The sequence below is a fragment of the Sorex fumeus genome, unplaced genomic scaffold (genome assembly GCF_029834395.1).
Source record: "Sorex fumeus unplaced genomic scaffold, SorFum_2.1 ptg000002l, whole genome shotgun sequence".
In the NCBI taxonomy this organism is placed as follows: domain Eukaryota; kingdom Metazoa; phylum Chordata; class Mammalia; order Eulipotyphla; family Soricidae; genus Sorex; species Sorex fumeus.
The window spans coordinates 69,820,532-69,892,620 of record NW_026606059.1 but is presented as its reverse complement, the minus strand read 5'-3'; positions in this window follow the sequence as shown (position 1 = coordinate 69,892,620).

The following is a 72,089-nucleotide window of genomic DNA, read 5'->3' as shown; positions in this document are numbered from 1 at the left end:
ATCAATAAATCCCTGAACTCTTTTTTAATATTTATCACTCAACTAAAAAATTACAAGCTATTTTGCTAAAAGTTATTTAAGAAAAGAAATTAAAAATATATATACCTTGAGTTCAGCAGCATGATACTAATAACACTGTTCAGTGAGGGGAAAATGAAAAAGTTCTTTAAAAAGTTATACAAGAAAACAGAGAAATACTGAGATGTGTTTAAGTCCATAGTTATAAATATTACTGAGTCCAATTGCATTGCAACACTGTCTAGATTTTGATTGGACAGATCTTTTCATTCTGCCAATTTTATCATGCCAATTCAAGTAACAAAAATGCCACCTGCAGTCCAATGAGTAATGAATAAAGCATAGGAAATTATATTGAAATAAAAGTATTTAAGAGGTTATGTTTGAGGGATAAATGCTAGAACCTAATACACTTGTATTACCACATCATACCATGACATCCTGATCTTCTAGAATAATAATATTTTTCTTAAATATTATTTGACTTATCTAACCTCTTGAGAGAAATATCTGTTCGGTACATACTTGCTTTATGGTTGCAGGTTTTTTCTACTAGCAATTCCGCACATTTTTTAAGAGTAGTTAGAAAAGAGAAGTTTTCTCTGTAGGAAAAATTGTGCTCTTCATCTGAAACTCCCTTCTTTCATCTTTCTCTCTAATTTGCCTGTGTAAAGCAGTTTGTATTGATTTGCCTATCAGTTTTAGAGCTCATCATAAAATGCCCCTAGGCTTGAGTATGAATTTCTGCTTTCCTATTTCTTCCAACCACATTATTTTCCGTAACGCTCCATGGATAAAGGTGATCATCTTCACTAAGCATGACTATTTTTACATTTACATTCTTCAGGAAATAATGTTTACTTGATCTCTTGACATCTCATTACTCATCAATTTGCTCGAGCGGGCACCAGTAATGTCTTCATTTGTCTCTGTTGCATGCTAATGTAGACCAATGGCGTCTGCTCATTCTAGGAACAAAAAGAGCCTCAAACCGATCATTCAGGGTTTTGATTAAGAAGTCTGATAATCTCATAGGAGGACGGCCACATGGTCTTTTGATGGTAACAGCTCTAGTCCAGCGGTCATGTCCAAATCTCATTATGTTTCCAGCCCATCTGATTTTCAATGCCTTGTCAAACGAGACAGCATCCCTGATTCTTCACCATCAACGGAGGTCAGATCTCCAGATCCTTTCTCTCATTTCAGTCAAATATGATACTCCAAGCACAGCTCTTTAGTTCCTCTTTGAGAGACCCAAATAGCGTTCTCATCCTGTTTTCATAGGGCCCAGGTCTCTGAGGTGTATGTTAATGCAGGAAAAACAGTGGAATCGAAGAGATGTGTCCGGAGCCAGAGGTTCTTCGTCCTCTTAGCTACCTCTTCCATGCTCTTGAAGGCATTCCAAGTCACTCTCTTCCTCTTGCACAACTCAGGTGCCACGTCACTTGTCATGTTGACTTCTCGACCTAGGTACATGTAACTGTTGCATTCAGAGATGTTCGTTCTATTGCGAGCAAATGGAATGTGAGGAACGAGATAAACATTGTCTTCGTGAGATTCAGCTGTAGTTCGACCTTTCACACTCACAGTCGAAGTCGAAGCTTGGCTAATGTTTAGTGTTATTAGAAAGATGTCATCAGTGAATCAGAGGTGGTGTAGTTGCCGACCATCTATCTTTACTATCTAACAGAGGATCTCTGTTCCTGGGTCCCATCCTATCAGTATCAGATAAATACCTCATTGGCAGACCTCCACTACCTCCACTACCCAGCTGCCGCCATGCTCCAATATACGTTCCGGACTATTAGACCGAGACTCATTCACGAGTGAAGCCCTACAGAACCAGGTAAGTGGAACACTGTGACCCTGGACTCCAGGCTCAACAGGACCCGGGAACATAGATCCTCTGCCTGCTCCCACCACTCTCCAGAGACCAAGGAATTAAAACCAGAAACCCTACCCTACTCTGCCCTGTCTACTTCCACCAACCTCCAGAAACGCAAAGATTACACACAGAAGACTCACCCTACCGGTATCAGATAAATACCTCATCAACACATCTCCACTACCTCTACTACCACCACTACCCACACTCCAGGCTGCTTTCCGGACTGTGCAGCCACTTTGTGGCCATGAAACACATCATAAGACACTTAATACTCATCTTCCAAGATTATCGCACCATATTTGATAGGGTTCAAATATGGTTTGAACCATGGGAACACCTACAAGGGTGATTAGAGGCCACCCTAAAAGCCTCTATCCTTCTCAGAGAGCCTGGCAAGCTACTGAGAATATCCCGCCCACATGGCAGAGCCTGGCAAGCTCTCCATGGCATATTCAATATGCTAAAATCAGTAAATACAGGAAATAGTGTTATCAATGAATTTGCTTTACCCCCTGGCATTCTTCAAAGAGCATGGAGTCTAGCACCCCAAGATCACAAAAGGTCCATTCTTATTTTTATAGTCTTATATTCTGATTTCTTTGACTAATCATTCTAAAAATTTAGTGTATTCCCCAAGTTTTTCTTGTATTTTAGGTCAAATTCTTGCTACATCTTCAGTGTCTATTTTTTCCCTCTTTGTGTATCCTGTCCTAATTATGTTAGAATTTAGTCCTACATATTCTCTAAAATGCAGCAGGAACACTGAAGATGATTCCTCAGTTTGATAAGATATATAGCTATTGCAAATTTTCCTATGAGAAATGGTTTTTTTTGGCCAGATCATGGAGAACAGGGCATACCTAAAAACTGAGCATTCTTAAGTATTTATGCAAATATCCTCTATCCCATGCCAAGAGAATGTCAGGTTGCCCAAAACCTCAGGTTATAACTTATGCTACAGACTTATCTTGGCAAAACATTTCTATATCACTGAGCTCGGCAGATTTACTACCAAATGTTCAATCTGCTGATTTAAGTGACAGGAGAAATGCTTTTCAATGATGGGAGAAACAGGTCCCCTTAGTAAACTAGGGTCCACACCAAGTCTTTTTGTTTGTTTGCTTTGCTTTGGGTGCCCACACCTGGCAGTGCTTAGGGCCTACTCCTCCTGAATCTGTGTTCAGGAGTCACTCCTTGTTATGCTCAGTATATCAAAGCTAATGAGAAACTCCAATGTGAGTGACATGGGAACAAGTGTCTTAACTACTATACTAGCTCTCTAGCCCCTCACACCAAGTCTTTAAACTATACACTATTTGCTTTCGCTTTTTTTTACATAATTCTACAGGGCGTTGGTGCAATTTAGCAGAAAGAAGCTAACTGCACTGCCTGTGTTGATGTAGCTTCTCATGTATCTTTCTGTCTGAGTGATTGCACTGACCAGGATGCTACTCTCCACTGGAACACTTTGGGGGGTCGGGATGAGAGCAATCACTTGCAATTACTTAGCTTGTTCTGAGAAACTGTTAGATTGTAATGCTAAAACGTATTATTGAATAATTTATTATACAGAAAAGAAAGGAATACAGAGATGGTGGGAAAACCATTGAACTGTAGTTCACTGCTTTTCAAGAGAGTGGGATTAAAGAAGGATTGAAAAGAAAGATGTCACAGAGTAGTATCGATCTAGTAAAGATTAAACTAGACTAATGAGGCACCCTAGATCCCAGTTTCTCATTAAAAAACAATACAAGGGCTTTTATCTATGTGTCTGCATGAGCATATCCTGATTCTCACCTATTATCTTCAAGCAATCTGTGTAGAATAGGGCCTCAGCTAAAATGGTAGTGAATTCAGAGAATAGCAATTGGGGGTATAATTCATAGTTATCACACAATGCATGTTTTCTAAACATGTGGATGAGTGGGATGGTTATTTTGTGAGCATGTAAGTTTATGTTAGCACTTGCATTTCTCTCCTTGTAGTTTGATTATTATTTTGAAGTGATAAAAATATTAAAGAAACAATTCAATTTCCTGAGAAAGGGCTATCTAGTATCTCTCCATGTGAATATAAATTGAATTAATAACGAATTCTCCCACCAAGATTTGAGACATAATGAACACAACCGAAATCTAGGTTGCCTCACTCTGTGATACCTAAGACGGTGTTTCCATGTGGTTAACACACTGAGCGTAGCACTCAAAAGTCTATTGTAGTATATTTGAGAGCAGAATATCAAGATATAAATTGAAATTTTGACATTTTTTTTGGTTTATAGAATCCAGGGTGAAATTTGTTCCTCCTAATCCTGATTTAATGTGAAATACCTAGCACAAGGATTTTGGGGGGTAGAGAAGGATTTTATGGGATCAAATGAAAGACCTGAAAGGTGTTCAGTTTATATTACTTTATTGATTGGAGGACTAGCAATAATTTACTACAAATTTAGACATTACATTGGAGTGAACTGAATATACTTTTTGTGGGGCTTGTTTTATATTTGATGCCATATTAATATGCCATTCAATATTTCATTTGAAATTACACTAGTTATAATTCAGAAAATGTATATTGTACTGATTTTAGGCATTATATGTACTTGCTTGATAATTTAAACATTAGTTTGCCTTTGCATGATTCTATGTTAGAATCAGTGTGAGATACAAAAATGCATTTCATGTAAAATAACTCAAATTATTTTAATCAAAATCTCATTGGTACAGTTGACTTATGAAGAGATCTTCATTATTGAATAGAACTAGTTTTATATTCTAATTTGATAAGCATTCCCCTAATATATAACCAAAGAAAATTATATTTGATAGTATTTGCTATCACATATGCATTGGAGCTCAATCTTTAATCTCTTAGTTGCCAAAACTTAAAAAAAAGGAAATGACTTCTACATAAAAAGTAAGGGCCAGAATTTTATTATAGTGGGTAGAGAGATTGACTTACATGGAGACAACCTGGGTTCAATACCTATCAACACAGATGGTTTTCCAGAAACTTACCTGGAGTGATCCTAAAGTTCAGAGTCAGGCGTAGGCTCTGAGAACTGCAAAGTGTGGTTGCCAATAAATTGGTGAGGCGTTTATAGCATTTGTCTAATGCATTGTGATAAAATACTTACTATTTTAGGTTTATTATGAACAACATTCCTTCTCTTACAATTTCTGAGGGTCCAGAGCATGTGTATAATTACTCTGCATTGTTCTTGAAGCTTGATCTTACCTGTAGACTCTACTTTCAATCATTTAAAAACAGGTTTGAAAACTCTGCTTCTATTTTTCAATTGGCATTTATCAGATCGCTAGGAATTGTTAGTTGAAAATATCAGTTGTTTGTTCATTAGGTCTTTTTGCATTTTAGCTTACAATGGGCAATTGGCTTTCAGCAGGGTAAGAGAATTTGAGGGTACTATGACAGAAACTATTAATTTTCTTGAAACTGATTTCAGAAGTAGCATCTCATAACTTTATATTATTGGAAGGGAGTTTATATATCCAATCTAACAGTATAGTGACAGGACTTAGAATCCCAGTCTGAATTTGAGGAACACATAAGCACTCAAGGATGCTAATATACCAGAAAAAGAAGATATAGACTTCCTAATGAGGATGCTATTTCTAGGATAAATGTTTTTGTTTGTCTTAAAACCGCTGTGCTATAGCACAGCGGGTAGGACTTTTGCCTTGCACGCAGCCAACATGGCCGACCCGAGTTCAATTCCTCTGCCCCTCTCGGAGAGCCCGGCAAGCTACTGAGAGTATCTCGCCCACACGGCAGAGCCTGGCAAGCTACCAGTGACGTATTTGATATGCCAAACACAGTAACAACAAGTCTCACGAAGGAGACGTTACTGGGCCCACTCAAGCAAATTGATGAACAACGGGAGGACAGTGACCATGACCATTTGTCTTAAAAATCTTTTACTTGACTTATGAATTGATATCTCCACAAAGCTGTCAACTTAGTTATATTTATCATGTTAAGTATTATAAACAGACTTGACTACACTCAAGTCTTAACCACTTTATATCTGTTTTCATAAAGTTCATACTATTGGACATATATGGCAACATACATATTGGACACAAATGGATAGTATTGAGAAAATAACTAGGTAGAATAAAAAAATGATTTCCTCTATTTATGCATATTTCCTCTATTAAAAGATATGACACTTATGTTTCTATATACAGGAGATATTCTTCTCACACTTTCCCAAAAACTTGCTTTGGGACTTTTATACTCCTTTGTTCTCTGTTTTTGTTACACTCTCTTAAAGCCCAAGTTCTATCTCAGCACAAATACAGAAAACATACTCAATATTCTATTTTATCACACTCTAACAAAGTATTAACTATCTTCTTAATTACCCTTTTTGTTTCCAAGAATGATCCTGTTTCAATAGTAAAATAATATTCCAAATTTATATCCCACCATTCACCTCAATTCAATAAATATATTATATCAAAAATAAATAAACTTTTTTTTCACAAAGGTTATTATTAAAATGTAAAGTGGTTGAAAAAGACTAGAAAAATTTTTACTAGCTTACAGAAAATGGTTTCATTTTAGTGGATAACTTTATTCAAGTGAATGTCCATGGATAGGAGAGTCCTTAAATATGCAAAAGAACCATTTATAAGATAAATTCTAAGAAGATCATGTATCAGAAACCAGTAGAGGGAGGAAGAAACATTGATGATTGTACCTTCCATATTAACACACACGGTCCTCCCATTGTTCATCAATTTGCTCTAGCGGGCCCAGTAACGTCTCCATCGTGAGACTTGTTGTTACTGTGTTTGGCATATATACATCACAGGTAGCTTCTTTGTTGTGCGGGCGAGATACTCTCGGTAGCTTGCCGGGCTCTCCGAGAGGGGTGGAGGAATTGAAACCCAGCTCAGCCGGGCTGGCTGTGCACAAGGCAAACGCCCTACTGCTGTGCTATCGCTCCAGCCTTCCATATTAACAATGATTCTTATATCTTTCTAACACTGTTCAGTATTCGAACAGAAGAATATCAAATAATTTATATATCTTAAATCCATTAATTTTTCTACTATGTACTAAGATAAATGTGTCTATAGACGATGAAAAAAACAGATGAAAATTTTAATGCAATTAAATTTAGGCAATTATGTCAAATCAATGTGACATGCTGAATTTTCACAGAAAAACTATCATGCATAAAAATAAGATTTAAAGTTATCCGAATGGAACATAAGATTTATATTTGAAAACAAATGTTGCTATACATTGAGTAGTAAATCAATCTTCAGAGCAGAGGTATATTAGGTTAAAATGATATTTTATTTCTACTGGAAATAATCATAATGATGATTATTTTTGTTTTAATCATTGTTAGAAATAAAGCTAGTAGGTAAAAGCTGGAAGAGAAAATGTACATTTTAGATTAACTTCACATAAGAAAGAAATTAATTTTAAAGAATAAAAATTGATTTTATTACTTAAAAACCCTTTATTCTTCATTGAAACTAAATATCCAAATTGATCACCAGTAATTAAAGGGGTAGGTATCATATCCATTTAAATATACAGAATATTCTGAGAATCATATGTCACCTCCATACAATTCCTGACACAAACCAGCTTAAGTGAATCTACAAGTTACACTTTTAACACTTGGGGTTTGAATATACATAGGAAAATGCTTATTGCCACAAGAGACCAGGTTTATGAAAGGTTGTTTAACTTCCATTTCCTGAGATCACTACATCATACAGAAAATTATATTGGTTAGAATACTGAAGTAACAAAGGAAATTCTCGGGCCAAAACCCTTAAGGAAAGGACAGAACAATTTAAGATGGACCAGCTTGAGTAATTCTAGCAGACTTTGGCAATGAGTGGTTTCTATTTCCCTGGTACCATACTGGATGCTTCAGGATAGGCAGAATATTGACTTAACATTGAGTTTCAAAAGATCATGAATACGGGCTCAGGATTGGTTGCATGAGAAACTTTCACTTTGTGGAGTCTCTGTGATCAAATAATGGGTTTGATTACCTTAGAGAAGCAGTTTTTACTGTCACTGAGACAATAGCTCCCAGAACAACCACCAACTGGGAGCTCTTTGGCACTATTGCTGCAACATGGAAAGATGCCATTGTTGACAACATTGACGAGGAATACGATCAACTGGTTCAGCTCCTCCATGACTGGGCGAGGAACTCCAAGAGTGATATAGGCACCAAAAAAATGCCTTTCTTTGAAAACTCTTGAGCTTATTCACCAACGTGGTTTGGCACATGCCTCAGGCAACCGCAAATGAACACCCGAGCTCTCAAAGCTGTGCAGAGATGCGATAAAGGAAGACCTCAAAGAGAGAAGAGCAGAAGTGCTGGTAGATGTGGCAGAAGCCGGGAAAAGCATTTGTAACACCTCCCTGTCCATTGGTAACTATTGCCTGATCTTCCTATTGTCTGTCATCTACAAGCTGTTCACTCGAGTCATCCTGAATAGGATTGGCAGAACAGTAGATGAAGGACAACCATGAGAGCAAGTTGAGTTCCGAAAAGGATTCAGCACTATCGACCATATCCACACAATAACCAAGCTCATTGAGGTTTCTCGAGAGGTCAAGATGCCACACTGTCTAATATTCATTGATTTAAAGAAGGCCTTTGATTCTGTTGAGACAGAAGCGGTCATTGAAGCCCTAGTCAATCAGGGCGTTCAAACTCAATACATCAGGATCCTCCGTGAGCTATATTACGGATTCACTACCAGGATTTCACCATTCTACAAAGAAGTGATCATCGATGTCAAGAGAGGGGTTCAGCAGGATGATACCATTTCACTGAAAGTCTTCAGTGCCATCCTTGAGAACATCATGCGACGACTGGAATAGGAAGGAATGGGAGTGTAGATAGATGTTCATCAACTACACCACCTCCACTTTGCTGATGACATCATTCTAATAACACCAAACATTAGCCAAGCAGCATAAATGCTGGCCGACTTCAACATGAGTGGGGAAAGGTCAGACTACACTTAATCTCATGAAGACAAGGTTTATGAGAAACAGCCTCTTTTCTGACGCTCCATTTGCTTTCAATGGAATGACCATCTCTGAATGCAACAGTTATGTGTACCTGGTCGAGAAGTCAACAGGAAAAATGACCTGCTATCTGAGTTGTGCAGGAGGAAGAGAGCAGCTTGGAACGCCTTCAAGAGCGTTAAACAAATAGCTAAGAGGATGAAGAAACTCTGGCTCCGGGCACATCTCTTGGATTCCACTGTTCTACCTGCATTAACATATGCCTCAAAGACCTGGGCCCTATGAAATCAGGATGATGCTATTTGGGTCTCCCAAAGAAAAATCGAAAAAGCTATGCTTGGAATATCATGTTTCACTCAAATGAGAGAAAGAATCCTGAGTTCCGACCTCTGTCAATGGTGACGAATCAGGGACGCTGTCTTGTTTGCCAAGGTGTCGAAAATCAGATGGGCTGGACACATAATGAGATTTGGAGATGACCGCTGGACTTGAGCCATTACCAACTGGATTCCACGGTTAGTCAAAAGACCACGTGGCCGCCCAACTTCCAGATTGTCAGACTTCTTTGTCAAGACCCTGAACGATCAGTTTGAGGCTCTTCTTGTTCCCAGAATGAACAGACACCATAGTGCTACACTAGCACGGGACAGGGACAAATGGAGACGTTACTAGCTCCCGCTTGAGCAAATCAGTGATTAACGGGAAGTCAAGTGATCAAGTGAAGTGAGACAATAAATGCCAAAGCACCAAGAAATGCATGTATTTTATGTCAAATTTTTACGTAAAGTGTAATGTTGCTCATGATAAATGAATTGATGACATATAGAACAATGCAGGATATAAGAAAATATAGTTGAAACAGAATAGATACATCAGAAGGTACAAAAAAAGGGCTTCCTCAAAATTAATAGACCATCTACTTTAAATAAGCCAACTAAAAACAAAGAAAGAAAGGGGGAGGTATCCTATTTGAAGACCAGTGTATGTTTTGTCTGAAACACAGGCAAAAATTCACCTCTACGAGTATTCAAGTTGGGGCCACTATACCATTAGCTCTTTTAATCTGTTTACTCTGTTTTAGAAATGTTGTTATTCTAGAGGACAGGTATTGCTGTGACAGAGGGGAACAAAAAAGATGCATTGATTTAATAGGGTCTTACACAAACTATTTTCTCATTGGAATGAAATAAAGTTCGTTTTTGAAATGTGTCCCACAGTAAAGGCTGGCTGACCCAAATAAGGCAGATAGATTGGGAAGCAAGTACAGTAATTTTTCCTGTCCACTTGTTTAAGGCACTAGTGTGAAAGAGGAGGAGGCCTTTCATAGGAGACAGTTTATTGAAGATTAGTTGGTCTGTCAATTCCCTCTTTAGGAGGCATTGTTTGTAAAGCCTAAAAGAGCTAGAATTGATTACACCAGTACAAAAACTTGATATGTCTTATCTCCTAAGGCATGGGAAGAGCAGCTGTAGTCATCTCTAGATATATTTCAAGGAAGGACAATGGAAAAAGTGAAAAGAGATGAAATGTAAAAGTCAGACACTATTATTTGTCAGGACTGCCCTTAGTCCTACCCTAGAGCAACAGATTCAGTTAATGATAAAGCTCTTATCACAATCAGATTGGATTTTAATGCTTCGTTTTGCAAAATTTTGTTTGGGGGTCTCATCCAGCTGTGCTGAGGGATTGCTTCTAATAGAGCTAAGTGAGCATCATATGAAATGTTGGCATTTAAATGACATGAGCTGCATGCAAGGTCTATACCACAGTCACTAAACTATCTTTCAGACTACCATTAGTCTTGTAATAGTGTAGATTATATTATTTGAATATCTATATATTTATTCCAAAAGTTCAGGTATGTTTTACAATTGTATTTATTTATCTTTTTTGGGGCCCTCAAATCATATTAACAGAAAGATTTGTTTAGAATTCTTAGGGAAGTGTGATAAAATATTGAGCCTGAAAAATCTGGAGTGTATAAGAATAAATTGAGAGTCATACAACTGAGAAGCCAGAACAATCATTATGCAAAATAAATTTAAAAAGATAAAGGTGACAGAAAATAGCTTTGTGTTTAGCTTAAGATCTACTTTAATATTTTTATGTTTTAATAAAGGATTAAAATCTTTAGCATAAAAACAAATATCTTAGAGTACTCTTACAAAAGTAAGAGTACAGCATATGGATAATGCAACTTAAAATACTCCTATCTGTGCAAGGATAAATAGGCTGTTGTGAATTTAAATATAAAACATTATTTTATTTAAAACAGTCCATACATGTACATATATAATATATGTGTGTATGTAAATACATACATACATACATATATATTGATAGTCCTCTATTGACTGTAAATGTAACTCACATTGATTTTGTTTAATGCCTTTGGTTTGATAGTTTTTTAAAAATGTTTATAAAATTTATTTTCTCAAGTAAATATCAGATAATATTATTTACACATGGTATATAAAGAAGCGATGAAATAGATAATGTCATGTTAAAATGACTCAGGCTCTGACTGCAGAAGCGAGGGCACAATAAAAGGAGAGATTAGTGGTTTTGCTTAGGGGTCACATTTGACTGTGCTCATGGCTTACTTCTGGCATGCATCAAGGATCATGACTGGTGGGCTCTGGGGGCCATATTTATAGAGGGATTGAACCCTGGTTGGCACATTTCCCAACAGTTCCTAATTGGCTGCTGGAGCGATAGCACAGGAGGTAGCATTTGCCTTGCACGTGGCCAACCTGGGTTTGATCCTGGCATCCCATAAGGCCTCCCGAGCACTGCCAGGAGTAATTCCTGAGTAAAGACTCAGGAGTAACCCCTAAGCATAGCAGGGTACTACCCAAAAAGCAAAAAAAAAGTTCCTAACTGGAAATGGGTAGGCATAAGGGAGTGCTTAAATGTTGAAGAGATTAAAAGAGAGTTGGAAAGGGTACAAAAGGGTACAGTTGTATGAACTGTGATGGGACAAATATTGACACTTTGTTGGTGGTTATGCTAATGTATTACTTCATCCCTAAGATATATAAACTTATATAGTCCTCAATAAATTACATATATGTTATATGTAAAACTTTCTCTGGGTCACAGAGATAGAGCAATGAACCACACTGAGTTCCAACCTTGGCACTATGTAATCCCTGAGCACTTTTTAGCATAACACTGAAGAACACTCAAAAGCAGCCCTGGTGCTCTCGGGTATTGCTGGGCACAAGCAAGGCAGCATCCCTGGACCTATGCACTGAATCCTCAGGTGTTGCTCAAAAATATTGCTGGGAGTTGCACTGGGGAAACCTGAGCTGCTTTGGAGAAAAAAAAATAATATCTGAACAAATATATATATGTATATATATATAAAATATTGCTTTATTGGTAGAAATATTTTACAAAGCACTCATGTATAATAATATCTCAGGTACATGATCCCATAATTAAAAATAAATTTTAACATCAAACATATTTAGCCAAAAATAACTATTAAATTATGACTAAATATAGTGAACACATTGTTTTAAAACTTGTGTGTGTCGACTATGTATTGATATTTTCGTAATAAAGAATCATATAGTTGGCATAACTTTATATAGGATTCTGGAAATCTCTTGGGCTATAGTAAAATATATTTAAACTTTGGTCACGGTCACGGTCCTCCCGTTGTTCATCGATTTGCTCGAGCGGGCCCAGTAATGTCTCCATCATGAGACTTATTGTTACCGTGTTTGGCATATCGAGTACATCACGGGTAGCTTGCCAGGCTCTGCCATGCAGACGAGATACTCTCGGTAGCTTGCCGGGCTCTCGAGAGAGGCGGATGAATCAAACTCGAGTTGGCCATGTTGGCTGCGTGCAAGGCAAACGCCCTACCACTGTGCTATCACTCCAGCCTTACCTAGATTAACAAAAATATTGCAAATTGTATTATTTAAATAATTTTAAATAGATTCAAATAAGCCTATTTTTCCCTTTACATATTTGGATACACATTTTCTAAATATATAGGCACTTGATACTGACATAGTAATGTTTTACACTATGACCATAGCACAGCGGTAGGGCATTTGCCTTGCACGCAGCCAACATGGCCGACCCGAGTTCGATTCCTCCGCCCCTCTCGGAGAGCCCGGCAAGCTACCGAGAGTATTTCGCCCACAGGGCAGAGCCTGGCAAGCTCCCCGTGACGTATTCGATATGCCAGACACAGTAACAACAAAGTCTCCAATAGAAACGTTACTGGGCCAGCTCGAGCAAATCAATGATCAATGGGAGGGCCTTTTATCATTCAAATTAAAGTCAATAATAATATTATTATTGAATGACATTTAGATAGGAAATACTGAATGAAAGAAAAACTATATACATTCACATATAAAATTCAATTAATGTTTATGGTAAAAGTTTAAAAACATGGTACAAAATGTTCCCAGCCCTCCCCCTAAAAAAATAACGTAGTAGGAATTTTTTTTCCTTTTACCAGTTAACTAGTCATTCACTCAGAAGATAAACGTTTCTACTCCTTGTTTCATTGTCATTTGCTATCTGCCCAAACTTCCTGGTGTTTCTTGCAAACTCAGGATTGTCAAAGACTGATAAATTGGTACTTTCACTTAGACCATCTCCCTTGCCTTCTAAATCCCCAATTCATCTGCTGTTGTCTGTAATTCCTGACTACAAGGCTTTGTGGGTATTCTGTCAGAACTATTCAGCTCAGCTGAAGAAGGAGACAGTTTTTTTACACAAAATTTGTGAGCATGTAAAAAAATCCATATTTTTAGCACTACCTTTTTCTTTTTCATTTTATCATCTGGCGTCTTTAGTGATATTTAAGTATATGATTTTTAATTTAGTTCATACCTTATTATATAGCTAATGATGGATTTTTTCCAATTATAATGTTCATCTCTATCGATATTTTTCAAAGGGTAAGTAGCTAGACAAATATAAAGGAAATTTAATCTGATGTTTTTATTAAATTGAAGAGTATTTTGACTCTTTAAAGACAATAAAAATGTGAATGTTTCTAGAATCAGTTCTAATATACATATAATTATAACAATTATAATCCTTTAATATGAGTTTAATAAATGCACTTAATGAATATTGAAAATTATATATGAAATAATTTGCAATGGGTCTAAAGTATACCAAAGTTTAACAGGTATATACTTTCAAGATATTGTCTAAAGTTTTATTCTGTTTATACACAATATAGAGTTTTGCTATGATATTAAACATTATAACATAAAAATATATAGATTGTACCTGGCAAAGACCTGAAAATGAATTAGAGATAAAGCCTGGCTCTATCCAATGGTTGAGTTAAAATATCCTGTCTTAAATACCAGCTGGTTCTAGAAGATAAAAGCTGCAATGTTTCTTAATGAGAAGAAAAAATGTACAGTTTATAAAATTTCATTTTTGTTAGCCTGGTAATATATTTTATTAAATTGTACTTTATCCAAACTATTATTTTTCCAGTGTCTATATATAAATAATAAAAGAATATTTTATTTTTAATGGTTATTTCAAAACATTAATATTTGGGTTTTGACTACACAGCTGTTAATATGTTATATAAACTTATGGAAAGCTTGCAGTCAATTTCCAAATAACTTTTAAGATGTTAACTTATAAACACTAAATAAATATTGTATATCTTCAGAAAAAATTTGCCGCAATTAATTTTCTATAAATTGTGCCTGTGATCTCTGCATTTTATAAAGTAGTGTGTAAAATAGATATATATGATTGTTTATAATATTGTTGCTTTTATTTTTAATTTAGGATTTCCAAAATTTTTCAAATATCTTGAGTTATCAAGTCAGTTAATGAAATATTCATAAAATTAAATGCAATTCATTTATTAATAAATATTCATAAATCCATACAATGTATTTAAATCACATTGAATGCTTGAAGGGATATGTAGTCTAATTAATTCATGATGGCTCTACTCAATAAAACATAATTGATAATCATAATGTGAATCTTCTATATTTGTCTCCAACAGTTATCAACTATATACTTTAACTGAAAACACAAAGCCAAAGGATACTCTTCGGTATGAACTGAAAATTTTAGGACTATCGTAATGTAAATTGAGAGTTCTGAAATTTAACTCTATGTCCAAAATCTCCTTTACCATCATATTCTGTATATATCTATATGTACATATATGAATATACATCATTATGTGTATAAATTATATAATTTCATGAGTATATAAATGCATATGTGTCTGTATATAGTTGCCCTTAGATATTAAAATCATATTCATGGATTATGCATTGGTGTATGTCGTGAGAGATTGCTTATTGAAGCCATTCTGTGTCTACCTCAGTCCTATTTAAAAGTTTCTGCAAAGAAACATTGAATCAAAGTAATATGGCTTTGAAATAGACTCATTCTTTAAAAACTCCACTCACTGTATTTCAAATTTAATTTCTGTTATAAATTATCCAAACAAAATCATCCATTTCTTATTTAAAATTTTAAGAAAAATGCCCTTTCAAAATAGAGCTACTAAAGAAATTTGCTTGCTTTGTGATCTTTTAAAATGTCTAACAAAAAATTTGTGATTAGCGTTTCAGATAAGTGATGCATTTTTTCTGACTGCTAGAAGAAGCATAACTCAAAGCAAATGACTACCAGGGGCTCACTATCTAGAGAGTTTTCTAAATCATTGTTGGTCCTCAGAGCATCATTTCTGCTGTTTCACAACTCCACTGAGTATTTTGTCATTATCAATTATAGCCCACACAACAAGATTTCTCTAACATTTCAAACCTCTTTGGTAACACAGTGAGATCACTGTTTTTTGTTACCCCCAAACACTCAGTAGTTTTGGTTATTTTATTGTGCTATAAACTTCAACTGGCTTGGTTGTCTTTAGAGCTATGAAACATATATCTTGTGGTTCTTTTCTTCTGGTTATAACAAAAGCAATAAATCCTAATCTGTTTTATATGTATAAATGAGCTTTGAAGGCACAATTGGGAACTGAACAATTTCTTTATTTCAAACCATTAACATGTTTTGAAGATATTTTTGACATGAGAAAGTTTAAATGTAGTATCTTCTAACTAGTAAATCTATATGAAAGTATACATTACATGTTACTAACAAATATATCAAATAATCAAATATACCTACAGGAAAGTACCCACATATTCCTAACCAAAATTGTTGATATTTAAACTTTTTTTTCCTTTTCTGTGTTATTTATTTGAAAAAAAACTTATGAGTTTGTTTTTTGAATTTAAAATGGAATAAAAATGAAGAGTCATTTCTAAAAATAGAACCTATATTTTAGGGAAAGTGGCAACGAGTTATAGAACTCTAAATACTCTAAATCACTTTCTGAAACCTTTGTACTAGTACACCCATCCTAGAGATTGGTATGTGATGCATCTAACCAATCTATATTTAAATGTAAACTATCAGATAATTTTTGTTGAAGACCCATGTAGTTCTATGTCAAGAACATTTAACTTTGAGGAGACATTGCTTACTATTATTCAAGTAGTCTAAATTTTTTTTTAAAAATCCTCTGTTCAAATGCTAGTATTTTCACCATTCTGATAACTGCAGAAACTGAATCTTAGGCAAAATGTCCTTGAACCATAGAAAAACCATAGTGAACTCTGATAAGGGTATTGCTAGAATCTCCCGGTGATCTCTGAGCGATTCCACTTCTATAGATGCTGGAACAAATTGGAATCAAAAGGAGCTCATTCTGAACAGCTGGCCTCATCAGAAGTTTGGAAGAGAGCTTAGTAACTGTCTGGAATCATCTCTGTCATGTCTTTTAAGTAGTTTCGGTTATTTTATTATGTTATAAACTTCAACTGGTTTGGTTGTCCTTATAGCTAGAAATAATGGAAAAACATCTTGAACAATAATGAAAAACCGAAAGCCATAAAATGAAATACAAGGTCAGGGAGATAGTAGGTAGGTAGTAGAGAGATTGAGATAATAGGGTGCTGGCCTTGCACTCAACAGAAAAGGGCTCAATGCCCCCTACCCCACCCTGTACGTCACCACAACCACGTAAGTTCCTCTAAACCCCTCCAGGAATCCCTGAACACAGAGCCAGGGATAAACCCTGAGCAGCACTGAGTGTGGCCGAAAAGAGCAAAAGGAAAGTAAGCCCTAAAGATGATTCAATCTTCCTTCCCTTCTGTAGTAGGATCAAGTAGGTGTTCTCTGAATTCTAGATTAGAACTTGTCAGACTGAAACAAATACTAGTAAAATATTCACTGGATCTTAAAACTCATATTCTAGAGCAAAATTTCTTTCCTGTTATTCTGTTGATCAACAATAATCCAGGAATTAAAAATGATCACTCACAGGTACTGGGCACATTTATATAACTGGATATTCCTTTTCCTGGATATTAATTTTCTTTCTCTAACCTATGAGACCAGCCACAGAGTCAACACTTGTAACAATTTGTTAGCACTATTGACCATCCATATATTTTCTTTTATAGCACAGACTTTTGTTTTGTAACAAACTGGACAGAGCTGACTTGTACTCTGCTGAGATCTTTAAAAATGGTTACCTTCTTTTTTCCTCTTGAATTTGAATGTTGAGGTGCTTTTCTTATAAGGTTACATCATGGAAACCCATGCCAGTATTTCAAAGACAGTCTCTGATAAATCACAGATTTTCTATTTAAGAACCATTTTTCCTCATCCAGTTATACCACTGACGAGTGAGATTATCTTGTGTTTGCCCTTCCCCTAGTTTCACTTAACATGATACTTTCCTGTTATAAAATAACTGAATGAGGAAATGTAATGTACTAAAGGGGGTTGCCTAGATCAGCCTTGACTCCAAAGTATAGAGAGGAGGGGGCATAGAAAGGAAAAAATCAGGGCAGAAAATGAGGAAGGGAAGTAATGAGGGAACGAGGGTCAGGTTCACAAGTATACTGGTGAGTGGTAGAGCTATACATCCATATCACAAACTCAATAACACTTAAAAAATGAATTGTAGACTATAAACACAGAACTTTGAAATGTGCTTGTGAAGGGGGAGGAGGAGGGAGGCAGAAAGGAACATAGGGACATTGGTGGGGAAGTTATCAGTTTGTTGAGATTGGTATTGAAAATAGTATATGCCTACACCCAACTATCAATAACTTTTCCATCACAGTCATTTAGTTACTTAAATATAATTAATCTGATGATCTGACAGATACAGTGACTCAGCTCTTCAAGTGCTATCTGTCTGAATTGCAAGGTTCCGTCCCAATGGAAACCAGTAAGACCATTCTGTTGTACAAGAAGGGAGGGAGACTTCTCCACTAAATCAGCAACTATTGCCCCATCTGCCTGTTTTCCATCGTCTACAAGTTTTTCACTCGAGGCATCCTGAATAAAATAGGCAGAACACTAGACAAAGGACAATCATGCAAGCAAACTGGGTTCCAAAAAGAATTTGGCACAATCGACCATATCCACATGGTAAGCAAGCACATTCAGGTTTCTCAAGAGTTCAAGATGCCGCTCTGTGTGATGTTCATTGATTTAAAGAAGGCCTTTGATTCTGTTGAGACTGAACTGGTCATCAAAGCCCTAGCCAAACGGGGTGTTCAAACTCAGTACATCAGGATCCTCCTCAAGGTGTATTACGGATTCACCACCATATCTCACCATTCTACAAGGAAGTGATCATTGACCTTAAGAGAGCAGTTCAGCAGGGTGAAACCATTTCATTGAAACTCTTCAGTGCCAGCCTCAAGAACATCATGCGACAATTAGAATGGGATGAAATGGAAGTGAAGATAGACAGTCGGCAACTACACCACTTCCGCTTCACTGATGGCATTGTCCTGATAGCACCAAACATTAGCCTAGCAGCACAAATTCTGGCCAACTTCGACCTTGAGTGTGGAAAGGTCAGAATGCAGCTGAATCTCACCAAGACAATTTTCATGAAAAACAAACTAGTGCCTGATGTTCCATTTTCTCTCAATGGAACAAACATCTCTGAATACAGCAGCTGTATGTACCTGGGTCTAGAACTCAACATGAGGAACGACTTGGCGCCAGAACTGCGCAGGAGGAAGAGAGTGGTGTGGAACACCTTCAAGAGCATCGAAGAAATTGTTAAGAGGATGAAGAACCTCTGGCTCCTGGGACATCTCTGCAACTCCACCATTCTTCCTGTACTAATATATGCCTCAGACACCTGGGCCCTATGAAAACATGACAAGAACGTTATTAGGATCACCCAAAGAGGAATAGAAAGAGCTATGCTTGGAGTATCACATTTCACCAAGTGAGAGAAGGAATCTGGAGTCCCGACCTCCATCGACAATGGAGGATGAGGAACACTGCCACATTTGCTAAGGCTTTGAAAATCAGATGGGCCGGACACGTAATGCAATTTGAAGATGACCACTGGACTAGAGCCCTTACTGACTGGATTCCACTGGATGTCAAAAGAATGCCTGTCCACCCACCTACAAGATGGTTAGACTTCTTTATCAAGACTTTGAACAAATGGTTTGATGGTCTTTGTGTTCTTGGAGCGAGCAGACACCATTGGGCTACACTAGCACATGACAGGGATGAAAGGAAATAGTACTGGTGACCTCTGGAGCAAATAGATAATGGGATGAGAAGTGATACAAGTGAAATATAATTAATAAATAAGTAGCATTTTTTGTCATGACACTGATTTCAGGTTGTATCGATTACCAACACAGAACATGGCTTACATGGAATAATTCAATTCCCTTCACTGTGAACTTTTATCCTCTAGGTTAATTTCAAAATCCAATAACTGATACCATGTTATGTTGGTACAAATTGCACCATGCAAGAACAGCACATGAAGTTTTAGTTAATATACTTATACTATTTTTCTTAACTAAAATTATCGAAATTAAAGGGTACAAGGTATCTTCATAACTTAAGTAAATAGTAGGAACAAAGTTGAAATAGCTGCCTTTCCATTTTTAACATTAAAAACAAAATCAAAATATATATATTTAAGGTCAGAAAGATACTACAGTTGGTTGGTCACTTGTCTTGTTAGCATTTGACCAGATTCAATCCTGGGCACTACACTTAGTTCCTGAGTATATATAGATAAATACACGTATATACATCTATATGCTTATATGTGTAATTTAGTTCTAATTGTTTCCTTATTTTTCATAAATATTATCCTATTCATATTTATATCCTTTCTCTTATTTTTCATAAATAATTGTCAGAGCATGCATACACAGTATAAACACAAATGTTTATACATCTTTTGTTTTCTTTCAGAATACCATCTTGCAACCAGATGCAGGCTTAAAGGACTACAACACATAGACTATGTGCAGGAACCCCTGGTACCATCCCCAATATCACAGAGTTCCCCAAATACCACTAGGATAAACCCCAAATACTATACCCCTAACTATAAAAGTGTATGAATCCTAAACCAGAATATATATTTCTTTTAAAATTTTAAGGCATTGGGATCTGCAATATTATTTATGACACTGTTCCCTACATACAAACCCCAGCAACACACCTTTCACGAGAGTGTCAGTTTCCCTCCACCATGATCCCAGAGTTCCATTCCATCCATTTCCATTCTCTACCTTTGGTAAACTCTGTTTTACACACCACTTCTCAGATTCAGTTTTCTTTAGCCACTATTATTCCCTTTCTTCTCATTTGCCTTTCATACGCCATTCTGCATCTGTCTCTCTCCAGATTATGTACCTTCCTCATTTCTAATTATTCTCTTTTTGTGCACAATATAAACAATTTAGGTACTATTAGTGTGTTAGTTAAAATTTAACTTCCCTAGTGTTTTCCTCCAGTGGAAAGAGCAATATAATCTGGGTAACAGGTAGACTGACCATTTATCATCTTCAGACTTATAATTTGTCATGTGGCAAAGCCATTTTGGAAGAATTTGGGTAAATTGTTTTCACTGCGTAATATGTGTACTTTTTCCTAATTATGGACATTTAACTTGATTTGTGGCACAATTTTAATTATCAGCACATCTTGATAAGAAAGAGATGATAAAACGAGCATTTAGAGAAATAAAAATAAGGACAATCAGAAGAATCTGAAACAGAGCAAAGTTAATTGTGTTTATATTTAAAGTAGTTCAGGTATTTTTCACTATAAAGTTTTAGTTTCATATCACTTTGATTCTGGATTGATTAATGTGTCTATTATGGCATTATTAATGATTCACTGTATCACTGTCATCGTGTTGTTTATCGATTTCCTCGAGCGGCACCAATAACGTCTCCTTCGTACTAGCCTGAGATTTTAGAAAGTGCCACATTTGAGGCTCTTTCAGGGTCAGGAGAATGAGACCAATCACAATGATTAATCATTTTAATCATGTTAATCATATTAATGATTATGAGAATGTAATTATCTTAAATATAAATCATACGAAGAAGGAATAATTGAACTATTTTGTCATGAAAATAACCAGGATTTTTACTTTTACCTTAATTTTTATATTCAGTTACATCATTGAACAGTGTAGGTTAATCATTTAAATATAGCTAATTCTAAATATTTTAATTTTAAGTGAATATCATTATATACCAAACTATAGAATTATTCATTATATAGATTTTTCATGCTATGGTAAAATGGATATAGTAGAAATATATCATGATTGAAATTAAATTTTGGGTTAAGGGTGAGTGTGTAAACACAAAAAGACCTCAGTGGTCTATTTCTCCCACCACCTGCATTTGGCAGTCTCAGGCTGTTTCCCCCACTCCAGGGAGGTTAATGGCGATTGGCAGGTGAAGGAAGGAAACAAGGGCCAGGCTGGTTGGTCTTAGTTGCAGTTTATTCCAATCCTCCCTCCATTCACTCCTATCTCTCCTCTGCCTTCCCCAGCCCACTCCTACAGTCTCATTATATCCCCCAGTATGAGGGGTTGCTGTTGCCTGAACGTTTATACAGTGGGAGGTGAGGAGACAAGGAACGCAAAAGAAATTTATGTCATGGAGGGCCCAGGTTCTCTCAGACCTGTGAACCCAGTAGAGAGCCCCCCCTCAGCCCCCCCCAAATGTCCTCTCATTGATCATGGTACCACTAAAGGGCTCAGTGCAGTGACATCAAAAGGAGTTACAGAAAGAACATTGAGACAACAAAACATACATTGTTTCTTTGCATCTGCAGGCCAGTAATTTTGGCCCCTGGAAGGAAGATAAAAAAAACAAAACTGAAGCCTTTCTTGGACTACAAGTACTTGGATTTGCATCCCAAAAACTAATCTGGCTAGAGCCTGAAATCTAAATCCCAAAGATAAGTCCTGGCTAGCACCTGAGATCTGCATGTCAAAGAACAGTCAGGTTCCTGTGAGAAAAGGAAAACTGCCCCTGAAAATATACTGAAATTGTTTACTGAAGGCAGTTTGAAGGGGAAAAATGTTCAGCCCCATCCAAACTAGGCAGAACACAGGAGAAATCTCGCCCATTTTCATGGGTCCCTATGTTCCTGCCCGTAGTGCGGTGCAGTCTACATGGACTCACCCTGACAGCTCAGTTCAGCCACAACAGGTTGGGGTAACAATTACACATAGGTGTGTTCACAATCAATAGGGGTAGAGTTCTTTCTCTTGGGGAAAGCTGCTTCTAGGACAGCTTCTCATTTAGCAGATAGACCCACCCTAGAAGGAAATCTCCTGGGTGGTTTCTCCTCACCTTGTCCAACATATAGGCATACATAATATAAATCATTTTGTATGGACACAGTAAGAAATACTTTAAGCTTATAGAATTGCTCCTCCAGGGCCATCTTGATCTCAGACTACAGTGCTCAGGACAGATAGTCTTACCTATCCCTAGTAGGGTCCTAGTCTCATTGTTAATTTTGGATCATGACAGCATTTTTCTATGATCAAACTCATAACTTATAAGATCTGTGACACTTCGGCCTGGCCCATCTTGATGCCAGGGTAGCACATAGCTTACCGCTTGCCCTGGTTCCATCCAGTCCTTCATCGGGACCCTGCTTTTGGGGGCGCTAGGAAGTGAGGGCAACTGAGGCTTAAGCTGAGAAAGTGTAAGGTCCCTTGGTACCCCAAGGGAGATTCCAGAGTTAAAACTCTAATAATTAATAACTCTCCCTTTCCTGCCCCCTCCCTAGCAGAGCTTTAGAGTGAAACCATTCTTTATTGGGATGCAAATTCTGAAACCATTTGTTGACTCTTCCCTGTTGGGATGTAAATTCGAAATCATTTGTTGGACCTTCCTTATCTATTACCTCTGTTAGGAACTTTTCCCTTATCCACCTCCACCGGAATGCAGAGCTGAGAATCAAAGGGTGCCAGTTTATAACCAAATGTCAGAGTTACCAGATGCCCACTAGCCACAATGCCTATGTACTTAAATGCTGATCTTTGAATCTATAGGCTAAGGAGTGATGTACTTTTAAATGGATTGGTTAAGAAAGTATATGTTGTTACAAATCTATTGGCTATGAAATGCACAGGCTTTGCTGTAACAGCCAGTGAAGTCCTATATAAGATCCCCTTTGAAGAAGTTCAGGGTCCTGCCTCACCTATCTGACCTGCGTGTCTGTGTAGGCGGCTTGACCCTGGCTAGCCAGTCTTACAATAAACCTTGCTTGCTGTTTGCAGTCTCTGGAGTCTCTTTGTCTTTAAAGGGAGATCAGGATCCGCGTCCTAACAAAAACAGATGCCCGGGAATGAATATATTCAAAGCCAATTAAATCCTAAGTTACAAAGCATAATATTAACTGTCTTCCTGTATCTATACAAAAAGGACATTGCATTAAAGTAAACTATTCAAAAGACATAAGGAGAGGAGAAAGGAAATATTAACTTACAATACAAGTTCAGTGTCTTAGAAGGATCGAACCTTACTTCTAAGATGTCTCTTGGTTAATTTCTAATGTAAAGTGAACTTTTGCCCATTGAATATATGTTGTAAGAACTTTAGTTGCGAGCATCTCTAAAGCCTTTTTAAATATCTATAGAACTGATGTAATGCTTTTGGAATGGTAGGCACAGTAATTTTCTTATGTTAAATGAGATGATTGGTAACTAGTGTCCAAACATGGGAGATCATATTATATTAAGGTCAGTAAAATAAGAGTTTAAACTTGTGGGATGACTATTAGGAATATAGATGTATGTCTTAAGTAAGAAAGACAATGGATGGAGATATCAGTGGGAAAAAGGAAAGGAATCCTGTTAAAGTGAAGTTAATTTTAAGTGAATGAAAGCTACAGAATGAATGTAGAGGAACATGTAGAAGGTTTGAGATTGTATTTTAAGAAAAGGAACTGACAAAACTGTTTGTTATAAGAAACTCTTTAATTACATGCAGAATTGTTCTAGTATCTTTTTGGTAAGATCTATGGAAAAGATACTGGATGGATTATCTGGACTCCTGTTACAGTGCTCTCAGATAATTGAATTTTTCAAAAGTTGCAGAAAATCAAGGGTTTTCCGACATGGGATTAAATGAATTAGACATTTTAAACTGTACACTGGACTCCTGGTACTGTACTCTTATTGATGGGAAGTTAAGGTTTTCAACAATGGATTGAATGAATTAAACATAATGTTAAACTCTATGCTTTATCTCTACAGATTTTAGCTTCTTTTGACTAGGACCCACAGAAAATGAGTATATTATACCTCACTCTAAGGTGAAATGCTTGCTTCTGTCTTCTTTTGTACCTTAAGTATGTTTTTTAATGCTCCTTGGCACTACATTGGTTTGCATAAATCCAGATAAGTCTTTCCTCTTTGTAATAGGGTCCAACCCTCACACAGACAGGAAAAACCAGCTATGGGACCCCAAAGCCCTCTTCCAGGGAAGCAGTCAGGGGATCTGTCTAAATGACAGGAGCAGGGATTTAAGAGGTACTTTTTCAAGTACCCTACAAACCTCAGGGCGACCCCAGAGGCAGTCTGGCTCAAGGAAAGACTGGAAATAATCACTGCTATGGAGACTAACTCAGCCTGGGCCTACTCTCAGTGCCAAAAAAAAAAAAAAAAAAACCTGGAAACCAGGATTTATCCCAGCCCTGAAGAAGGGATGGAATGGACTTTTTTCTGCCAGGACATCTCTGTGAAAAATGAGGCCCAAAGCCACATCTAGTTCATCCTGAAGGCTCAAGGCCATCCAGTTCATAGCAGGACATCTTATGGCCAGGCCTGGGTAACTCTGATGTGACAGATAAGATTAATGCTGTTATCGGTTTGTCTCCTGTCTTTAGCTGATACCCAGGACTTCGCAGTAAATAATGGGGTATCCCAAATGGAGAGTTCTCTAATCTTGCTGTGTTTATGCAAAAGAACAAGCCAGGTTTGTTAAGATATCTGGCAAAGCTTTAAAATGAAGGTGGAGAGAAAACCCTGTTTCTGTAACTTGCTTTTTGTAAGAATCAGATTCTAATTCTACAGAGATGATTGAATAAATGTATTCTAATCTTGATCTAAAAGATACCCCCTTTGGGAATTTTAGATAAAACTTGGTTTACTGGCTTTAGGTAAACAGCCTGATTTATAAAATAACTCAATGCTGTACATGCTGTCACTAGTCTGATCAGAGCATTGGAAGCCAGAGCTTTACTAAGGGGAACCTCAGCTCAAAGTGTAGAATTAATTGCTTTCCCCCAGTCTGTGAATTGGCCAATGTTGCTTTGGTTTCTGTTGCTTTAGCAATTTTTTAAGACAGAAAACAAATCTGTTCTTACTGCGTCAAAAAGGACTTTCTACTCCTCCAGGGTCTAACCATTTCAAAGTGATATCCCTCAGTCTAAGTGAACTGCTCTTTTCTTTCAGATAACTTCAGGAACCCAACCAATTCATTGCCTGGGGCCCATTATAAACTAAGATAGCATGAAATTTCTCCCTTACACAGACAGGGTCTGCAGCCCTCTGTCACCATGAAACAGCTTCAGAAGATGGACCACCAACCATTTTCCCTTAAAGATTTAAGGTGACTGGGGCTGGAGCAATAGTACAACAGGTAAGGCATTTGCCTTGCATGCGGACAACCCGGGTTCGATTTCCTGAGCACCACCAAGAGTAATTCCTGAGTGCATGAGCCAGGAGTAATCCCTAATCATCACTGGGTGTGACCTAAAAAGAAAAAAAAATAAAGAAAAAAAGATTTAAGGTGGTAAAATCTCTAGGGGGGGAAGTATGATGTAGGCAGGCAGACAGGGAAGGCTCCCTCCCAAGGCAATGAGGAATGGGGGTTTATGTGTGGCATTAGGAGAAGAATGCTGCTTCTACTCTGATCACACAGGGGCGGTCCGCGACTCTATGGCCAAGCTCTGGGTGGGCCTTGAGCAGCACTGAAGAGAAAGGGAGGCTGGGGAAAGCTGATATGAGTCCTGGTTTAACCAGTCTCCTTGGCTAGCTACCCTTCTGTTGGTGTCGGCATCCACCTTGTAGAAGATGACCATCAGCTCCCACCTGCTCTTGCACGGCTCAGCGTCCTCCTCAAATCCATTCATGTCCTTCCCCAGGAACACATCTTGATGGAAGTCCTTGTTGAGCTGCCCATCCAGCATGAACTTCACCCTGTTCAGGTGGTCAGTGGTGGGGGGCAGGATCTTATGTTCATCTCTGTTGTCTCGGTCCTGAGCAGAAGAATCGTTGGTAGGCTCTGCAAAGGTGTGCATCAGCAGTGGACTAGTTGTCATCCTCTTGCTCTTGGTGACTGTTGGTCCCTGGGTCCTCAACCACTTTGTCAGCTTTTATAGGGATCGAATTAACACTGTTCAGCTACTGGTACTAAAATAACAGTATCAGGTTTTACAGCCTGCTGAGGAAGATTCCTCAGTATGAAGCAAAGAAAGGGAGGAATGTGAGGAACAAGGCCCTGAACCAGATGAACACTGACCAACTTGTTTTTCCTAGATTAAGAATGTGAGGAAAAGGTCTAAATAACCTTTTCCAGATCCTCTTTACAGGAACCTGCATTGCAGAATAACTTGTTTTTCTGCCCTGAGCAAGGAACATGGATACAGGTGCCCCGAGTTGCAAGTCGCAAGAAGGGTGGTGGTCGGACCAGATAACCACATGTCTCTTACAAGACCCATGCCACGAGACCCATGACTGCCCTAAAAACCAGGATGTTCCTAAGCACTGACGCAAATGCTGATCTTCTAACTATAAGCTAAGGAGTGATATACTTCTAAATGGATTGGTTAGGAAAGTATATGTTGTTATAAATCTATTGGCTATGAAATGCACAGGCTCTGCTGTAACAGCCGTGAAGGCCTAAGATCTCCTTTGGAGAAGCTCGGGGTCTTGCCCAACCTGCTGGACCTGCATGTCTGCCTAGGCAGCTCGACTCTGGCTAGCCAGTCTTACAATAAACCCTGTTTGCTGTTTACAGTCTCTGGAGTCTCTTTGTTGTTAAAGGGAGATTTCTATCTGCAATTACAAATTAACAGATTCTGATTAGGGGAAAAGCTTATTAATGGGTTGGGATGGAGAACATAGAAGTGGTTACAGATAAACAAAGGAATGGAAGTGACTCGGGCATAGTGATGAGTGTGACTCAATGAACCTAAGCTTCTTGTGGGAAGGGGGAAAGGTCAAAACAATGTTATGCCTAAAGTATTTGGAGCTATATTCCAACAGGTGAGAGGTATCTTTTAATTATTATAAAATAAGTCTCAGCAGTGTCAAATGTTTGTTTTTGGAAGAAATGTAATATATATATATGCATATATATATTTTAATGTAAAAATCAAGCAAATAAAATAATTATGGCCTGGGGGTTAGTAGGGCCACGCCCAACCACGCTCAGAGCTTCTGAATCTATCACGGTCACGGTCCTCCCGTTATTCATCGATTTGCTCAAGCGGGCCCAGTAACGTTTCCATTGGAGACTTTGTTGTTACTGTGTTTGGCATATCAAATACATCACTGGTAGCTTGCCAGGCTCTGCCGTGCGGGCGAGATACTCTCGGTAGCTTGCCAGTCTCTCCGAGAGGGGCGGAGGAATCGAACTCGGGTCGGCCATGTTGGCTGCATGCAAGGCAAACGCCCTACAGCTGTGCTATCTCTCCAGAGCACAGTGGGTAGGGCATTTGCCTTGCACTTCTGAATCTGTACTCATAGATTATTCCTGAGAGCTCAAGGAATCATATATGATGCTAGGTATCAATTCTGGGCCCTCTTTGTGCAAGGCAAAAAAAAAAAATCCTTCCTGCTACACTATCTCATCAACCCAATAAAAAAAATAATGTTTTTTAGATTTTTTTTTTAAATGTCATACCCAGCAATTCTAGAGCCAACTCCTGATTCAGACATCGCTCCTGGCCAGACGTGGAACACTAGAACTAGTCCTGGGGATCAAATCCCAATAGTTTTCATGCAAGGCAGTGATCCTAACTCCTGTTCTACTTCCCTGTGCCCACAAAATAATTTTTAACATTACATAAGAATATTCTTTTGATTTTTAAGACATAATGAATAAATGAACAAATCACAAGCAGTTTGTTAGCTTATATGCATGCATAATAAGAAAAACTCTGATAACTTTAAAATGAGAAGAGAAACCTAAAAATGAATGAAAATGAATAAAATTGGAATTTCTATTCCTTTTGTAAGATGAAGCTGCATGTTTTACATTCATAATTGAGATCTATAAATATAAACTACCAGAAAAATCTAAAATAAGAGCCATTCCCAGAAGAAATTGTTCCCAATATCATCTATCCTTTTGTCCATGAACTTTTAATGAGTTTCCCTTAAGGGCATGAAAAACACATTTTCTCAGTTGTGAAGATTATCTGGGTAGGTGAATACGCACTTAACCTTCAGATGTGGAGACTAAGAACATTTCCATTTCTATCTCTTGGGACTATGAAAAAACATATTGGGAATTTGAAAGTACCTAAATTTAAATAGAACATGTGTTCTTTAACATAACATCCACACATCAATTTTTTTAAATTAGCTTTACCTTTGCTTCATTCAATAACCAATATTCAAAACCTCTATAAAAACTGAGGAGAAATAATGGAATACTGTAGTTTTTATTAAGTGCTTAGATAACATTTCCTTTTCTTCTTGATGGTGTTTGTGTATTACTTTGTCATTATTTAAATTTTCAGTGCACTTTGAAAAGATTTCTCAGTGTTCAAGTCCCATTACAATTCTTTATTAGAGAAGTATTTTGTTCATAAATACTCTATTTATTTAACTTAAATTAATAAGAGTCCAGTATAGTTCTGGTATATAGTCACTTAATCACTTAATCCCCGTTATTCATCGGTTTATTCGAGCGGGTGCCAGTAACGTCTCCATTCATCCCGGTTGCGTGCTAGCATAGCCCAATGGTATCTGTTCGTTTTAGGAACATGTAGAGCCTCAAACCGATCATTTAGGGTCTTGACGAAGAAGTCTGACCGTCTTATAGGTGGGCGTCCACGTGATCTTTTGATGTCTCGTGGAATCCAATCAGTAATGGCTCTAGTCCAGCGGTTGTCTGTAAACCTCATTACGTGTCCAGCCCATCTGATTTTTGATGTCTTGGCAAATGAGACAGCGTCCCTGATTCTTGAGCGTTGACGAAGATCAGAACTCCGGATTCTATCTCTCATTTGAGTGAATCGTGATATTCCAAGCATAGTTCTTTCGATTCCTCTTTGAGAGACCCGAATAGTGTTCTCATCCTGTTTTCGTAGGGTCCAGGTCTCTGAGGCATATGTTAATGCAGGAAGAATAGTGGAATCAAAGAGATGTGCTCGTAGCTGGAGGTTCTTTGTCCTTTTAGTTATTTCTTCAATGCTCTTGAAGGCATTCCAAGCCGCTCTCTTCCTCCTGCGCAACTCAGGTGTCAGGTCATTCATCATGTTGATTTCTCGACCTAGGAATATATAACTGTTGCATTCGGAGATGGTGGTTCCGTTGAGAGCGAATGGAGCGTCAGGAACAAGGCTGTTTCTCATAAACATTGTCTTCGCAAGATTCAGCTGTACTCCGACCTTTCCACATTCATGGTCAAAGTCGTTCAGCATTTGTGCCGCTTGGTTGATGTTTGGTGTTATTAGAACGATGTCATCAGCAAAGCGGAGGTGGTGTAGCTGCCGACCATCTATCTTCACTCCCATGTTTTCCCATTCCAGCCGTCGCATGATGTTCTCGAGGGTGGCACTGAAGAGTTTTGGTGAAATGGTATCACCCTGCCGAACCCCTCTCTTGATATGGATGATTACTTCTTTGTAGAATGGTGAAATCTTGGTAGTGAATCCGCAATAGAGCTCACGAAGGATCCTGATGTATTGAGTTTGTACGCCCTGATTGGCTAGGGCTTCTATGACCGCTTCCGTCTCAACAGAATCAAAGGCCTTCTTTAAATCAATGAACGTTAGACAGAGTGGCATCTTGAACTCCCGAGATACCTCAATGAGCTTGGTTACTGTGTGGATATGGTCGATGGTACTGAATCCTTTTCGGAATCCAGCTTGTTCACATGGTTGTCCTTCATCTAGTGTTCTGCTAATCCTATTCAGGATGACTCGAGTGAATAGTTTGTAGATGACAGACAATAGGCAGATTGGGCGATAGTTGCCAATGTCATGGATGTCCCTTTCTTGTATAGTAGTACAGTCTTGCTGGTTTTCCATTGGGATGGAACCTTGCATTCAGACAGGTAGCGTGTGAAGAGTCGAGCCAATGTATTGATGAGTACTGATGGTAAGTTCTTCAGGTGTTCAGGTCTGAGCTTGTCTGGGCCAGGTGCTCTTTGTTTCTTTACCGACGAGATGGCATGTTGGATTTCGGAAGGGAGAACATTGGGAACGACATATCCATCATGTGGTATGTGGTATGTGGGCAAATGGATGTGGCTATTAAAGAGATCTGAGTAGAAGTCATGAATAATCTTCTCCATTGCCCTTCTGGAAGATGTGATAGATCCATCATGATGTCGGAGGGCAGTCATCTTGGTTTTGTAGTTGGTGAAGGACAGGCGGGCATTACGAATGTTTTTCCCAGCTTCTGCTGCATCTACCCGTACTGCTGCTCTCCTGTTTTTGAGGTCATCCTTGATGGCTTCTCTGCACTGTTTTGCCAGTTCGGACGTTCGCTTGTGGTTGTCTGAGGCACGTGCCAAGCCACGTTGGCGAATAAATTCAAGAGTGTTCGAAGAAAGACGGTTTTTTGTGGTTATCTCTCTCTTGGCATTCCTTGCACAATCATGGAGGTGCTGAATCATTCGATCGTATTCGTCATCAATGTTGTCAATGACGGCATCTTCCCATGTTGCCGCAACAGAGCCAAAGAGTTCCCAGTTAGTGGTTGTTCTGGGAGTCCTCTTCTTAAACCTTGCATTCTTTTCTCCTCGTTCTGTGAGGTAGAATTTTGCACGAAGAAGACGGTGGTCTGATCCCGTTTGGAATTTTGGGACAACAGCAACATCGGTTAGGCAAAACCGCCGATTGAATATGATGTGGTCTATTTCATTGTGGAACCGTCCATCGGGAGACTCCCATGTCCAACGTTTAGATTCAGGCTTTTGGAATTGTGAGTTACCATGGAAGGTTTTGGTTGACATGATGAACTCAGACAGTCTGTCACCCTGTTCGTTCCATTCCAGGCCATGGGTTCCGATGTGGAGTTCATCGACCGATCTTCTTGGTCCTATCTTGGCATTAAAATCATCGACAATGATCTTGTAGAAGGTGTGATCTTCTTTATAGAATTTCTCCAGCTCCATGTAGAATTTCTCAGTTTCTCTTTCACCATAACTGGATGTTGGTGCATAGACAACAAAGATAGAAACTGCCGGTAGTGAGCCACATTTATTCAAGTGTAATCGTCCGATTCGGGTTGTTAGGCATTCAAATGAATCAATGCTCGTGACTAAGTTTGTGTTGACAAGGATACCGACACCACCGACGCCTCTTTTATCACATGTTCCAAGGAACAGTTCTTCTCCAGTGTCGAAAACAGCATGATGGAATTGATGTCTTCTCGTTTCGGTCAGACCAATGATGTCGTACTTGATCTTTCGTGCTTGTACCATAAGGTCTTCAATGGATGCAGCAGATGCCAGGGTACGAGCATTAAAAGTACAGACAATCATTTTTGGTTTTCTGCGTTTTGGTAGCCTATGTCTGCCTTGGTGTTTTATCAGCCTCTCCTTCCATATCCTTCTCGATTCTGCATATTCAGGGTTAGGGAAATGAGATCCATTTATTACTGGATTTGGCATATCAATTTGGTCTATTTGGCATAGAACACGGATAGCTTGCCAGGATCTGCCGTGCGGGTTGGATATTTAAGGATATTTAATGTACCCTGAAAATTTAGAGAAAAATAAATAAATAGTTGCGCAGCCGCAGGCCGCGCGCTCCCGGGAGCTTGTTGTGATAATCTCTGGCTCCTGGCCTTTGTTGGGGTTACACGGCAGTTGGAGGGTGTAACTGTCTAGTTACTGACAGGTCCAGTCCCAAACCGTACAGGCTTGGAGATCTCAGCCCCGGGTCCCACACACCTGGGTTCCTCTGCCAGTTCTGTTATGTCTGAGGCTTATCCAAGTGTGTGGAGAGTGGCCCCAGTAAGGCCTTGCTTGGGGCCTGCAGGTCGTCAGCTGTTGGGCCCTGGCGAGGATAGTCAGACACAGGGTAGGAGACTCTGCCTTGTGCTCTCCCGGGAGCTTGTTGTGATAATCTCTGGATCCTGGCCTTTGTTGGGGTTACACGGCAGACGGAGGGTGTAACTGTCTAGTTACTAACAGGTCCAGTCCCAAACCGTGCAGGCTTGGAGATCTCAGCCCCGGGTCCCACACACCTGGGTTCCTCTGCCGGTTCTGTTATGTCTGAGGCTTATCCAAGTGTGTGGAGAGTGGCCCCAGTAAGGCCTTGGTTGGGGCCTGCAGGTCTTCAGCTGTTGGGCCCTGGCGAGGATAGTCAGACACAGGGTAGGAGACTCTGCCTTGTGCTCTCCCGGGAGCTTGTTGTGATAATCTCTGGATCCTGGCCTTTGTTGTGGTTACACGGCAGTTGGAGGGTGTAACTGTCTAGTTAGTGACAGGTCCAGTCCCAAACCGTGCAGGCTTGGAGATCTCAGCCCCGGGTCCCACACACCTGGGTTCCTCTGCCAGTTCTGTTATGTCTGAGGCTTATCCAAGTGTGTGGAGAGTGGCCCCAGTAAGGCCTTGGTTGGGGCCTGCAGGTCTTCAGCTGTTGGGCCCTGGCGAGGATAGTCAGACACAGGGTAGGAGACTCTGCCTTGTGCTCTCCCGGGAGCTTGTTGTGATAATCTCTGGATCCTGGCCTTTGTTGGGGTTACACGGCAGTTGGAGGGTGTAACTGTCTAGTTAGTGACAGGTCCAGTCCCAAACCGTGCAGGCTTGGAGATCTCAGCCCCGTGTCCCACACACCTGGGTTCCTCTGCCAGTTCTGTTATGTCTGAGGCTTATCCAAGTGCGTGGAGAGTGGCCCCAGTAAGGCCTTGGTTGGGGCCTGCAGGTCTTCAGCTGTTGGGCCCTGGCGAGGATAGTCAGACACAGGGTAGGAGACTCTGCCTTGTGCTCTCCCGGGAGCTTGTTGTGATAATCTCTGGATCCTGGCCTTTGTTGGGGTTACACGGCAGTTGGAGGGTGTAACTGTCTAGTTAGTGACAGGTCCAGTCCCAAACCGTGCAGGCTTGGAGATCTCAGCCCCGGGTCCCACACACCTGGGTTCCTCTGCCAGTTCTGTTATGTCTGAGGCTTATCCAAGTGTGTGGAGAGTGGCCCCAGTAAGGCCTTGGTTGGGGCCTGCAGGTCTTCAGCTGTTAGGCCTGGCGAGGATAGTCAGACACAGGGTAGGAGACTCTGCCTTGTGCTCTCCCGGGAGCTTGTTGTGATAATCACTGGATCCTGGCCTTTGTTGGGGTTACACGGCAGTTGGAGGGTGTAACTGTCTAGTTACTGACAGGTCCAGTCCCAAACCGTGCAGGCTTGGAGATCTCAGCCCCGGGTCCCACACACCTGGGTTCCTCTGCCAAGTCTGTTATGTCTGAGGCTTATCCAAGTGTGTGGAGAGTGGCCCCAGTAAGGCTTTGGTTGGGGCCTGCAGGTCTTCAGCTGTTGTGCCCTGGCGAGGATAGTCAGACACAGGGTAGGAGACTCTGCCTTGTGCTCTCCCGGGAGCTTGTTGTGATAATCTCTGGTTCCTGGCCTTTGTTGGGGTTACACGGCAGTTGGAGGGTGTAACTGTCTAGTTACTGACAGGTCCAGTCCCAAACCGTGCAGGCTTGGAGATCTCAGCCCCGGGTCCCACACACCTGGGTTCCTCTGCCAGTTCTGTTATGTCTGAGGCTTATCCAAGTGTGTGGAGAGTGGCCCCAGTAAGGCCTTGGTTGGGGCCTGCAGGTCTTCAGCTGTTGGGCCCTGGCGAGGATAGTCAGACACAGGGTAGGAGACTCTGCCTTGTGCTCTCCCGGGAGCTTGTTGTGATAATCTCTGGATCCTGGCCTTTGTTGGGGTTACACGGCAGTTGGAGGGTGTAACTGTCTAGTTACTGACAGGTCCAGTCCCAAACCGTGCAGGCTTGGAGATCTCAGCCCCGTGTCCCACACACCTGGGTTCCTCTGCCAGTTCTGTTATGTCTGAGGCTTATCCAAGTGCGTGGAGAGTGGCCCCAGTAAGGCCTTGGTTGGGGCCTGCAGGTCTTCAGCTGTTGTGCCCTGGCTTGGATAGTCAGACACAGGGTAGGAGACTCTGCCTTGTGCTCTCCCGGGAGCTTGTTGTGATAATCTCTGGATCCTGGCCTTTGTTGGGGTTACACGGCAGTTGGAGGGTGTAACTGTCTAGTTACTGACAGGTCCAGTCCCAAACCGTGCAGGCTTGGAGATCTCAGCCCCGGGTCCCACACACCTGGGTTCCTCTGCCAGTTCTGTTATGTCTGAGGCTTATCCAAGTGTGTGGAGAGTGGCCCCAGTAAGGCCTTGGTTGGGGCCTGCAGGTCTTCAGCTGTGGGGCCCTGGCGAGGATAGTCATACACAGGGTAGGAGACTCTGCCTTGTGCTCTCCCGGGAGCTTGTTGTGATAATCTCTGGATCCTGGCTTTTGTTGGGGTTACACGGCAGTTGGAGGGTGTAACTGTCTAGTTACTGACAGGTCCAGTCCCAAACCGTGCAGGCTTGGAGATCTCAGCCCCGGGTCCCACACACCTGGGTTCCTCTGCCAGTTTTGTTATGTCTGAGGCTTATCCAAGTGTGTGGAGAGTGGCCCAGTAAGGCCTTGTTTGGGGCCTGCAGGTCTTCAGCTGTTGGGCCCTGGCGAGGATAGTCAGACACAGGGTAGGAGACTCTGCCTTGTGCTCTCCCGGGAGCTTGTTGTGATAATCTCTGGATCCTGGCCTTTGTTGGGGTTACACGGCAGTTGGAGGGTGTAACTGTCTAGTTACTGACTGGTCCAGTCTCAAACCGTGCAGGCTTGGAGATCTCAGCCCCGGGTCCCACACACCTGGGTTCCTCTGCCGGTTCTGTTATGTCTGAGGCTTATCCAAGTGTGTGGAGAGTGGTCCCAGTAAGGCCTTGCTTGGGGCCTGCAGGTCTTCAGCTGTTGGGCCCTGGCGAGGATAGTCAGACACAGGGTAGGAGACTCTGCCTTGTGCTCTCCCGGGAGCTTGTTGTGATAATCTCTGGATCCTGGCTTTTGTTGGGGTTACACGGCAGTTGAAGGGTGTAACTGTCTAGTTACTGACAGGTCCAGTCCCAAACCGTGCAGGCTTGGAGATCTCAGCCCCTGGTATATAGTAAATAGCAAAAATTTAAATATATTAATGGGATTATACATTTGATTTTGCTTATACTAATTCAATATTCATATGGTATCATACCTCTTCAAAATGCCTTCTAACACACCAAACCCACCATCAATGTACCCAGAAAACCTCCAATCCAGACCCTTTTTTCATTTATATAACTGAATAATACTTGATTTTTTTCTATAATATATCCTTATCTGTTCTTCTTTCATTTAGGTAATGGGATTGCTTCCAGATCTTGACTATTGTAGATAGGAACACAATTGACATAAGTGCATATACATCTCGTGAAATTATCCATAGAATAGACACATAGGAGTGAAATTGCTGGATCACCTTTAGTTCTATTTTTAATATTTTAAGAAATACCTGAATTATTTTAAACACTGGACAATTTATATTATCACCAATGAGTTATGAGTATAACATTTCCTACACTTCCCTACCAGAAATATTCTGGAATTTTTTTATGTACTTTATTATCATAGGTATATGGTGATATCTTGTTTTGATTTTCACAACTCTAAAATAACATTCTGTGTTATTTTAAATACCTTCTGTGTGTAATTATAGACAGTAATATTTATTATAAATATTGGAATTTATTCATCTTTGTAACTCTTTTCAGATGCCCATGTGTCTTCACAAATGAATGCATCAACTATACAAAAAAATATTATTCTGGTAATCTTATAAGTTAGATGTTTTCTTTTCCTTTAAACTTTGTTTCATGCCAGATCATGCAGGATTTCACAGAAAATATGAATTAGTTGTGAGGAAGTACTTAAAATAACTGGGATAAGACATGGAGACTTGAATGATTTTGCCCGGCAAGCTACCGAGAGTATTCGATATGCCAGACACAGTAACAACAAAGTCTCCAATGGAGACGTTACTGGGCCCGCTCGAGCAAATCGACGATCAACAGGAGGGCCTTTACCTTACCTTACTTTTGATTTGCGGGCTACAGTGATAGCACAGCAGTAGGGTGTTTGCCTTGCACATGGCCAGCCCAGCCTAGCCGGGTTTGATTCCTCTGCCCCTCTCAGAGTGCTAAGCAAGCTACTGAGAGTGTCTCACCTGCACGGCACAGCCTGAAAAGCTCCCTGTGACGTATTGAATATGCCTAACACAGTAACAACAAGTCTCAAAATAGAGACGTTACTGGGCCCGCTTGAGCAAATCGATGAACAATGGGAGAACAGTGCTACAGTGCTACTTTCTTGAACTATTCTACACAGAAATCACAAATAAAGAGTTTTACTTTTGAAGAAAGCAATTTAAAATTTGAACACATTTTGAATAAACAATGTCGTAAGATAAAGAATGCTATTGTAGGGCACAATGAACAATTTTCAAATTTTGTGTATCATGGGATTTGAGCTATAGGCTTAAAATTTACAATGATTGTCAAAAGGTCCTAAACTCATAGAAAAAAAATTAAATGACATTTGATGGATGTATTTGTATTCTTCAGCTCTTTTTATTTCCAAGGCAGATAATTATATGAAATTGTGACAATCACTCTAGTGTTTTAGGAATGAAATGCATAAGTACAGAAATAATGGTTTAGCATTATACTGTTATCTCAGGAAATGGGATTGCTTTCAGGTTAAAAATCTTCCCGTTATGGCAATGATATTATGAAACCAATCCATAAAAAAAGCAAACACACTTTATTTTTATGTTTTAATATTGCCTGATATGATTAAGCACAATAATGAAAACTGTTGACTTTGTTCCCATATATCTGTGTTCAACAATGAGTCCCTACTTTATAGCTTGGAATTATCAAACAATTTTTAAGAGATTTTATAATGATGCCATTATCAAAAGAATACTATAAAATAAAATTAAACATATTTTCTAAAATTCTTAAAAGAATGCACAGCATAGTACTTACAAAATTGCTTTCTTTATACTAGTATGTTAGTGCTAATTTTTAAATAATTACTAGTAACATCAGTCTTTTGCTATCTATTTTGAGAAACAGATCAAGACTTAGGAAGGAAAAAAGATTCTTAGGGTACACCATATAAATAGCTAGGCAATAAAAAAAGATATTGCCAAAAGCAGTGGAAAGAGGCTATTTTAATTTTAATAGAAATTATTTGATGTTGCGATATCGCTGGAGCGATAGCACAGCGGGTAGGGCGTTTGCCTTACAAGCGGCCAACATGGCTGACCAAGGTTCGATTCCTCCACCCCTCTCAGAGAGCCCGGCAAGCTACCGAGAGTATTCGATATGCCAGACACAGTAACAACAAAGTCTCCAATGGAGACGTTACTGGGCCCGCTCGAGCAAATTGACGATCAATGGGAGGGCCTTTACCTTTACCTTTATGGATTATATACTTTAATACTAGCGATAGCACAGTGGGTAGGGCATTTGCCTTGCACACAGCCAACATGGCCAACCCGAGTTCCATTTCTCCGCCCCTCCAGGAGAGTCTAACAAGCTACCAAGAGTATCTCGCCTGCACAGTAAAGCCTGGCAAGCTATGTGACATATTCGATGTGCCAAACACAGTAACAAGTTTCACGACGGAGCCATTACTGGGTCCGCTAGAGCAAATTGATTAAAAACGGGAGGACCATGACCGTGATGCTTTATTAGAATATCGATCATATTACTAATAAATGTCTTTGTTACTAATATTTATACTTCAGTATTAAGCCTGAAATATTTGTAAAAGCTTTTTTATCGTTAATTCAACCAAGAGCATTAAAATTTTATCTAGTATTTACTCAGAACAGCTATTTTGCTAATCAATAGAACATTGGAAATCAAAGATGCATATTTGTATGACTATGTATTTCAAAGAAGTCAGATGACTAAAGGGATCATATAATTTGCAAAATCTTTTAAGCATATTCTATAGAAAAAGAGTCTCCTGCCCCCGCACCTGGCTGTCTTCACCGGGGCCACTTGGAGGGGGGCGGGTTGAGTTCCCCCTGCCCCCCTGAGCAGAGCCCCAGTAGCTGAGGACCTCCGGAGCCAGCCTTGGCTATGCTGGGACCACTCCCCACATGTCAGGACAAGCCTCATGCATGAAAGAACTGGCAGAGGAACCAGGCATGTGGGTCCCAGAGATCTCCAAGCCTGCCCAGATTGGGACTGGGCCTTCTCCACCCAGACCCCCCATCTTCCAGTAGGTAGACGTCACACCCACCAGCTGCCGCCAGCACCAGGTTGGTCCCATCAACGGCCAAGACACAGAGACTATAAAACCCAGCTCCCGGAAGCATGGGTCTGCATTTGCGGCCGTGAGACCTTATTATTTCATTTTTCCTTTGGAGAACCTGGCTAGCTCTCGTGAATATATGAATAATCTTATCAATGCCTTGTTGAAGTTGTCCCATCCTATCACCTTGATTCTATCTCCAATCACTATCACTATTACTATCACTATCACCCCGTTGTTCATCGATTATCCTGAGTGGGCCCAGTAACGTCTCCATTCGTCCCTGTCACGTGCTAGTGTAGCCCGATGACATATTGGGGGCTCCTTCAGGATCAGGGGAATGAGGACCATTCATTGTTACTGTTTTTGACATATCGAGTATGCCACGGTCAGCTTGTCAGGCTCTACCATGAGGGCGGGATACTCTTGGTACATTGCCAGGCTCTCCGATAGGGATGGAAGCGTTTGGGGAAGCCTCTAATCACCTTTACAGGTGTTCCTAGTCAGGCATATAGGCGGGTATGATTCTCTCAGTAGCCTGCCGGGTTCTCTGAGAGTGAGAACTAGAGAATAAGAAGTCGTGGGGCCACAAATGCGGCCGTGCACTTCTGGGATCTTGGTTTTAGAGTCTCTGGATCTTGGCCATTGATGGGGTTACACGGCAGCTAGTGGGTATAACTGTCTAGCTACTCGAAGGTAGGGGAGCTGGGAAGAGGAGGCCCAATCCCAAACCGAGCAGGCTTGAAGATCTCACCCCCGGGTCCTGCAAACCTGGGTTCCTCTGCCGGCTCCTCATCCAAGTGTGTGGTGAGTGGCCTCAGCATGGCTTTGGCTGGGTCCCGGAGGTCTTCAGCTGTCGGGGCTCTGCTCAAGGCGGAGAGGGAAACTCAATCCGCCATCCTCCAAGGGGCCGCGGAGAGGACAGCCAGGTGCGGGGGTAGGAAACTCTGCCTTGTTCCCTTCCAAGAGCTTGGTATGTTTTTTATCTCCAATAAACTATAGGTATTCTGACACTATAAATTAATATCAACTTCTGGAATTTTTGATATTAAATTGAAAGTAATGAGTAGGTCTTAGAACCCACAAACCTGCATATAGTTGTTTTCATAAAACTTCATAATTTTGACACATACAGCATTCTGACTAGTTAGCAAGTGGTAGAATTTCTGTATTTTAATGTAAAATGACATTTAAATTTTTATATACTTTATTATATAAAAAGTATAACTTATTAAAAATCTAACTTATTTTAAAGTTTACAGAGCCTGGCAAGCTACCCGTGACATATTCGATATGCCAAACACAGTAACAACAAGTCTCACAATGGAGACAATACTGGGCCCGCTCAAGCAAACCGATGAACAACGGGAGGACAGTGATAGTGACAGGGAAAGTTATACTTATTTTGTCTTATTTTCCTCTAAGCATTTTATGGTTTATTCTCTAGTTAATTAAAATATACATTTCCAACTATTTTTGCTTCACGTATAATCGCAATTGATATATGTATGTAGATTTTATATTCTGCAAACATGCTAAATTCACTTAATGATTTTACTATTCTTATAGTTGATCCCATCTATTTTTTGCTAGAATAGAGTTCTGCAATGTCAACACTATTGGTATTCTGGGCTATATAATTATTTCCTATGAGGCTTCCCTGAATATGATAGCATGATTAACAGCATCTTTGGCATCTACACGCTAGATGCCAGTCATACGCTACTATCTATGATAATTAAAAATGTCTTCAGGTATTTCCAAATGTCTTTTGAGTAGCAATATTTTTTCCTGGTGAAAAACTACTGATACACTAAGTCATGTCGTCTGTGGATGAAGTCAATGTTTCTGATTCCTTTCCAATACAGATATCTTTTTAGTTTTTCATTAGCTTGCTGTATTCCATTAAAAAGAGTATTTAATGAAATATTGAGAAGAAGCAGTAAGATGAATATCCACTTGGTGTTATGATTTGGGGAAGATGTAGTTATTCTTTCCACGAGTGCCTCTTGGCATGTCCATGGTTCCAGAGGCAAAAGGACTTAACCCAGAGCCCGGCAGATTAAAGCAGAAAAGTGAATGGACTATGCATTAAACTATGGCACCATGCCCTCCCGGGAGGAAAAGGGTGTTGCTCCCTTCCGCCTTCCCCCCACCCCCGACCCCGGCAGCAAGGTGGCTGCCACCTCAGAGCTTATTGGAAATCCAGGTATGTGCCAGTGGTGACGGGGCAACTGCAGTCTCATGAGAAGGGGATGATACCAGCTCGTCCTTCACGCCCCACCGAGGTCACTTCTTCATGAAGACCCTGAACAATCAGTTTGAGGCTCTTTGTGTTCCAAGAATGAGCAGACACCACTGGTCTACATCAGCACTCCACAGGAATGAAGGGAGATGTTACTGGCACCCGCTCGAGAAAATCAATGAGTAAAGGGATGTCAAGTGATCAAATGAAGTGATGTTTCCTTAAGTAAGAACAAGCTTTCTACCAAAAATATTTAATAATTAATACCTTTACCAACTTCAAAAAAAAGCCTGTAGTGAAATTCCATTGTTTCATGTACTTCAATAAAAACAAGCTTCTACATATTATAGTGGTATCTTTCCTCACCCACCCCTCTTTATATTATTCCTTTACCTTATCTCAGTTTAATCTCTAACACCTTAAACTTCATGTTTTCCTTTTTCTTATACTGTTCCTTTAATTCCCATATCAAATTTTCTTTAATTACATGTCAATAGTTTCCTTTTCCTCCAATGCATGTGTATACTTACAGCTATCTACTGCAAAAGTCACAAGATGAATTATGAAGGTGAGAAAGCATTAAAATTTATACTAAATTTGCAACAAATATATTTGGAATCAATCACTGTAGGTAGATTTGGTCATATATTTGGTTTGGATATGTATGTTTACATACACACACATTTTATATACATACAAAATCTCAATCTTATCAGTAAAAAGTTGTTATATATACATAGAGAAAAAATATTACAGTCTTTTGAGTATGATTATGCTTAGTCATTCTAGCATGGGACTATCATTTAGGAACACTCCCTTTATTAACTTTGTACATATATCTACATCTTTAAAATGTAAACTTTGTTGTCCTTATAGCAAGGATGATGTAAGTAAATTAGAGATAGATAAATTTGAAATGAATACAGACAGGTAGTAATTGGCTGAAAACTGTTATCTGTTACACATGTAAAATTTTAATGATCATTTACTTTTGTCATTGATGCATAGTTTGAATGGATGGTTTCACCAAGTTACTTGGCTTTAGGACCATACATGGATATCCTCAGGAATTACTTCTGGCTCTGTGCTCTGAATTCACTCCTGGAAGTGCTGAGAACCATATGTGGTACCATGAATCAAACTAAGCACCTTAACTTACTATGCTATCTCTCTGACTACACCAGCGTTTGTGTTTGTTTTATTGTTTAACTGGAATAACTTGCAATTAAAATGATCTGGAATCTGTACCTTGGACACACTAACCACAATAGTCTGCTTACTCATATATTCTCAGAAAATAAGCATCAAAAACTATGTAATAACGAATACCAACCATGACTGAAGAATAAACTATTTTTATGCTGGTTGATGAGAATTATCACTTGTCATTTGTAACTTGTCATCCCATTGATCATCGACTTGTTTAAGTGGGTGCCAGTAATGACTCTCTTCATCCCTGTTGCATACTAGCATAGCCCAACGGCGTATTGGGGTTTCTTTCATAGTTAGAGGAATGAGGCTCATTATTGTTACTGTTTTGGGCATATCCAATACACCACAGGTAGCTTGCCAGGCTCTGCTGTTGCTGAAAATTGCAATATAATATTATTACGATGGGAAAGTAGTATATCCAATGGTCATAAGTAGAATAAAATATTACAGATTAGTTTAGTAGTTTAAAGTAACATGTTTTCTATATCTGGTGAAGGGATGGGTGTTGAAAAATTAAACTGAAACTAAAACCTAATGAAGAACATCTTTGTAACTCTTAAAAATATACATACTGCATAAAAAATATTTTCCATATCTTATGATGTTTTTAATTCTTCAGTCTTAAAAGTATATAATTTGTTTTATTCATTTTTCAATTATAATCATACAAACTTGAATATATAAAGCATTTTTGATATTTCATATCCAATACTTTTTGAATTCTTCAACATTCTTATAACATAAGTCTGCCCTGACTGGTAAAGCTTACCCAGAAATACTAGTGAAGTCAGAATCTGTTGCATTTTGAAGGTAAAAAAATTAATTTAAATTGCCTCTTTAAAAAAATTATTTGTGGGGGGTATGGTGCCACCAGTAGGTCAATCTGTATCTGTGAGGTGAGTGCAACAGCAGTCTGATGGCGCCTTCAGGCTTCCAGATACCCCAAAATTTCTGCTGTGCCTTTGGCCAGACCCCAAGATCTGGGGGCAGTTTACCAAGAAAGTAAATGGCCAAAAGTTAGGTATGTGGGATACATTCCCAAAAAACCACCTCTGGCTCAGCTATATAATTGGAGGCATGGCATCTCTGGTTCCTGATTGAACTGTTTAACAGTCATAATCCCAGAGACTTAGAAACAAAGAGAAACAAATCTCAAAACCCAACAGCTTTTGGCAGAAATGTGTCCAGTTCCTGCAGTACGTAACAGGTGCTGGACCACCACAGGTGGAAATAGGTTTTGTGCCTTTGCCTGTTCCCCCTGGTGGTCCAGTGGCCTCCATTCTCCTGAGGCCACTGGACAGTTAGGTTTGGGCCCACAGTAACGAGTCACATGGGGCCTCATGAGATGGTGGTGGAGCCTGCCCTTTCCTTCCCATCCCAACAAGACCTCCAAGTGACTTCCACGAACAGTTTCTCTGGTTCCTGGTCAAGCTGCTTGAAAGCCATGATCTCAGAGACTCAGAAACAAATCTTGAAACCCAGGGGCTTTTGGCAGAAATGCATCCGGACTGTGCAGTAGGTTACTGTCTCTGGGCCACCCCAGGGGGATAAGGGTGTTGTTTCTCCACCTGCTCCCTCTTGGCTGCTCAGTGGCTGCCATTCTCCAAAGGCCATTGGAGAGTCAAGTTTAGGCCTGCAGTGAAGAGACACGTGGGGCCTCACAGGATGGGTTTGGAGCCGGCCCTTTCCTCCCCACTCCAGCGAGACCTGGAGTCGCCACCAGTGACCAGCCTTTCTAGCTCCTGATCAAGTCATTTAATGGCCATGATCCCAGAGACTCAGAAAAAAAAATCTTGGAATCTAGCAGCCTTTGGCAGAAATATGTCCAGTTCCTACAGTAGGTTACTGGCACTGGGCCACCCCAGGTGGGAACAGGTTTCATACCTTGGCCTGTTCCTCTCCAGGGGCCACTAGACAGTCAGGTTTGGGCCCACAGTGATGAGACACGCAGGGCCTCAAGGGATGGGGGTGGAGCTGGCTCTTTCCTCCCTGTCCCAACAAGACCCCGAGTCACCTCCCATGAACGGCCTCTCTGGCTCTTGATCAAGCTGCTTAATGGCCATGATCCCAGAGACTCAGGAACAAATCTTGGAACCCAGCAGGTTTTGGCAGAAATCCCTCCAGATTTAATTGTTAAGGTTTTCGAATTTCAAAATTGTGCGGCCACTACTGCAGCCACGCAACATCATATGTTATTTATAACCAGCAATGGAAAACAAATTGTCTACTATTGCCTTTTCGGTAGATCTGAGTGTTGGAATAAAATCCCAAATAATAATGGTGGATCTGGTGTCAAAATATTGAGTGTAATCAAAGTAGATGGAGAGTAATGTGGAAATCATCTGTCCCACAGGTACAGGGAGGGTGCGGGAGGGGGCTCTACTGGGGTTTTTGAGGGTGCAGAATGGGCACTGGTGAAGGTATGGGTGTTTCATTTTATGACCGAGACTTAAACCTGAAAGCTTTGTAACTGCTCTCATGGTGATTCAATAAATAAAATTATAAAATATGAAAAAAAAAGTGGAGTTCATGCCCAATTCAATCAGCTAATCAGTGACTGAATAAATAGAAGGTACTCCTACATTAAAAAAAATTATTTGTCTGTCAGTAAAGTGGTAGGGCACTTGCTTTGCACTTGACGAACCCACTCATGATCCCCAGCACCTGATATGGTCCCCTGAGCCCCAAAGAGTGATCCCCAGCATAGAACCAGAAGTCAGCAAATAATACCACCAGTCATGAACCCAATTTGTTTTTAATTATTTGTTATATGTGAGGGCTGGAGTGACATCATAGCAGTAGGGCGTTTGCCTTGCATGCAGCCAGCCCAGCAGAGCTGGATTCGATTCCTCTCCCCCTCTCGGAGAGCCCAGCAAGCTACTGAGAGTATCTTGCCCACATGGCAAAGCCTGGCAAGCTACCTATGAAGTATTCGATATGCCAAACACAGTAACAACAAGTCTCAAAAAAATGGAGATGTTACTGGGCCCACTTGAGCAAAACTCGATGAACAATGGGAGGAGAGTGTTACCTGTGTGAAGTATAAATTAGGAAGAGATAGTGAACATACAATCATAGTTCAAAGTACATTTTGAAATTTAGACTTGATATCATGATGATCTTGTTCAGAATTTTTAGATAAGGCTGAGAAGATAATGAAAGGTCAGGGAAGATAGGGCAAGAGAGTGTTTTGGGAAAATAAAAGGTTTTAAAAATATAGATCTTAATCATTAATTTGGGGTATATATGTGTGTATGTGTGTATTTGCATGTGTGTAGTGACATATATAAATCTCATGAGCATTGATGAAGTCTTCACCACTTACACCTATAAGATAGAATGAACAATAGAGATTTGGCTAGTACATGTACAGATTAAAATTGATAATCAAAAGAAAAGAAGAAAATAGCTCGAAAGCCTCAGATCTATAGAGGAGAAAATAAAATACCATTGTACTCAGAGAACATACTTTGATTTCGATCAATTTGCACATATTCAGGAAATTGGACTTTCATGCAGCGCAAGTAAATGTAAAGAGAGGTTGACCTTCCCTACTAGGCCTCTTCCAGCATCCTTTGCCTGTTTGTCATTCCTGGTTTTGAAGAGAGTGCAGATTACAGTGCAACTTAAAACTGTGCCTTGACCCTGCCTTTGCCCCAGCCCAGATGTAACATTCTATGTTTTCTTAACCACCACCAGGCCTCTTTGGAATAGGCCGACAAAGCTACGAATAAGGCTTTTTTAGTAACTAATAACACAGATTCCCTAGGAGCAGCCCGAAAGAACCCCTGGATTTGCTGTAGGAGGTTTAAATGTGTGCAGCATAGTTAACAGGAGCAGAGATTTTCAGGGAACAAGCGGCAGACAGGGGTAATATGTGCCTGTCCTGAGAAGTCATGGTACTGGGGAAGATATGGGCAGATTTTCTGATCTGACAGACACCCAGGCCAGTGTTTGGGTGTGAATGGGACTTTCAGGGCTGGTGGGGGGAACTGAGGCTTGGAAGCCATGGATGCTAAAGGGGCAGACTGGGACTTTCTCCAACTGACCCCAACAGAGCAGGCATGGGTTGAACACATTCCCTTCTCACCTGAAAAATGACCAGACCAGAGAGGATTGAGAAGCAATTTGACATTTGTTTTAAATTTAGTTACGGGATAATGTATCATCTATTAAAGTGTTATCATTGTTCTTAATACGATTACTTGAGTTTGAGGACATAGATAACAACAACAAAGAATTGAGAGATAGGAAACCTTCCTTTCTTATCATTTATACTATAAAAAATTAAATATGATTTGCTTAAATTGCTCTTTCTTAAAATTGCTCCAAATTCTTAAACTGAAGAGATATTTAAGTGGCAATTTTTATAAATGCTATCATTTGGAGGGAAATACAACATTTTAATTCACAATAAGCTCGTGAATGGCTTTGCACTGAATAAAAGAATCAAGTAACTCAATTCATACAAATATGAAATAGGGTGGAAATTACCACATTAAATACTAATGCCTTTCTCTGCAAAGGTAACTGATTTTTGTTGTTTTTTTTTTCAAGTCCCACATCACGGTCCCTGTTGGTGGTTGATGATTCTGACAAGCAGCGATACTATCTACTTTACAAGGCTCAGAGCTTTCAAGCTGTTATACAACAGTGATTTTCTGTTATGCTTGATATGAGTATAAGGTTTTATTCTAATAATGCTATCTTAAAATAATGACACCCTGTACTCTTAGAAAATATGACAGCTGCTGGGGCCATGGAGAATCATATTGTTTAAAATGTTAAATATCAATGAGTGGAAGGGTAAAAAAAGATTGTTCAGATGACTAAAGATTTCTAGGAATTACTTCCATACATTTACCTAAGAGAAGCTAAAGCAAAATAATTAATTTTCATCAAAAGTGACAGTTTTACATAATTTTAAAATACTAATGCATTCAATTAAATACCAAAAAATTAACATTTATTATGACATCAGTAAATAAATTACAGTCTAAGATTTTGCAAATTAAATTTTACTGGTAGGTTTTCTTTCCAATATAATGTTTTAGCTAAATATTATTTATATTTTGATGAAAAAATAATTTTTCTTGCCTAACAAAAAACTTAAAAGAAACAGCAAACTGTAGTATAATTTTTAGAAATGTGCAAGAATAGAGATATTATATTCATGCTGTAAAGACTAATATATATTTAATGTTTTATCAGCTTAGAGATTTGGGGATGAACAACAAAAAAGAATAACCATAAGAATAACCATAACTGCTGTGCAAGAACTTTTCTCATCCAAAAATTACAGAAACAGTTGATATGAAAGAAGGTCTTACTGATAAGAAAATAAGTTAGCATTCAGAAAGTTAGTCTGGCCAGTTTGAGCATGCTTTCCATACTAAAAAGCCTCCTTTAGAGAAGGGAGGTGAAAGTTTTGTTTTATGCTGAATCAAATTAACATGTTGTCCGTTTACATATATAGGAGTTTTTCAGAAAAAATCATGTATATTTAAAAGGAAGATGTAGTACTATCAGAGAATGACAGAAATAAAATCATCAGAGGTATGTATTTATATAAAGTTAGTGCCTAATGATTAAGGATGGTTCCATTGTATCATCTTCTCTGACCAATTCAAACAAACCAGAGACTTTGGCTCCTGACCTTGGGACAATGAAAGCCTAAAGAATCTCTCAGGAAGAAACTATAACATTTTCCATTCTGTAAATCTGCAACCAGTGTTTTTTTTTCTTCCTAAATCTTCCTCATTTAAGAGTCTGTCTCGTTTTGCTGAGAAAGAGACATAAAGTCATACAAAATCTTGATTTGAATACAGTTTTGTTAGATGATGGCATTGACTGGGTTGCCTGTGGGATTGATTGGTAATGTGAGGTTTCAAAGATAGCAGTGGAGTCACAGCACAGTGTGAGTTGAAGTGTTCAATGTCCTAGAAACAATTCCCATGGCTGGCCTGCCCACAGCAACAAAGGAAGGAATGGGCCCACAGGCTAATTAGTAATCAGGGAGTATTTATTCAAGTTTCACAGTGTTAGTTATATAGAGATCATGAAATTATACAGAAACCTATAAGTGGGGGCAGCTGAAGACCTCCAGAATCCAGCCACATCCATGCTTAAGACCACTCTCCTCATGCTCAGACGAGCCTCACACCTGAAGGAGTCAGCAGAGGAATCCAGGTGTGCAGGACCTGGGGCTGAGATCTCCAAGCCTGCTGGGATCAGGACTGGGCCTCCTACACCCAGATCCCCTATCTTCAAGTAGCTAGACAGTTATATCCACCAACTGCCCCTGGCACTGTGTAATCCCATCAACAGTCAAGATACAGAGACTATAAAACCATGCTCCCGGAAGAAGGAAGACCCCTTATTTTCTAATTCTCACTTTTGGAGAACCCGGCAGGCCACTGAAAGTACGGTAGTCTGGCAAGCTCCCCATGGTGTATTCGATATGCCAAAACCCAGTAACAATGATGGGTCTCATTCCCCTGACCCTGAAAGAGCCCCCAATGTGGCACTTGCTAAAATCTCAGGGCCAGGAAGAATGGAGATGTTACTGGTGCCTGTTCAAAGAAATTGATGAACAGTGGGATAACAGTGATACAGTGATCTGTGGGGGCACACATAGGTGTGGTTGAACATTATCATGACAACAAACAGATGAAAATCTCCTGCTTCAGGTGATCTTATAAGAGATTAACTCAAGAACAGAATCTCACCTAGGGTTTCAGCATTCTGGATTACTAGGAGATCCTCTCCAGGGAGGGATTTCACTTAAGGGCGTTATTTCTTTCTCCTTTCCTTAGCTAGTAAAGGGAAAAAAAATCAATGTTTCACTTCCATATCTGATTTGGGGATATCAGAGCACAAAGGAGAGTTAAAGATAAATACAGAGGTTTAAGAGTATACCTGATGGAATTGGGTGTTACTCTGGTTATAGCTGTGTCTCAGTCAACCTAAATTCCCAGTGGGAGGAGCAATGTTATCCAGAAAGAGACTTGGCAAGAGAGCTCAGAGAAGAGAATGCTTAAATATGGAACTTAAATGTCCAGAAAATGTTCCTAAATAGCAAGATGGGGAAACCACAGAGCTCCAGAGAACATCAACATTTTAGGGTCATTTATATTTGCAGGGTTTGCTTTTCTCTATCGCCAGCAGATATCGGATGGAATATCACATAGTGTGGAAAAAGACCATCTTATGCAGCAAAAGTATTGTTGATTTGAATGATATTTCAAGTAATCATTTTTAAAATTTTGAATTTTGTGCAAACAGTCTTTATGATCCTAGCCTATTATTATTACTAATAGCCTACCAGTCTGTTTAGTTTAGCAAACACCATCAGATCCTATATAAATTAACACTTTTGGCCATTTCTCTGACATTCCATCCCTTGACTCCATGTTACACATAGAACTTTCTTAGAGTCATTTTTTTTTTGCCTGAAATGTTTGTGTTTCCTAAACATAGCGTGTGTTTTGCTGCAAGCTGTTGGTTAAATAAATTGATATTTTGTGCTTTTTTAAACTTTTTTTGAGAACTTTGTTTATCAAATTTTGTAAAATTAATTTTTTAGTCAATTGATATTAGAAAATTTCTTATTTAGCCTGTGCTAGATTACAGTAACTGACTACTAATGTTGAATGATTTTATTTCCCTGATCTATATCCTGCTTGTTATTGTAAAAGAATTATTTTTATACCAATTAATTTTATTTCCTAATATTTTAATTAATTTTGCATGGAATGACTAATACTGGTTAAGAGTTTTCTTTATTTTTTTTATATACTGGCTATTTGTACTAAGTATTAGAAAAGTATCACCCTTATAAAATATCTTTATTTGGGGAAAATACTGGATAAACATGGTTCTATTCATTCCTTCATTTAATGTTCAGTAGAATACTTCAATTAAAAATTTTGGGACTAGAAGTTTTATAGATAGAATCTTTTTATAAAGGATAATTTTAGGGGCTCCCAAGTATATTAATTGTATGCTGCATAATGTTGGGATATCTGTATTAATATTTGCATGTCAAAGTTGCTATGTATTGATTTCTCCTCAAGACCAACAAAGATAGAGTCAAGTATCAAGCTCCAAAGGATAATGAGAGTTGGGAACCAATGAGTAACCTGGACTTGTAGTGGAAGATAGAGCAGGTATGTTGGGACGTGCAGAGTCTCCTCTGGCTCACGGAGGGGAAAACAGTACCACAAACAACTTGGAGCTCACCTAAAGAAGTGTAGATGCAAAGCAGGTAGATTAAAATAGATCTGTTATTCACTAACATAGCAGAAGAATCTGAGATATTTTTATGGCTTATTATATGGCTATGTCCTCTAAGGTCTCAAATACATCAATATATATTTATCCTATTTAATTTTTTGAGTCATCAGTTGTCACTGTCACTGTCCTCCCGTTGTTCATCGATTAGCTTGAGCGGGCCCAGTAACGTCTCCATTGGAGACTTTGTTGTTACTGTGTTTGGCATATCAAATACATCACGGGTAGCTTGCAAGGCTCTGCCGTGTGGGCAAGATACTCTCGGTAGCTTGCCCGGCTCTCTGAGAGGGGCGGAGGAATCGAACTCGGGTCAGCCATGTTGGCTATGTGCAAGGCAAACGCCCCACCACTGTGCTTATCGCTACAGAGAAGATTAGCATGGCCCCTGCGCAAGAGCCATCAGTTATCACAATGTATTCATCTGTATACATACTGACATATGTTCATAATATTAAATACTTTCATTGGTATCTGTCATCCTTTATATTAATTGTAGAACAATAATTAAATATATGTATAAAATATCCATAGTTGGTGTTATCCATGGTTTAGAAAGAATGATTCCACATCAACTAACAAAGTTTTCCTTTATTTACTTTCTTCAAGATCCCTTATTTTAAACTGCTAACATGTGAAAATTATATAGTGTTAATTTTATGTTTTTAAAGTCATTTATGCTAAAGTATTTAAAGTTCTGTAGGTAAATGAATATTCATATATAATTATGACACCTGACATTTGTCACAGCGTATTTATGATTTAATTTTTATATGAAAATTCTTTGGTGAGGCCAAAAGAAAAGTATTAAATGAAACACAGTTGGTGAGTGATTAAAAATTGTTAAGATGGGGGTATGGTGCCACCAGCAGGTCAATCTGTACCTGTGAGGCGAGTGCATTAGCAGTCTGATGGCGCCTTTAGACTTCCAGATACCCCCAAATTGCTGCTGTGCCTTTGGCCAGAACTCAAGAACTTGGGGCAAAGTTTACCAAGAAAGTAAAAGGCCAAAAGTGGGAAACACACCCACAAACCACCTCTGGCTCAGCTATATAATCGGAGGCATGCCCTCTCTGCTTCCTGATTGAACTGCTTAATGGCCATGATCCCAGAGACCAGAAACAAATCTCAAAACCCAGCGGCTTTAGGCAAAGCTGCGTCCAGTCCCTGCAGTATGTTACAGGTGCTGGGCCACTCCAGTTGGGAACAGGTTTTGTGCCTTGGCCTGTTCTCCCTGGCAGCCCGGTGTCCACCAACCTCCAGAGGCCACTGCACAGTCAGGTTTGGGCACGCAGTAACAAGACACGCAGGGCCTCACGGGATGGAGTGGAGCCGGTCCTGTCCTCCCCACTCCAACAAGACCTCAAGTCATAGCCCACAAATGGCCTGTCTGGCTTCTATCAAGCTTCTTAATGGTCATGATCCCAGAGACTCAGAAACAAATCTCAAAACCCAGAGGCTTTTAGCAGAAATGCGTCTGGACCCCACAGTAGGTTACTGTCGCCGGGCCAGCCCAGGGGGAAAAGGGTGTTGTCCCTTCGCCTGCTTCCCCCTGGTGGCTCAGTGGCCATCATTCTCCAGAGGCCATTGGACAGTCAGGTTTGGGCCCACAATTACTAGACATTTTGAGCCTCACAGGATGGGGGTAGGGCCGGTCCTGTCCTCCCCACCCCAATGAGACCCCAAGTCATTGGCCATGAACGGCCTTTCTGGCTCCTGATCAAGCTGCTTAATAGCCATGATCCCAGAGACTCGGGAGCAAATCTCGAAACCCAGCAGGTTTTGGCAGAAATCCCTCCAGATTTAAGTGTTAAAATTTTGGAATTTTAAAATCCCGTAGCCACCACTGCAGCCATGTGACATCATATTTTATTCATAACCAGCAATAGAAAACAAATTGTCTATGGTTACCTTTTCAGCAGATTTGAGGGTTCGGGTAAAATCTCAAATAATAATGGTGGATCTGGTGTCAAAATATTGAACGTGATCAAAGGAGTGAGAGAGAGAAAGAGAGAGAGAGAGAGAGAGAGAGAGAGAGAGAGAGAGAGAGAGAGAGAGAGAGAGAGAAATGTGGAAATCATCTGCCTCACAGGTATAGGGAGGGTTTGTGATGGGGGTATACTGGGGTTGTTGGTGGTGAAGAATGGGCTCTGGTGAAGGTAGGGGCTTTTCATTGTATGACTGAGATTTAGACCCATAAGCTTTGTAACTGCTCTCATGGTGATTCAATAAATAAAATTATAAAAAATGAAAAAAATTGTTAAGAAAGATGTCACTGTAGCATTGTAGCACTGTCCTCTCATTGAACATCGATTTGCTCAAGTGGTCACCAGTAACGTCTCTATTGTGAGACTTATTGTTACTCTTTCTGGCATATCAAATATGCCATGGGGAGCTTGCCAGGCTCTGCCATGCAGGCGGGATACTCTCAGTAGCTTGCCAGGCTCTCCAAGAGGAACGGAGGCATTAAACCTTGGTCGGCCGTGTACAAGGCAAACAAACCTTCTACCCACTGTGCTATTGCTCCAGGCCTGTAGGAGTTTAATTTCATTAAATAAATATGATCTCAAAAGGAACATTTGGGAGATGGTACAGGAGAGTATATTGCAAGCAGTTACGTGTGTGAGCATGTTAGTGTCTGTATATGTTTATGTATGTAGACATCTACTTGTAACACTGACTGAAAAAAAGGTTAAGCAAATTGAGGTGTGGACATGATATGTTATCATATAAAATGCTAAAATTTATAAAATAATAAACAGGAAATTTCTTGCTATCATAACTGTCACTCCAAATATATAGCCAGACTGTCCCCCAAAATAGTCTGGGTTTTTAGAGAATAATATTTTAAATGGCTATCTGTGAATTTCTTACACAGCAGTGCAAACATTAAAATATAAATATTTCAAAATAAATTGGAGAAAAAGCAATCCCTAGTAACTTTATCTTGATTAGAGAATTTTTGTATTTATTCTTCCGAGGTAAGACCCTCCCAGCTGTACTTAGGAGTCTGAAAATATTCTATATTTTAATGAAAGTTTATTTCAGAGAAAATCATACTTTCATGTTTCCATAGTTGTAGTGATAGTGGTATGATTTAGGTTATATTGTTACAGTATTTCTAACATTTGTGTTTTCGATGTACACAATTATTATGCCTGACCACCACAAAAGTGCCCAACATTCAATCACTCTATATGTTTCTTCTAGTTCACCTCTTCATCCTCCCCTTACTTCTTCAATTGCATCATAATCTCAGTTTTACTCCAAAGCAATGAATATGCCATTATTTGATAGTGTTTATTGCTTAGTTTTATGTCTCTGTATAGCAAAGTTGAGATTATTCAGTATTTTTTCTTCACACTCAAATTTATTTCCCTGAACATAATGCTCTGTAGTTCCAGCTAAATTGTAGCAATCCACAAGATTTCATCTTTTTTTAGAGTTTAGTAGTATTCTGTTTACCGATCACAACTTCTTTATTCATTCACCCGTCTAAGCCTGTCATTCAACACATACTTAAAAGGGGTTGTGAAAAAAGTAAGAACTCTACTTAGAAGATATCTAAAGAACAGAACATGTGGTAAAAAAATTAATAAGATTCTATTTTCTCTACCCTGTTTCCCTATTTTTCTTATCTCAAAGTAACTTAAACTTCAGACACAAAGTTTTTAGTTGTAAAATTTATGTTTGGCATTAACTATAGCTTTCCTCTGTGTTTAGATTACATATTCATATATTCAATCATTACTATCAAATGGGCTGCAGTGATAGCATAGCGGGTAGGGCATTTGCCTTGCACATGGCCAACCTGGGTTTGATTCCTCCGTCCCTCTCAAAGATCCCAATTACCTAGAGTATCACACACTCACTGCAAATACTGGCAAGCTCCCCATGGCATATTCAATATGCCAAACACAGTAACAACATGTCTCACAATGGAGACGTTACTGGTGCCTTCTCAAGCAAATTGATGAACAATGAGAGGACAGTGCTACAGTGCTACTGTATATTCCATGTATTCCTCTATATTATCAAATGTATTTATAAGATATTTTATATAACTTTGTTCAATTATAACTCGGCTCAAACCAGCATCAGTTTTATGCTTTGTTTTTCTTTTCAGTATATAAGAATTCTAATTCTATTTTTGTTAAGTAAGTTTAGAATGCAATTAAGTTATTTTATATTTGTTTTGAGATTGTGTATTCATCAAACTTGCCTCTCCCATTTCAGGAGAAGTGTTTGATCCTGTGACCTTATTTATCTCATAGTTCAAGGATTTCTAGATTTCAAGGTTTTTTTTTCCAGTTCACCTTTTAATTTGTTAAGTCAAATTGACCTTCAGCCTTCTCCTATACCTGGTCAAATTGCAACACTTTGTGTTGCTGAATTTTAACATATACATGATAAAGCCCTCAAAATGTGTGTGATTGTCAGATGTCAGAATTCCAAATTACACATCTCACTCCCAGTCCTTTTGAGAGCCAGAGGAAATAAATACATTGTAACCAGTCTCATATACAGTCACTGAACTATGTTTAAATATTAATTTCAGAAGTTAAGGAAAATGCAAAAAAGTTAATCATGAAATCTGAGAATCCAAGTTTCTACCGAATTTCCTTGATGTATCTCAACTTGCAAAAACAGAGATGTCTGATTATTACTTATTGTGGTGAATCATTGACCATCCTGAAACATGTTAATTTTATTCATAGTATGGTAAAATTTATTTAACATAATCAATAGCAGAAATTATATCAACTCTATAAAAGCTAAGAAATAAAGTTTAATAATTTACCTAAGGACTGGAGCCATAGCACAGCGGTAGAGCATTTGCCTTATAAGCGGCCAACATGGCCAACCCAAGTTTGATTCCTCCACCCCTCTTGGAGAGCCTACCCGTGACGTATTCAATATGCCAAACACAGAAACAACAAGTCTCACAAAGGAGATGTTACTGGGCCCGCTAGAGCAAATCGATGAACAATGGGAGGACCGTGACAGTGACAATTTATCTAAATGGTAGGTTTGTGAATAAATTAATGAATTAAACTTCTATTTATACTGCATTTCAATGGTAGTCATTAAAATAAATATAATGTATATGAAAGATGATAAAGAAAATAAAATTGTTGCCTGAAAAAATATGTAGTCAGTAGTGATCTCATGGGACACTGGGTCTCTAACAAAAAAAGAAAAAAGAAAAACGTATTTGCTTGAGATTTCTAACCACACACTTTAAAGTATTGGAGAAAATGATGAAAGTATCATTCTAAATTTGTATTTGGGTGGAACTCACTGTTTTTAATGTATTGCTAGGCAACCAACAAATTCAGAAGTTGGAGTGTCAAACATTTCCTGGCTTTGAAAACTGACAAGTAAAACACAACAGACAGATCTCTAAGATTAGAATCAAGGAACAGTGGTTTGAACTTTTGATCTTTCTGTTTGTTTATTTTGCTCAGGTTTATTCCTGGCTCTATACTCAAGGATCACCCCCAGAACCTGGTACCTGGAGCACTCAAGGAACCTTATGGAGTGCTAGGGATTGAACCCGAATGGGCTGCATGCAAGGCAAGCACCTTACCAGCTATACTATCTCTCTCTCCCCTCCAATTTTGACTTACTATGTATTGAAATCACTCAGTTTACCTACAGATAAGGCAATGCCTATATTGGAGTTTTTCAAACATAAGATGACATGACATTTTAATCTTGATACATTATAAAGGAAATGTTTCTCAGTAGATATACTGTCACAGAGTTCTTTGGGACACCCTGGGGTTCACATGTGAACCAAGATTAATCATCATTAAAGGAAGATCGAAAGTTTAATTTCATGATTCAAGTCTTTCCACACTGGTTCTGTGATCTTTTTTGCCTCATTTTGGATGTTTGTAGGAAAGAATCCTGGTATTGTTTCCTGCCTAAGCTATAAACTTTGAAGAATTACTGTGGTGAATTGGCTAAAAATACAAATTTGAGAGGGTTTATTGTTTCGAGCAGGCTAGAACAATAGCACAGTGGGTAGGGCATTTGCCTTGCACGGGACCGACACAGCCTACCTGAGTTCAATTCCTCTGCCCCTCTAGGAGAGCCCAGCGGCAAGCTACCAAGAGTATCTGGCCTGCATCTCAAAGCCTGGCAAGCTACCTGTGACGTATTCGATATGCCAAACACAACAACAACAAATCTCCCAGTGGAGGCGTTACTGGGCCTGCTGGAGCAATTCAATGAACAAAGGGAGGACAGTACAGACAGTACTGTTGTTTTGAGTAATCCTCCTAGAACAATTTTGATTTTATATGTGCAATGGTAAATGAAATAACAAACATGAAATCAGAAAATAATAAAATTCTTGACTTATTAAAATCAGTCAATGGAATATACAGTATTATGTTATAAGAAAAGAACTTGGTTGACATTTGTGATAGGAGTTTTTTGGGGGGACGATAATCATTATCAACTTGAGCTTAGAATAGTGTTGAAGGTATAGGAAACCATGTGAACCTGCTGTTCCAAAGTGACTTCCTTGACCACTACAGATCCATGAAATGCACCAAGAGACTGCAAGACCAAAGTTATTTTATGATACTATGCAAGTAATAATAAAAGTGCACTTTTTCTTCTTATTATGTTAATTTTTGTACTCCTAGTGTAAAAACAACCACAGGTAAAATTGGCAACCAGCTAACATAAATGCTAACTACTCCAGAATTTTACAATACAGCTGTTAATAGACTCTGTACTCTAAACTATCTCACCCATCTCATAAAAAATAAGCAAATTTTTAAAGCATATTTTGCTTGAAGCAGTGACAAAATTAACTTTCCCCAAAACATGTAAGTTAGTGTTTTTAAAATGTTCTCTGTGAAATTAGAAATATGGGGGGGGGTGTTGAAACCCACTTCTGATTATTGAAGCAAATGCTTGTCTTGATTGGGGGGATTGGATTTCAGTATTTATGTTATTATTTGATTTGTCAACTGAACTAGCTGATTCATTTCCTGTAATTCCTTTTGCACTTCAGAGAAAAGGAGACTGATTATGATGTTCAGATTTGATAGTTTGGAAAAACTTTTTTCAAAAATACTTGAAGTGATCCTGTTACTGGAAAGACAAAAATACTGAAGTATTGGTGCCAGCGATGAAATTTGAACTTTCAAATAAGATACAAATTTTGGAAAACACATCTAATATCAAATTTTAAGTGTTCAGTGCTTGACACATATACTGAGATAGCTGATGATATTAATAAATGTGTGATTTTTGAAGATTTTATCATACAAAATGTCAATATTTCAAATATCTGCAGCATTACTGATCCAGAATTTCCCAAAAAGCAATTCATAGATATTTCAAGTCAAACATGAAAAAAACACCTATATATATGATAGGGGATACATTCAGGAAGTAGCATCAAAAAATAGCATGTACACATGGGGTTACCCTTACTAAAATCAAACAAAATTGACTTCAAGTTTAAGAATATAACAATGGTTTTTAACATAACACACTACTGAAAGTTTCTTGGTATAATTAACATTTAAGCTTGAAATTATTCTTTCAAAATTTCCATTTTTAAATTTTTGATGTAATATCAAACTAAAATAGTTATAATTAATTTTACAAATAAAATTTGTTTTACCAAATACATTGATCTGTGAAACCACAAATTTTCTTTCTATGCATTAAGCAAAGCAAAGTATAAGATTATATCAAAAAGTACACAGTTATATCAATAGGGTAAGACTCAAGACTTATGAATAATAAATTATAAGATCTTAATTAAGTTTATTATGGATGTTCAAATGTTACAAGCCTATAAGGAAGGTATAATTATTTTCACTCTTTTTCCAATAAGAAAACTGAAGCAGAAAGTAATCTAAGTAACTTTCTTTATAGTTGTTATTTTTATAATTATCTGAATGATTGAGTCTAAAATAAAAGTAAAAATGTACAGAAACATTGGGGTCAGATAGTTAGTACAGTGGGTAGGACGCTTGTCTTGCATGTGGCTGACCTCGGTTTGATCCCTGGCATCCCATGTGTTCACTGATCACCACCAGAAGTGACTCCTGTGAGCAAAGCCAGAAGTAAACCCTGGGGATAGCAAAAGGAAAAAAAAAGCACAAACAAAACAAAACAAGCAAAAATAGGAGAATAAAAAGGACATGACCTTTTGTCAAAGAATATGAAATAGTATCTGTAATCTTTTGTTAAATCAGTCAAACAAACACTTGCTATAAAATGCAGTTAAAGGAGGTTGAAAATAGGGGCCAGAGTGCTAGTACAGTGGGTAGGGTGTTTACCTTGCATGGCTGTCCTAGGTTCAATCCTCCCCATATGGACCCCAGAGCCTTCAAGAATTTTTCCCTGAGAGAGGAGCCAGTAGTCAGCCCTTATCACTGTTGCTGTGGCCCCAAAACAACAACAAAAAGAGCGGCTTAAAGTGAAAGTATGTACTTGCATCTCTACATGTGGAAAAAGATCATATAAGATACATAAAAATATGACGGAGAGCCCTGCAAGCTATTGAGAGTATCTCGCACAGCCTGGCAAGCTACATGTGACATATTCGATATGCCAAACACAGTAACAACAAGCCTGATGATGAACATGTTACTGGGCCCGCTCGAGCAAATCGATGAACAACGGGAGGACCATGACCGACTGTGACCATGAAAAATAGGACAACAAGAGAGCAGGTCAAAGAGAAACATTGAAATTTCAAATAAGATACAAATTTTATCTGCTCACTCACAACCTCATGAGTTCTAATGTACAAGGTTTTAGCCAGATTCTTCAGCCCTACAACTCCAGGACAAAGAGATGCAACCTCCTGAGGAGCTCAACTCCTACTTCATGTTGTGTATGAATACCTAAGTGGAGGGGAGAGTGCGTGGAGGGGAGAGTGCTCTGGTAGGGGACTGATCCACTGAGTCTGGTCAACATGCCTTGTGGACACTAGAGGGGCATAAGCAACATGAGCCCTTTCTGCAGAACTTGCACCACTTGGTGAAGATAGAGGTCACTGAGACAGTCTTGCAGTGCTGAGATCCTCAATGCCTAGCCTCTATCAGTCACGAGATGCCCTAACGTGCTGCTGAGTGATAAGCAGACCAAGACGAAAACTGGACAAACCCATCTTCCATTCCCAATGGGAGCTTCGGTGGTTATAATAGCCTGATAGTTGACCTGAGTCTGTGGCCAGTCACCTCGCCACATCATATTCTTGATAACACACGGACACACACATTACCATATTCTTGGTAATACACACACACCATAATATAATGTATATAATGGTATATACATACTTTTACATATAGCAAGTATACAATATATTAATTGAGTGTATATTTGAACATATTCATCTTATTAAAGGTCCAAAACCCATATGTATATATACATATGCATATATAGAGAGATACATAAGAACAAAATGATTCCCTGAATCTCAGTATGTAACTAATTAGCCAATGTTAATCTTTTGCTTCTGATAATATACTAGACTAAAGTAAAATGTTACTATTTGTGGAAGTGGATTAATTGGCACTCTTGGGAATATTTTTGTAATTGTATCTATAATTTGTCAAAATAAAAAGTGAACCATCATGAATATAATCAGATGCCTATAAATGCTTTGCTATATTTCTGCTTTTGAAATACAGTTGAGTAAATGTAGCATAGAATTATTTTGTCAAATTTCTCCAAATAAGCTATTTGCTATTTGCTATGGATAATAGTGTGTATTGCATGCTCAGATTGTATAGTCTTGTACGGCATACATATATTCCTGTCTTTAATCAATCAAGATTGAAAGCAAAGATATGGAGATGAGATGGCCCAACCCAGCAGAAACTTGAGACATGAAAAGGAAGGATATAGAAGCTGTGGATTAGGATATTCTTAAATAGGGCACCTGGGAAAAGTAGAAACCTCTTTTAATATTCTCTTTAGTAGGAGGATGGTAGAGTACTCTGCATTGAATTGAAGATAGCAAAAAAAAAATGAAAAGATAAAGAGCTGGGAAAGAGTGGGATATCTGAAAGGATTATTTATACCTAGGGCTGTTCTTCAGGAATTTTCTTCTGGTGCCATTATCTTAATTTTCCTTGTGTATTTTGCTTTCATCCCTGTATTGCTATATCAAGAAGTAACAAATAAATCATTTCTATAAGGGTCAATATTTTAAAGTCAAATAATATCAAAATTTCTTTCAGGCACATTTCTGAATCACAAATAATCAAAATATTTATATTTGCCATTTGAATAATCCATTTATATATTTTTGTTATGAAACTAAATTCTATAAAGTATGTAGGCCAGGGTTTAATTGCAAGATTGTTGGCAATAGGAAAAGATAGAAAACCTGTTAAGTGTCTGAGCTGGAGATACAGTACATTGGTAGGACACTGTCCTCCCACAAAGCTGACCAGATTTGAGTCCACATGCCTTCCAGGAGTGATGCCTGAGTACAGAGCCTGAGTACTTCTGGATGTGGCCTTCAAACCAAAAGCAGACAAAACTGTTATAATCCTAAGAGTATGTCTTTTCTCACAATATTTATGGAGCCAGGGCGATTGCTCTTAGAGCTGAAGATTTATGGACATCAAGTCCACCAAGTTGCCATAATAGTGTCCCTTTAACACCACATGGTGTATTGGACCATATTAATTTTTATTAATATTATACAGCATGTCTATTTTCCTTAATGAATTCAAATTATTTTAGACATCTTAAATGTCTTTCCATACTTCAGTAACACATTTTCAAGCATCAGAAATAGCTCTTTATTCAGAAGAAATGAAAATATGAACTGCTTTTCGAGCTAGAAATATTTTGTTTTAAATAATTAAGAAATATTTTGTGTTAAGTGAAATAGTTTTACCTTTAAAGAATATAAAGAAAAATCTCATAATTAACTATGGTACCTAATAAAGTGAAAGCACCTTGAAAGCCAAATATTCCTATGCCCTTAATATGCCTGTGTTGCCTTTTGATTTCGCCTTACGTCAATCTGCTCAACTTCAAACTGTCACTATCACAGCTGCATATGTATTTTAGTGGGTCTAGTAGAAAGCTGAATGCAAAAACAGCATAAATTTACAGGACAGGAAAACTACAACTAAATGCTGAATTACATTTAATCTATTTTCTCTATGACAGTTATGTAGCACTTTTTTCACTGCCAAAGAACTTTATGATTCTTCTACGCACTTCTTTCTTGATGCCCAACACATGAAAGTTTTTCAACTTAAAGGATGCTTTTTAAATAAATTATTTTATTTTAGGCATTGTGATTGCAATACTGATAATGGCAGTGTTTTAAAGCACAAAACATTCTTATACTACACGGTCCTCCAGACTGTTTCTCTCCAGGATTGTCCCAAGTTTTCTGACTCTTACAGTCCCTGCACTCATATGCTTCCTACTAGGCCAATTCCCAGTTTTTATCACCTTTTATCACTTGCCCTACTAAGCGTTTGTTTTACTTTTTTGTGTGTGTACCCTAGATATAAGGGATATTATTCTGTATCAAATCTTTTTTTTTCTGAATAACTTCACCCAATACAATACTCTCCAGATCAACTTATACAGCAAGGACTTTCATAATTTCTTCTTTTGTATATAGCCAAGTAGTATTCCATCATATATGTGTACCATAGTCTCTTTATCCATTCATCTGTTCTTGTTCAGTTGGATGGTTCCTAGATTTTGGCTAGTGTGAATAGTGCTGCATTAAACATAGGAGTGCAATTTTGTTTTCCCTGAAGGGTTTTTTGAGTCCTTGAGGTAGATGCCAAGTGGAAGTGAAATAGATGCGTTAGTATCCGTGCTGTTTTCCAAAAACTCTGAATCAGTCAACTTTCTAATCAGCAGTGAATGAAGTTACCTTTTTCCCTATACTCAACAAAACAGTGGTTGGATCCCTGTCACCACATTTGGTCCCCAGATTCCCACCAGGTATGATAATGGAAAGCAAAATCAAGACTAAGCCTTGAGCAAGACTGAGTTAAAAAAAATCCAAACAAATTTAAAATATACATATTTTCAAAGAAAATTGAAAGGCTACAAATCCTGACCTCAGTAAAATACAAAATGACTGAAAGTAAAGTAAACTTGCTTCTGCAGCAAGTCACATTCATTAAGCTTAAATTGCTTGTCCTACTTTCTTTTATCCTCATTATTCAACATCTGCCATTTTATTCTGTATTTATTATCTACTGTCATAAATATAAAGTAATCAATTAAAAAGCATATCATTCAGTTCAATGGTATTTAGTGTTATATGTTAAATGGTAATATAAACCATCTTTTGAAATAAATGAAGAAAATATTTTAAAGCAGTACGTCTTGACTTTATTACATTGATCAATGTTTCTGTAGAATTCATTTAATACACAGTGCTTAATAGTGTTCTTAAATGCCATAGCAGCTAATTGATTATGGAACATAAATATGATTTTTAAAACCTAGAGGATGTAATATATATGAATCAAAATATTATATTGGGTCTGTTTTATGTTTTATGTTTTAGTCACACTGGCTGTGTTCGTCGGGGCTTATTCTCAACAAAATTCAGGAGAGACATTGTAGTGTTGGAATCGAATCAGGGTTGGCCTCAGGCAAACTAAGCACCTTAACACCTTTCACTGGCCCTTGGAAAAATATTACTTTTTTTCCCTCCATGTAAGCTTAGGTGTCAGTAATTTACATAGAAACATAGATAGTACAAGTTTATAAGATAGGCACTGAGGGCAATTAAATTGGAGTCAAAACAAAGGGAAAACAATTCAAAAATAGATTTCACACCTGAAATAGTGTAGAATAAATAATATTGAAAGACTACAATCACATATCTTTCCTAATATGATTTAATAATCTCATTTTCAGCACAATTGTAATTTAGTAGCAGACAAGTACAAACTGTAAAATAATAAGTGTGTAATGGCTAAGATGTAGCTAATCATTTGCCTTGGGTTTGATTCCAAAAAATGTGTGATTTCCCAAATATCACCAGGAGTTTCTCTGGTTTCCTCCTGATTGCCATTGCATGTGAACCCCAAAAATTAAAAGAGGAAAAATAAAACAGTAAGAACTCAAGCATAAAATAATGAAGTATTATTGGCTTACTGGTATGGACAGATATATAAGGAATGTATAGAGTATAATAGCTATACAGTGGGCTGGAGGGATAGCACAGCACAGAGGTAGGGCGTTTGCCTTGTGCGCAGTCAGCCCAGCCCAGCTGGGTTCGGTTCCTCCGCCCCTCTTGGAGAGCTGGGCAAGCTACCAAGAGTATCTCGCCTGCACGGCAAAGCCTGACAAGCTACCTGTGACATATTCAATATGCCAAGCACAGTAACAAGTCTCAAAAAAAAAAAAAGGAGACATTACTGGGCCTGCTTGATGAATCGATGAACAATGGGAGGACAGCTATACAATATTTTGCAGTGTATGAGGGTTGTACTAAAATAACCTAACTTACTTGACCTAGTAATCAGACATATAAGAATAATTATATTAGCATTATGAATTTTGTAAGGATAAATATTTATATTCCTATCCATGAATATTATTGTTAAGGATGCTAAAGTAAAATAAAAGAAAAATTAAAAATATTTACATCATACTGGTCAATGTTTTGCACTTTATGAAACATAATTTTAGTGAAAATATGGTTTAAATATCTGGAATTTATAAAGGACAATGATTTTGATGTGTTGAATTGGGTGACATAAAAAAGCAAGCAAAAGCAAACAAATACAAATAAAAGATTAACTAGATAGTAGTTTTTAAAAGTTCCCTTAAAGATTTTATTAAATTAAAATTTGAAATGTAGCACTGTAAGATTTGATTAAATTAAAATTTGACATATAGCACTGTAGCACTGTCCTCCCACTGTTCATCGATTTGCTTGAGTGGGAACTAGTAATGGCTCATAACAAATTGTGAGACTTGTTGTTACTGTTTTTGACATATCAAGTACGTCATGGGTTTGAACTTGAGTCTGCCGCATTCAAACAAATATCCTACCACTATGCTATTGCTCTAGTCCCCAAAATAAGAATATCTGGAGGCTGGGAATGTGGTTCAATATATGAGTCTCATTACTTTGTATGTATATGACCTAGATTTGTTACTAGCACTTTAACTTAAAGAATATTTTCATTTCTAGAGAGTCAAATATCCAACAAAATGCTGAATTTCCTGAAAAGTTAATTAAATGTATTACTGTTAATCAAATTAAATATTATTAATTCTAAATAGCTAAGCATTTGGAGAATAAGAAAATTGTGTTATCTTATAAATAAAATTTAGTAGGAGTAGGATACCATTTTAAAGATATTTTGAATGAATACAATTAATATATGAATATTCAGATAATTAATTTTTTCAAAATGCTTAGAAACATGAATAAATATTAAATTTTATAAATAACGACATATAATGAACATTTACATTCGTTAATAATCAGCTTTGATAGCTTTCCAAGTTTAACTATATACAATATAAATGGTGCTGCAGGAAATTTTGGCAGTCATAAATTGCTGAGAGTTGGATCATTAAACATAGCACAAAAGTATGTTTAAAATTAAGTGTGAATTTTGCAATTTCACATGTACCAGTGATTCACTCTACTTCTATAAAACATAGGCTTAGCGGAAGTTTCATTTATTTATTTTTTTTGCATTTTGGGTCACACTCACTAGTGCTCAGGACTTGCTCCTGGCTCTGCACTCAGAAATTACTCCTGGAGGTGCATGGAATGCTGGGGATTGAGCACTGTCCTATCCTCTGGTGCCAAATTTTGATAAATTATGCAAAAAATACTTAGATTAATTTAGCTATGCTTTTGGTTTCTAACTAAAGATATAAATTTTGAAGTTCCAGAAATACTGTACAACTAAATACTTCCTCTACACATCGCTGATGTAACTTTAAGATGTTACTTTAAGCCTCTGTATCACAAATGGTCCTCCCTATCCGCAGAACACCCGACTGTTCCCTAAGCACAGAGGCAGGAGTAAGCCTTGAGCATTGTAAGCGTTGTCCTCAGAATGAAAAAAAACAAAAACAAAAACCTCTATTTTTAAACAAATTAAATTATCAAATAAAGGAGAACAAGAAGATATATTAACAGGGATAAATAGAAATTCTACAATTATCAGAAAAGTTCAGTGGAAGAAGAAGACAACTTTTCTCTCCTAGCAATAGAATTAAATATAGAATGGAGCTCTTCGTGATAGAATCAGGTATAAAATATGTGTGGAAAAAGAAAATAATTTAAGCACTTTTTAAAATAGAACTGCTGAAAAAGTGATTTAGGAAGGAGTCAAAGATAGGTACAGGAACTAAGGTACTTGCCATGCTTATAGACAACCTTAGTTTGAATCCATACTACATAGAGAGAATGTTGCATGGACACAACTCTATTATCTTCATACTCTGCATTTTTGATGGAAATTGGTTAACACTCTAATTGTCCCCGTAAAAAAGCTAATATAAATATATATAATTGTACATAAATATACGAGTGTCAAATATATAAATATATATAAATATTGTGCTGTTTCACCCAACATAGTCTAATCTGCCTTTTAAATATATATAAATTATTTATAAAAATCATAATTTGTGAAACAAAACAAACTTTCAAATATTTTCATAGCAAAGATTAGAACACTTCTCTGATCACAGTATATTTAAAATCACTGAGGATCTAAAGAGATAGTATACTGGATGCAGTGCTTAGATTTAATCCCTGGGATTCCATATGATCCCCTGAGCACCACCAAAAATAATCTCTGAACACAGAGCCAGGAGTAAGAGCTGAGCACACTGGTGTGGCCTAAATATCAAAAAATAAATAGTAAAATAAATAATATAAAATAACTCACCGAAACCAAAAGTTCTGCAGGAAATCCTGAATTCTTTAAGTTTAAACACCATAAATCTTACTGTTTTATGTTCCAAAAAAGAAAGCAATCAGTGAATTTATAAAATGTGCTACACGTAGAATTGAAATAGAACATTTGAACATGGTGTTCTGCAGATAAAGGAGCATAGAAGAAGTTATAGCATTAAAAAGCATATACTATTTAATGGAAGAGAAACTGCATAAATAACTGAGTGGAGGGATGAAGCTCAATAGTAAATTCCCTGCTATTGTTCAATGGGCACCACCACAGGCCAAGTGGGCCTCTGATGATACGCTTTTTGAGAACTGATGCAAAGCAAAGAAAGTGTGCAATCTCTGGTGTGCTGACTCAAATGTGTGGTATGTCTCCATCATCACAATAAAAAAGGGAAGGAGGTGGGGAAAGAGATTTTTAAAAGTCAATCATTAACCTAAGCTTTATGTTAATGAACAAAATATATAAGAGCAATGAACTCTTCCATCCAAAATGCAGAGTATGAAGGTAATAAAGTTGTGACCACACAATTATTTAAACTTAAAATGTTAATTTCAGAATAAGATGAAGAAACTGATAACTGATAACATATAAAAAAGTGTAACATAGATGACAAAGGAGAAACTGGCAGACAAAAATGGGAACAGAGATAGAAATATGTGAGATCCAAATATTCAGGATGTGGGAAGAGACATCTCTACAGCCATTAAACAGTGTAAACATTAGAAGTACAAAATGTGGGCTGAGGAGACAGAACAGAGGATAAGGTACTTGTCTTGCATATGACTGACTCAACCCAGTTCCTGTCACCACATGTCCCTGAGCACAAAGCTAGTAGTAAGCTATGAACTTCACTGTATGTGGGCCCCCAAACCAAAGATAAATGAAAGTTTAGCACACGCATATTTTACAACTTAAATCATCTGAAATTTATAACTATTATTCAACATTTTTAAAAACAGAACACAAAATCTCAAAAAATGATACCAATATTGTAAATTCCCTTTTATATATTTAAGCAAAGTCAACAAAGAAAATTCAATGTCATATGTATCAAAAGGGAATTCTGGCAAACATGTATGGAGCATACTCTACCCATATTTTTCAAGAGCTTTGAGGAGGAAACAGCATAAGAAAGAGAATACATGCCAGCACATTCCAATACAATTTTTGAGAGCACTATTTATCTCATGCATAAACCAGTGAAAAGAGTACAAAAAAGGAAACCATAGATCAATACTTTTCATGAATATAGAAAATAAATTATGAAAAAAGGTATCAGAGAACTCAGCAGCATAGAAAATGAGTAACAGAACCAAGTAGTGTTTATTCTGAGGATCAAATATTGCTTTCACACTTGAAAATAAAAGTAATTTATTATAAAACATACTAAACAAATTTTATGTAAATATATGCAGAAGAGCAATCTGACAAAATTCAAAATGCAATCATTATAAAAATTTCCAGCATATTAAAAAAGGAGTTTTAGATTTTACAAAGTATTTCTAATAAAACAGCTAAACTCAATGATGGTAAAGGACAAAGTGGTTTTTTTTTTATTCCTATTTGGAAAGAAGGCAAAAATAAATGCCCACCCTCATAATTTTGAGTCAACATCATAGTTCCTAGCAGGTGCAATGAGTCAAAATAAATAATGTGCATATCAAGTAAATACAATTGAAACAAAGCGTTTTTGGGGATAAACATGTGTATTTGTAAGTGTAACATTGCATATTTATAAAAATAAATTTCATCCAAAATGTGAACCCTTTAATATTAACAAATCAAGCAAAATATTTAAAACAAGAGAATATTTGAGGGACAGAGTGATAGTACAGGAAGTTCTACTTGTTTTGTGTGCAGCTGACCCAGTTTCAATTCGTGGTATCCTAGAGGGTTTTAAAAAGCTGCCAGGTGTGGTCTCTAGCATAAATCCAGGGGTAAACCCCGAGCCGTGAACTAACAAACAAGGAAATAGAATTTTTGGACAGTAAAACACAAAGGACCTAGAGATAATATATGGGACTAATGCATGCCAAATAACTAGACTTTGTTAAATTATAAACTAAAATATCAATGGCATAATGATTTCAACATTTCAGGATTTGGAGCAACTGCATCTGTCATGTATTGCTATTTTTAATACAAACTAGCATACTGAACAAGGTGGAATAATATAGATTAGTAAACAACCTTGGAAGCCATAAAATGTGGTTGAGGAATATTAGTAACCACAGAATGAGGAAATGAAAGTGATCCTGTAATGAGACAAAGGAGAGAGCCTGGACATCGTCTTCTGTGTGATAGCAACAAAATTGTACCCCATTTATCTGATAATATGAGAGACCTCTGAAAACCCTAGATTTTTATGATTCAGATTCCCATAATACCCAAATGCTCTGAGCTTTTACTTTTCAAAAAGATAAGTATGTTATGAATAAAATATTTGATGAGAAAGAAAATAAAAAATACAGACAGCAATAGGATAGTCTTAGGTGATTTTATTTCTTGTAAAGAAGCATATTTGTTTATTATTTTCAAATATTCTGGGTCCATGCATCATAACTCTAGAGTGAAACTCAGGTCCTCACATGTATTAGATAAGTACTCTAAGATGAACTTGAATTAATTGTGACTATTGCAAACTGTAGGCTAACAAGTAAAGTAATTATAACTAAATGCTAAGAAAATAGAAGGAAACCATAAAATTCTCTAAAAGTCATTCAACAATATCAATAATTAGTTTGAATATCAATGGTTTAATGCATTAATCAGCATGATGCTGTAGTAGATTTAAAGGACATATAGAACTACCTGATATCTAACAATGGATATGTACAACTAAAGAAAGTTACCTTAAAATTAAAATAAACACAAATTAAGAGTGAATGGATGTGAAAAATATACTATGCTATAACACGCAAAAGAGCTGGAGTAAGTATGAACTTCAGATGGAATATACTTCAAGTGAAAGAAAATGACTTAGTGTAAAAAAAAGCATTGCGTAGTGATAAAGGGAGTCAATGTTCAAAGAAGACATTGTTATTATTCAGGTATATACAGACCAATTGACAAAGCATCTACTACATTAAAAAAAACCCTCAAAGAATTATGAGAAACAAAGGAAAATATTGGGCCTTTTATTTGGAGCATTTAGCTCCTCTCATAAATGGGCAGATCAAATAGAAAAATGGATAAATAAATGCATTAAAACATCAACCAAACAGATATGCAAGCATATTTAATACTTAAAAACCAATGACTATAATCCTTTACATCACAACATTAGTGCTGAGGATAATATAGTTTAAGACTTCCTTGTATTAATTAGGGGCCTGGAGCAATAGTACAGCGGGTAGAGCATTTGCCTTGCATACAGCCAACCCAGGTTCGATTCCCAGCATCCTATATGGTCCCCTGAGCACCACCAGAACTGATTCCTGAGTGCAGAGCCAGCAGTAGCTCCTGTGCATCAATGGGTGTGAACCAAAAAGAAAGAAAAATTTGCATAAACCCCATATGTACCAAAAAAAGCATTTGATAGCCAAATTCCCACTCATGGTGAAAATATTCAGTAAACTTGATGCAGTGAAGGTCATTTTTTTTCTTTTAAATTTTTATTAGTGAGACACCATGAGGTACAGTTGTAGACTTACAAATTTTGTGCTTGGGTTTCAATTATACAATGATCAATACCCATCCCTCCACCAGTGCCCATTTCCTACACCAAGGATCCCAGTATCCCCCCTCGCCCCCCAACCCATGCTGCCTCTGGGGCAGGGCATTCCCCTCTGTTCTCTCTCTCCTTTAGGGTGTTGTGGTTTGCAAAAGAGGCATTGAGTGGCAATCATATTTGGTCTATAGTCTACTTTCAGCATGCGTGAAGGTCATTTTTAACTGGAAAAATACAATTGACATAAGAAAATAAAAACATTGTTATTTTAATAGTTAAAAATTTGAAACTCTACCACAAGATCTGGTATAAGGCTGAGATATTACTCACTTGATTACTTGACTCCCGTTACTCATCAACTTGCTCGGGCGGGTGTCAGTAGCGTCTCCATTCGTCCCTGTCACATGCTAATGTAGCACAATGGCGTCTGCTCATTCTGGGAACACGAAGAGCCTCAAATCAAGCATTCAGAGTATTGACGAAGAAGTCTGACAGTCAAGCGATCTTTTAATGTCCTGTGGAATCCAGTCGATAATGGCTCTAGTCTAATGGTCATCTCCAAATCTCATTTTGTGTCCAGTCCATCTGATTTTTGATGCCTTGGCAAACAAGACAGTGTCCCTGATTCTTGACCATGGACGGAGGTTGGAGGACTGGATTCTTTCTCTCATTTGAGTGAAGCGTGATACTCCAAGCATAGCTCTTTCAATTCCTCTTTTGGAGACCTGAATAGCATTTTCATCCTGTTTTTGTAGGGCCCAGGTCTCTGAGGCATATGTTAATGCAGGAAGAAAAGTGGAATTGAAGAGATGTGCCCAGATCTGGAGATTCTTCATCCTCTTAGCTATTTCTTTGATGTTCTTGAAGGCATTCCAAGCTGCTCTCTTACTCCTGTGCAACTCAGGCGCCAGGTCATTTGTCATGTGACTTCTTGACCTAGGTACACATAAATGTTGCATTCGGAGATGTTTATCCCGTTGAGAGTGAAGTGAGTTACTACTCATATCAAGAATTTTTAACATTATATATTTTGAATCTTGGATAATGAAATAACCAAAAGAATCATTATACATATTGGGAAGAAATACACACATTTATATTTTGGTTTCTTTTCCAGATAACATGATCTTTTATGTTTTAAAACCAAAACAAGTGGTCAACATGATACATACTTTACTGCACATCATCCGGTTGTTCATCAATTTGTTCGAGCAGGCTCTAGTAATGTCTCAAAACAAATTGTGAGACTTGTTACTGTTTTAGCATATAATACATCAACAGGATATGAAGCAATTAAAATCTCTTCATTATTAGTGTGAATGCAAAATGACATAGTTTTTTTCAAAAAACAGTTTAGTTTGGCAGTTTCTGACAAAACTAAGCATATTTTTATCATTCATTTCAACAATTGTGCTTCTTGGTATTTGACCAAAGAACCCATAAATAGTTGTTTACAGCAGCTTCGTTCATTAGTGTCCAAAACATTGAAGCAACCAAGACTGTGTCAAAAGTGAATAGATGAATAAAATGTGTCACAACACAGAAACAGACTATCATACAGCATTTAAATGAGTCATCAAACCATGACAGAAAATGTAAGCAGTTTAAAGGCATGCTTTTAAGTAAAATTTCAGTTTTGCAAAGACAATAGCTATAGGAGTCCAACTACATCTTAAGTTACGAAAAAGTAAAACTATGCAAACAGTAAGAAGATAACTTTTCAAGAGTAGAAAAAACAAAGGAGAGATTAAATAAAGTATGAAGAATAATTAGTCTGCTAAGAACAATGTGATTTTTTAATTATATAATTTTAAAACATAAATAATATTTATGTACATGTGTAAGTATA